The sequence below is a fragment of the Aythya marila genome (genome assembly GCF_965140915.1).
Source record: "Aythya marila genome assembly, chromosome: 12".
Classification (NCBI taxonomy): domain Eukaryota; kingdom Metazoa; phylum Chordata; class Aves; order Anseriformes; family Anatidae; genus Aythya; species Aythya marila.
In genome coordinates this window covers 1,262,604-1,334,692 of record NC_139053.1, presented here as the reverse complement: position 1 = coordinate 1,334,692, position 72,089 = coordinate 1,262,604, and positions in this window count along the sequence as shown.

Sequence of the window (72,089 nt, the reverse complement as noted above, 5' to 3'; positions counted from 1 at the left end):
AATTATTTCAGCATGGCACCAGGGGTTATATTAGACATCAAAGGCATAATCGTTTCATTTCAGTGTTAAAGTCTAGGAAACTATGGAAAGACTGAATGGGCCCCAGTCATAACCTGAAAGGAGAGAATAGTTGAAACTTATTTGGGAGTGGGAAGTGTACTATCTGCATCTGGTAGCCCTGAAGTTTCAAGAACAGACAAGGGGTTCAAGGGGTTTTCTAATGTATTTTCACTTCACTTTCAAGTGGGTGTGGGAAACCTAACAATTTGCTGATGAATTCAAGAAGTAAGCAGACACAGTTAAAGGAAAGCCTTTCATTTGGAATCAATTATAAAAATCGGCAGTTTTAAAACACATTTTAATTAATAGAAATATGCAAAACAAAACAAAACAAAACAAAACAAAAACAACAACAACAACAACAAAAAAAAACACTTGTCTTTTAATTGCAAACTAAGGTATCAAATATTCTGCCTGTGCCTGATAAACACCAGCCTTTCTTAGATAAAGTTTTGTCATATAAAAGAAATCCAGCAAAATATATGATATGATTCGAAATAACAAGGCATTTGTCATCTTACATTGTTTCTGTATCATGTTTTCCACTGGGTAGAAATATAATGTTTTTGGAAACTGCTCCTAATGTGACTGTGCTAATAGTAGTATGAAAGTAGTGGGGGCCATAAAGCTATTACTCACTCAGTGAACTAGAGCACTTATTTCTGTCACTGTAGTAGGGTTAGCTTACATATGAGCCAAGCCAGCTAGCAGCTGGATGTGTTAAAAATATAAAATGAGGCTTAAGAGAAGGAAGGAAACAATTCTAAAATACATTGTATTCAGCTGACAATTAGAGTTTCTTCCCTAAGACCTGAAGATTACTCTGAATAGGAGGGAAAGTTGAATTTTGGGGGCATTGTATTGATCTCTCCAACAACCCAAGTATCTTAATATAAAGCTACAGAAAGAAACCTTAGCTGGGCTCTGCAGAAAGCCTGTTGTGAAGGGGTGCAGAGCTTCAGCCCAGAGCTCAAGGGAATGTTGTAAAGTAGAGTCCTAACAGTAATTTCTATCAAACATAAATTTTAGTATGTTATTTCTAGAAATTAGAGACTTAGTGATGATACTCTATGATTGACACATAGTTACAACATTAACTGTCTTTTGAAAAATAGTATTAAGCTACCCCCAATTTTTAGGAAGTCTTTCAGACTGAGTTGCACACTGAATGACAAAACAAAACAAAAAAACAGTAATGACAGAGAAACAAAAATAAGTGAGATATAGGTGTTACTCATTGGAAAGTAGAAGATATGTGTTCCATGCTGCAAAGATACAAAATAAAAGGGCAACAGAGCTCCCCAAAATCATCAGTTCATGTCAACAAAGTGAATATTAATGAAAAACAAAACTGAGCTCTTCCTGTGATTGATTTTCATCATGGTGCCCGGGTATTAAAAATGGCCATAGAAATTGAGTCATCATTCATTAGCCATCAGTCATTAAAATAACTTCTGCTTCTGCTCTATAGTGGGCAAGTATCACTGCTGGTTGTGAAGGCTCAAGGCTGTTCTGTGAAGTCTATTCACACACGTTATATTCTGCAATGTAAAGGGAGGCAAATGCATCCAACCCAGTATCTCCCCATGTCCTAGCAAGGAATGTGTTCTAGAAACCTGTAAGCAAGGCCCTGAGCACAGATCAGTCAGCCCTACTACGCTGTCTGTCTCTGCATAGCATATCACTGCATGGTGGGGGGGTGCTCTAAAAGCATATAGGATCACTGCCTTTGTTCTGAGTCCAAAGACCGATACCCACACAAGGACTTAGGTGTTTGAAAGAGGATGTAGGCACATGTTAAATGTGGAGCTTTACAGAGCCTCCATTTTACTAGAAACATTTATGGATATCTTTTGCCTTGAGGAAAAGGACAGTCACTATGCTGGCCAAGAAATTAGGCAGTGGAAAAAAGGCATCCATAGCTGAAAGCATGAGCTTCTTCTGGAGCCACAGCCCTCTAGCCAAGAGCAGCAGTAATTCATATCCTCTGCAAACTGGCACAGAGGGAAATGTGTAACAAATTCCTGCCGTTGGTTTGAAGAACATCTCTCAGTCTTAGCATCAACTCTGCACACTCAGATCCCTCATTTTTATCCAGAAAAAAACATCAATATTACCATCGATATTACCAAAAAGGGAAGCAATGGAGTCAACTCAAAAAAGGCCAGCAACTCTCAAGGTAAAATAGAGACGCAGTTTGGGCAGATGCCTTGTTCATGCTGACAATAATCAAATTCCAGATCACCATATCTTCAAGTGCTAAAAGGAGAAAAGCTCAATTTGGGTTGCTTGCTCAGAATTAAAGGTAGTTATTTTGGCAGAGGCTGAAGTACTGTCTTCAATGCTGATGATGGGCTTCGGGACCCAGGGTACCCTGAGCTGGAGGACCATGATGGTGGGAAAGACAAACTCCCAACCAACCCTGAACATGTGCAGGATTTGCTCCTCCACCTGGATCCATACAAGTCCATGGGTCTGGATGGGATCCATCCCAGGGTGCTTAAAGAGCTGGCTGATGTCATCACAGAACTTCTCAATTATTTTTCAACAATCTTGGGAATATGGAAAGGTCCCAGTAGACAGGCCTATCACTCTCACATCAGTGCCTGGTAAAATTATGGAGAAGATGATTCTTGAAGTTATTGAAGCACACCTGGGGGAAAATGCAATCATTGGTCCCAGCCAACATGGATTCATGAGGGGTAGGTCCTGCCTAACAAATTTGATTTCCTTTTATGATAAATTAAAACAAAACAAAACACCTAGTTGACCAAGGGAAACCAGCTGATGTGATCTTTTTGGACTTCAGCAAAGATTTAGACACAGTTTCCCGTAGGATCCTACTGGACAAAATGTCCAGCATACAACTTAACAAAAACATCATATTATGGGTGAGCAATTGGCGACAGGCAGGGCTCAAAGGATTGTGGTAAATGGGGCCACATTTGCCTGGCAGATGGTCACTAGTGGGGTCCCTCAAGGCTCCATTTTAGGGCCAATCCTCTTCAATGTCTTTATAAATGATTTGGATTTAGGACTAGAAGGTGTTCTGAGCAAATTTGCCAATGACACCAAACTTGGAGGAGTTGTAGACTCTGATGAGGGTTGAAAGTCCTTGCAGAGAGACCTGGACAGATTGGAGAGCTGGGCAATCACCAACCACATGAAGTTTAACAAGAGCAAGTGCTGGGTCCTGCACCTGGGATGGGGCAACCCTGGCTATACATACAGACTGGGCAATGAGACGCTGAAGAGAAGCCCCACAGAGAGGGATCTGCGGGTTGTGGTTAACAGCAAGTAGAATATGAGCCAGCAGGGTGCCCTGGCAGCCAGGAGGGCCAACCGTATCCTGGGGTCCATCAAGCACAGCATCACTAGTCGGTCGAGGGAGGTGATTGTCCCACTCTACTCTGTGCTGGTGTGGCCTCACCTCGAGTACTGTGTGCAGTTCTGGGCACCACAGTATAAAAAGGACATGAAACTGTTGGAGAGTGTCCAGAGGAGGGCGACGAAGATGGTGAAGGGCCTAGAGGGTGTCGTGGTTTAACCCGACCGGCAGCTAAACACCACGCAGCCGTTCGCTCACCCTCCCCCCTCCCTCTCTGGGACGGGGGAGAGAAATGGAAAGTGAAGCCCGTGAGTTGAGATAAAGACAGTTTAATAAGACAGGAAAAAAAAATAACAAAATAATAATAACAATAATAATAATGATGATACAATGGTGATAATACGAAAGTAATAATAGTATGTACAAACAAGTGATGCACAATGCAATTGCTCACCACCCGCTGACCGATGCCCAGCCTAACCCCGAGCAGTCCGGCCCCCTCCCCCCGGCTAGCCACCCCTATATATTGTTTAGCATGACGTCAGATGGTATGGAATACCCCTTTGGCTAGTTTGGGTCACCTGTCCTGGGTCTGTCCCCTCCCAGCTCTTACTGCACCCCCCAGCCTGCCCGTTGGCAGGACAGAGCAAAGGCTGAGATGTCCTTGGCTTAGTATAAGCACTGCTCTGCAACAATTAAAGCATCGGGGTGTTATCAGCACTCTTCTCATTCTAAGCCAAAACACAGCATTCCACCAGCTACTAGGAAGAAAATTAATTCTGTGCTAACTGAAACCAGGACAAGGGGAAGACATACATGTATGAGGAGTGGCTGAGGGCACTGGGCCTGTTCAGCCTGGAGAAGAGGAGGCTAAGGGGTACCTCATCGCGGTCTACAACTTCCTCACGAGAGGGAGTGGAGTGGCAGGTGACCTATTCTCTGTAAACACCAGTGATAGGACCCACGGGAACAGTGTTAAGCTGAGGCAGGGGAAGTTTAGGCTGGACATCAGGAAGAGGTTCTTCACCGAGAGGGTGGTCGCACACTGGAACAGGCTCCCCAGGGATGTAGTCACTGCACCAAGCCTGTCTGAATTTAAGAAGCGATTGGACTGTGCACTTAGTCACATGGTCTAAACTTTTGGGCAGACCTGTGTGGTGCCAGGAGTTGGACTTGATGATCCTTGGGTCCCTTCCAACTCAGGATATTCTATGATTCTACTAATTGGGAACCTTTGTTCACCCAGGAAGGTCTGCCTGACTTCATGTTTAGCCCAAATTCTGTAAAACACTGAAATTCTTCAACATGAAGAACTTAAAGGGACATTTGGACTCTTAAAATAAAATTTCTCCCAGCTGCATTTGTAGTTGGCATCTGCAGTTGCTGTAACTGAGACACCTTTGAGCTAAAACCATTGTTTTCCTATTTTAGCTTATTTATGTGTAATGGCATTTTGCTTATAGGCACTGCTTTTCCCATAGTCGTGTCTTGATCCTATGACTGTTTAATTAAGTATGTGCTTAATTTTTTATAACTTACTTATTCATGAAAGTTTCTCATTTGATTAAAATTAAGCATATGAATGTTGCATATCTGGGGTTCTAATTAGTTTTCTCGGCTGCATTTTTTTTTTTTTTCTTTTTCTATAAGTCATGAAGGGAGTGAATAAAGACAAAGGAAAACTACATCTATAAAGGAAGTATGGAGCTTAGCAATGACATCTGACATGGTTCCTACTTCACTAAGAATAAAAAATGAAGTCAATGCTTCTTTTTAAACTGCTTAAGGATTTAAAAGCTTCAGGGCAGATCGGGGTAACTGCTTCAGACTTTGCTGTAAGGATTTACAGCCTGATTCAAATCCTCCTGAAGTCAATGAAAATCATTTAGCTGATTTCACTGGGCTTTGGATTGGGCCAGTACAGCAAACGAGAGCCTTAGCAGCATTAAGGAGTTAATGTCCTTAAAGCTGTTCCAGACTTGAAGTGGTTTAAGGTCTTACAACGCGTTTTCAGGTATCTCGATGTAATTCAGAGTGGCTAAGCTCTTGCATTAAATGTGCTCTTTTTCTAGTGGTTTTGCTTGTGGCACCAAAGCCTTTGCACATTCATCAGGGCAATTTTGACTCCGTCATTTCTCTGGAGTGAGGTCTCTGGACAGCCAGTTTCTCCCCCTAAGCCCCCAGGGAGCTGCAAATGCACACATTTGGGCAGCTGAGACAGCAACACATGGATTTTAAGACACTTTTATGGCCTCTGCTCGGGTAGGTAGTGTGGGAGGATGTGTCTTAGGGTTAACACCAAGTTAGGTGCGTGTGTCGATCTGCTTGAGGGTAGGAAAGCTCTGCAGGAGGATCTGGATAGGCTGCACCGATGGGCTGAGGTCAACTGCATGAAGTTTAACAAGGCCAAGTGCCGGGTCCTGCACCTGGGGCGCAATAACCCCAAGCAGAGCTACAGGCTGGGAGAGGAATGGTTGGAAAGCTGCCAGGCAGAGAAGGACCTGGGAGTGATGGTGTATAGTCGGCTGAATATGAGCCAGCAGTGTGCTCAGGTGGCCAAGAAGGCCAACGGCATCCTGGCTTGTATCAGGAACAACGTGACCAGCAGGGCTAGGGAGGTGATCGTCCCCCTGTACTCAGCTCTGGTGAGGCCGCACCTCGAGTACTGTGTTCAGTTTTGGGCCCCTCACTACAAGAAGGACATGGAGGTGCTTGAGCGGGTGCAGAGAAGGGCGACAAAGCTGGTGAGGGGCCTGGAGAACAAGTCCTACGAGGAGCGGCTGAGGGAGCTGGGCTTGTTCAGCCTGGAGAAGAGGAGGCTCAGGGGTGACCTTATCACTCTTTTTAGGTACCTCAAAGGAGGCTGTAGCGAGGTGGGGGTTGGCCTGTTCTCCCACGTGCCTGGTGACAGGACGAGGGGGAATGGGCTTAAGTTGAGCCAGGGGAGTTTTAGGTTAGATGTTAGGAAGAACTTCTTCACTGAAAGGGTTGTGAGGCATTGGAACAGGCTGCCCAGGGAAGTGGTGGAGTCACCATCCCTGGAAGTCTTCAAAAGACGTTTAGATGTAGAGCTTAGGGATATGGTTTAGTGGAGGGCTGTTAGCGTTAGGTTGGAGGTTGGACTCGATGATCTTGAGGTCTCTTCCAACCTAGAAAATTCTGTGATTCTGTGATTCTGTCTTGGCATGTGTGAAAATGCATGAAGATTCATGTACATAGGCTGTGGAGAAAAAAGCACCAAAAACCTTGTTAATAAAGGCCTGCTCAGTTGGTTGGTCACCTTGGCTGGCTGTGAAGAGGTTCTCCTCCAGCGGGGAAACAGGGTTGAGATTCTGTGGGCTGGAGGTTGTCCCTGTTCTCTGTTGTTGTGACCTTCCCCTTGGAATGTGCCTGGGTGTGAACCCTGTTTTTTGGCAGCAGGAAGACTCAAGCTTCCTTCCTTTCAGTACAGACCGATGCAGGGACAAGTACCCACTCTGTTTCATCACCTACTCTGCCATCCCACTGCTGAAATTTCACCATGTCCTTTTTCTTATTTAATCTGGCATCCCTGAAGCCTGCTTGTAGTCACAAATTTAAGAATTCTTGTGTTCTTAGTGGCCAGCACAAAATATAAGAGGACCCTTTTTCCCTGTCTGGGTAATTGTTGAGGAGTGAGTCAGAAAGAAGTTCTAATTAATTAGATATGGTATTTTAGGGTGTTTCAGCCTGGTAAAGTATGGACTAGAATCCAGATTTCCCATTTATCAGCCTTAAACAGCTCTGACCTTACCCTGAACTTCACACTTGCCATATGAGTGTTTGTTTATGCTGGAGTTTGGTACAGGAGACCTTATTAGGTGACGGTCAAGATTTTGTTTTTAAATGGATTGTTAATGTGTTACATACTCAAGGAGATGTTGATGCATCTTTGCATCCAATTCCTTTCCTTCCATTCCTCCAGCAGCCCTGCACAATGTGAACCTGCTTAGAGACCTTACAGATTTCCTCACATTCAGGAGGGAAAAAAAAAAAAAAAAAAAAAAAAAGGCACGGGAAAGAAAACAAGGATGTAGCAGCAGTAGAAGTGGAAACACATTCTTTAATCATGGTAATGGAGCAGATGCTTCAACAGCAACAGCAGCAGGTCCAGTAAGTGCTGCAACTTCTTCTTTCATCCCCTTCTAACCAGAGCTGCTAGCAACATGCCATCTTTCCTTCTCAGGATTTTGCTTCCAGTAGCATCTGCTGTGTCTCTTTCTCCTACATGCTGCAACATATGTAGCTGCATCACAAGAAGCAGCCAAGTCATACACTAAGATAATTTCCATTAATGATTTGTACTTGCTTAGTGGATAAAATCCCTCTCTGTAGCCTTGATTCATCACAGCTGCTTTGTGCTACTAGTGTGTGCAGAGAACAAACGGGTGATTACTGAGTAGCCCGGGATTAAAAACCTAGCAGGAGTGCTTGAATTAGGGAAAATAACTTCAATAATAATAAGAAGAAGATCGTGAGTTTGTATTTGTTTTAAAAGATGGTGGCTGTTGGTTTTCTACGTAAAATACTTCTTTTCTTACTGGCTTCATTGACAGAATTGATTATCAGAAATTTCCACTATGATTTCCACAAGGATGTGATTGCTTATTTTGCACAGAATAGGGGAAAAAAAAAAAAAAAAAAAAAAGGATGGGGGAAACCCACCTCTGTGGGAGTATATCCAAGCTAAACTGAATCTCATAACTTCACTCTTGTGTCCGTGACAAGTTTGCCTCTAGAGTAACCCAAATGTTGGCTGTGGTGGAGACTGCAATTTCTCATATTTTGAACTGTTATGGTTTGCTCTACCCAGCTTTTGCTCAAAGGATGACAAATGTAGGGATGAAACAGCAGCACTTGATACCTCCTTGGAACCCCACGTCATCATCACTGGGTTTCAGGGACAGCCAGAGCTCTGGGGAGCTTGCAGAATCAGGCCCACCAAGAATACGGCATTTGAGCTATTATGCAAATTCTAGGTAGTGCAAACACCAACACAGTCAATTACACACAGCAAAAACATACACAACAGCCAGGAAGCCATATGATAGATATTATGTTGTGACTATGTTGTGGGACTTTCATCTTTATTGGCAAACATTTCAGGCAGCAGTTCAGATTTACATAGAATCACATATGTGCTTAAGAAAGCATTTTATCTCCCCTTTGCTTTACCAAGCTGCAGTTACTAATACCCTGCTACCAGTAAGTAATTAAGATATTTCAGTGCTCTTCAGATAATCGTTCAGAATGTCAGTGGCTTTTCCAGACCACATCTAAATTCCTTGAAGTTGTAAAACTGGGATGGAAATTTCAGGCAAAGTGGTAATTCTGCTTATTTCTAAGCTGAAACTCTTTTCCAGTGTTTTGTTGATTCTTGCAGGAACCCAACAGAAAGTGTGCAAAAGGAGAGTTTATTGCATTGAAGGAAATCTTCAAACATTCCACTTGGAAAGGTTTCAAAAGCAGGAGATATTGTCAGTGTGTTGTATTAAGGTGTTGTATTTTTTTGTCTTTTTTTTTTTTTTTTTTGTTATGTATCAGTTTTGTAACTTAGATCACATTTCTCCTGTCATTTTAAATTGCTTACTAATAATTACTTCTGTAATTAAAGAACACTTCTAAATTAGAATTTTTCAAAGGAACCAAAGAGAGGTTTTTTTTTTATGGAAAATCAGGCTCTGAAATAATAATCCTAACCCCTGTATATATTATATAGTCTTATAATTATTTAAATTCACTAGAAAATAGAGTACTATATTTTAAAATATTGCTTACATTCTCTGTTCATTATATATCATAAATTCCTAGCATCAGCTTATTTTTCATCTTTTTCTCTATGGTTTAGTTTGATTCATTTAAATGAAAATGCTTCTGAACACTCTACCCATTAAGACAGTCAGCATCTAATGAACTAGGGGAAGGCCAGCAGTCCCACTGTAGTATGGAGATCGTATCAGAAAAGTTTTCCCAAATGCTACATATAACATTTAGAAAAGCCTCCCTAAGATTCCTTCCAAATGAACAGTATTTAAGTATTTTTACAAAGAGCAATCAAAGCATGTAGCACTTGAATTTATGTTACATTGAAACTCTGTGATTGTGCAATAATAAAAGATGAATGTGGATTTATATTGTATGCAAATTGATTAATCTTTTCGTAGCATTGCTCAATAAAAAAACGTGGGGTAGAATCACAATGGTTATCTACTTGCACTGAAAAGCAAACAACAGAACAGTTCGTATACAAACTATGTGCAGGCACAATGTATATGGCAATTTTTCATCTCAGATGTAATATGTGAAGTATCTGTAGCAGTAGCGAAAATACTCAAGAACTGCAGTTGCAAGCCACCAGTTAGGGCTTTCATTGCAGAGCTCCTGAAGTGCATGCTCTTAGGTGCCATTTTGCAGATCCATTGCAGCAGCAGCTGTTAGGGAATGCAAGGTATCAGCTTCTGTTTTGTGATGCTATGTGTTGAAGGATAAGACTATTCCCAGGATGACCTTTGGGGCAAATAGATAAGATGTCTTGTCCTGAAGGTTCAAGAAAATATGGTTTCTACAGCTGCAATGTCTGTAATCATGGAGAGAACATGCTGCAAATAAAGAACTCAGCCTGGTGGAAATGGAAGCCTCTTAGGCACAGAAAGAGTCACCATGCCAAAATGTGCATATTTTAATAGCAAGGATCATTAGCAGCAAATGATTTTAGCAAAATGTTTTTTTGCAAATAGAGGGCGCTGGGGCTGCTCAGGTGTCCTTAAATGTGTATTAGATTGTGTTTGCAAACTTCTTTTCTGCTTCATTGTACAGATGAGAGAGTGGTGGATCTGGAGAGGACGGTAGCATTTCTTTGTAAGAATATAATACGTTAGCTGGGAGAGTTAGATTAGGATTAAAAGAGAGGTATTCACATTTACTCAATTAAGTGATCTTGGTGAGCCATCTTCCAGTTCAGTAAATCACTTAACAGTGTATTTGAATGCTTGTCCAAATAGGATGCAAGTGTTTATACCTATCAGCCATTGTGTAAATTCAGCCTATGTCTCTCAAACCCAGTTTCAGTTAGGTTACAAATTCCTCAGATAGGAACTATCAGTTCCTAATGTGTTCCCACCTTGCACAGAAGTGGATTGTTCTGTGTCCAGACCTCGTGGGTGCTGCTGAAATGAAAAGATATACGTGTTTATAATAATCCTGTAGCAGTTATTGTAAAGCATGCAGAACATGTAGTGATAAATCAGGCAAAGGCAACTAGCTTAACAATCTGAGCCTGTGAGATGAACAGCATGGGCTGTCTGAAGATGGCATCCTGTTCAGGCATTTTCCTCCTACTCCTCTTTTTCAATGTTCTTTTTTTAAAGGTCTTCCCGCTGTCCACCTCCACATTAAGAAAAAAAAATAAAAATGAAAAAAATGAAAAAAAGTGCCAAAATTCAGTTTATTGGCTAAAAGGCAAAGTGCAAACAGCCCCAGTGTTCATCCAAGTCTCAGAAACATCCTCTGTTCCTCTATTTCTCTGGCAAGGAGTAAGAAACATTGAATTTCGGGTATCTCCAAAGCCTTAGTGGTGCTTTATTCTTCAGTGTTTTTATTCCTTTTGACATTTCCTACATGGAAAGGGATGTTGAAATTAACTTCTATTTATGCAAGAGTTTGGAGCTAATGGCTGTGTGCTTTGGACCACCGGGCACATCTGTGCTCTGGCACTGGCATTGGGCTGGCCCAATGGGAGCTATCTGCACCCACTGCCCACCTGAACACGTTAGAGAGGTTAGAGAGGCTGGGTGGTTTTATGCTGGCACTGTCTCATATGAATAGCATATACGTGGCTGTGCTTAGCCAGGTAAACACTGGCTGCAGAGTTAAAATGGTATCCTAGCAAACCACAGAAAATAATAGAATAAGCCTGATTTCCCCAGTTAATTACTAATTGTGATCATTTATGCAAAGTATTACAGGATTTTTTTTTATAATGATGTACTACTGTTTCCTTATTTGCTGTTTTAAGAGTAGTAAATTCATATTCATTCACACAGCACAATACTTTTTTTTTGTCATAAAATAAATAACTCAGCAAAATATCAGCATTACAAAGTGATATTATTTTTCCTTTGAAGGCTCACTTTACGCAGCATGTCATTACTGGAGACAGTGCTGCTTTCAGATATTACATTTTTTCTTTCTCCCACACTTTTCTTTCCATTTTTGGCTAAAGTTAATGGAGATGTATGTTAATACCTCTGTCACTGGCCTTTTTGTATTTCATCTGCCAATCTGCTTACTCTTCCAGTGAGTGACAACACAGGACATGATAGACATATTTACAAGAATGGGTGGTCTGGAGGAGGCTTCTCACATGCCACTTTTTACCCTTCACCAAAATACGGGGGAAGGGGTGGGGGAGGGAGGAGGAGGAGAAGAGGGAAAAAGAAAAGGAATGTGCTGTTTATTGTGCATTGTGCAAACTGCAAGACCCATTGGAGGTTGTTTGCTTCCCTTCCTTCCTGACCTGTTGCTTTATGGACTGATTCATGCTGAGCTCATACAGAAATACCCTTAACTCATGTGCATCAGCCTGAGTCAGGATTAAACATGCAGGTCAGGGACAAGACTCCTTTGCAAAGCCCATGGGCAGTGTTTGGCTGTTGGGTCTTGCTAGGAAATGTCTAAATAGGGCATTTGTCCTGCTGGATTACTAATATGGTGCAAAGCACAGCTTGGAAAGGCACTGCCATGGTTCACTGTGGTTCAAGCTGAGGAGTGCAGGAGCCCACAGGATTTCAGCCCCAGCCCATTTAAATTAATCACTTCACAGGAAAATACAGCTTATTGCTACAAGATAAGTCCACTCGCTGTAGACCCTTCATGTTTGACAGTAAAAGTGCACTTCTCTTTAGGACTCTAAACAATGAGTTGAAAAGCCTTTATAATTAACATTTTATTAAAAGATCCTAGATAAGAAGGAAAGCCATTGTCAGAGTGTATGCTGCATCCTCAGTAGGTGCTCAGGCTACATGTACATCATTTCCTCATACAAATCCTAAGGCAGAAAAAAGATCCGTTTAACTCATTGATTCGCTGTATGAGGTCCTATGTGCTCTAGTACCTTGTGCTGCTTTAACAGTGTTACAGGCAGATCATTTTGTAGTTTTAGTTCTTACCCTACAAATGATTCACCCATGGGAGAAGTGTGAGCCTGGGCTGTGTTCTGAGTGGAAAGTAATACTAGATGTTTTTGGGTAGAATTTGTTTTGGTAACAGCAATCATTTTAAAATAATTTTGGTTTTGTGAATGAAGTCTTAGGCACTATTTATACAAAATGTTTTGTTTTGTTTTAAATCAAGTGGTTTTTATTCTTTGCATAGTTTTAAAAACTTTTTCCAAGCCATTTTGTGGAAAAAAAAAAAAAATCATCAAATTTTCTGAACTTGGAAAAACAGTACCTGTAAAGAAGCAGACAGAAAAAAACTCTGACATGTGAGGTTCAGAAGTGCTTTGGATGATGTCCTCTGTCTAAGACATACAAAATATGAGTGGTCACATAGAGTTCTGCTTCTGGAAGATCCCCCCATGCTTGCATGCCTATGTGAGAGCAATTATAGTCAGTCATCTTAAAGAATCGGCTTCTGTAACAAATAAACATATTTACATACTGAGAGCTGAAGCCACCACATCAAAGATGCAGTTGAGGTCAGATGCCTGTTCATTTCAGAAAGGTATACTGGATGCTGTCACTGAGGCTGTGAACACTTTACATCTATAAAACATCACTTAAAAAAGCAGAGAGTATAAAGCTTTCAATTTAAAGGCTAGTAGCAGATTCCTCACTTTCTGGTAGCCTCCCTCCCCCACAGGCATGCTCACACTCATCCTTCTACAAGTCAGTCAGCACTTCACCAAACAAGCAGGACTTCTGCTGTCATCTCCAGCTTGGAAGACCAAAGCCCTCAGCTGACTAAAGCTGGATAGCTCAGGGTCAAGACTGTAGAGCATCCCTCACTGAATAAATTAACCAAACTGCCCCCATTTCAGTGCCTCCACCTGTCATGAATGCAGGAACCACCTGAAATGATGTTAAATCAGAAATACAGATATATTGTGAATTTCAGAAAGAGATCAGGAAGAAAATTGTGACTGATAGCTCTAAAGTGAGATTAAATTTAGAAATATCAAAAGGCTGATGACCTCACAGGAATGGGGTAAAGCATAGAAGATATGACATTCCTATGCATTATTGAATGCTATGCATGTATGCTCATCTCTTTAAAAGAGGAAGAGCCATGCAACACAGAACATCTGCCAGTACTTGTAAAATTCCTAGAAATGCAAAGAAAAAAGAGAAAAAGTTTCTCTCTAAATGAAACAAAACATAGGAAGTTGATTCTTTTTGCTAAGTCACTGCTTTCTGTGGCTTTTTGATCAATTTCTGAAAGGATTGGCAGCTCAGTTGGTAATTAAACAGTTTCTGGAAGAACACAGGCCTTTTGGAGTGTTTCAAACAGTCTCTCCGTTTTCACCTCTTCTCAGGATCTCTTTGAAGAACCAAAGTCAAAGATGTGTTTTCAAAACATATCTCAACTTTGTGAGTTTCAGACAGAAATATCTGAATGACTTTCATTGTGCAGTGGGTCCTTAATGCTATATTGTACTTAGACGACAAATATTCATAAATATCCTTAAGGTTTTGAATGATGTTGTTGACTCCTTCATTCAGGAATTCAAGTTATCTCGAATACCACTGAGACAATACTTTTTAGGTCAGCACTTTTTTTTCAATTGTTAATGAAAAAGAGGAAAAAGCTTACTGTATTCTAGCTGCTACTGTATATAAACATGTGAAATCTGTACTGTAACTTTAGGACATTGAATTGTAGATTGCAATGTATTTCAGAAAAAAAAAAAGTTTTAGTTTGCAAAATGATTTTCAATTTAGCAGGAGCACTGTATAACCTTGTTGGTTTTAAAAAAAAAAAATAAATTCATTTTTTACTTGAAAATACTAGTCATTTAGGAATGAATTCTCAAAAGGTCTAGGGTTACCCTGCTTCCACTCCCTATGAGCTATGGGATGAACTCATTGACTTCATTGGTGGCAGGGTTACAGTGCTGCAGCTTTTTGGCTTTTTGGCATCTTTCTATCATTCATGTCTTCACAGATTTGAAATAGGAGTGGACTAGTGGACATCTGAGGTCTATGGAGGGTAATCTCTTGACCAGATCTGAAATCCCTTCAGGTACTGCCCAGACTCTTATTCTCTTTGTGTTCTGCTGGGCCACATAAAACCTCCACAAAGTCTCCTTCATAAGTTCTTTGAGGAAGATCATGGGAAAGCAAAGGTGGGGAAGGTCTTGTACTAGTCCTGAGCTGAAGGGGAATTTCATCATTAACTAACTGAAGGTAGTTGTTCCCAAGTTTTTTGAATGCAGCCATAGCAGTTTACAGTCAGCTATTCAGAAAGTGGATGTAAATGACTAAAAAAGTGCATATTTTGCAATGAATTTTGAGTATTCTGAAGACCCATTAGGAGCATTCCCATTTATAAACCCTATCTATTGCAATATTATTTAATAATACTTGCAGATTTAATTGTACTTGCAAATAATTAAACAACTCTACAAAATGTTTGCATTACATTAATTTACTTCACTTGGTCCTGCAATACTAGAACCATAATTACTTACATATTTTCGTTTACTATTTTCTAACCTCTCTTTTTAAACTGTCAAAAAGCATTCTGGAGACAGTTGGATTGAAAAAATACATGAAGCATGTGTCTGATTAATATTTTAAGGCCATGAGGATCAAATCTAAAAATGTGGGATTTTTGTCCAGCAAGTTTACATTAACTGATAAAGCTGCATGATGTATGCTTAGAAGCCTTTTTGTAATCATTGACTGATATGAGAGTTTTTATGTGGCAAAATGCAGCCACCTATGCAGTAACTGCAGAATGGGAAGACAGGTTTTGACTTGTTATGGAGGGGTGGCTGTGGAGCAAGCAGAGGGTAAGCTCGGTGCCTCAGCTGTAAAACAAGTGGCCACCTTGGGCAGCTGTCCTTCATGTGCTGCCCCCCAGCCCGCAGGCATCAGCACCCACCTATCGCCCTGCTGCCTGCTTGCTGTTGACACAGCTGATCAATGGGGGTGGTGTGGTGTCAAGCTCATCCCTTCCTTCTGCTGCAGCAACAAAAATACACCCTTATTTCTGATTTAAATAATTTCCTCAGTTATTAGGAGGGAAGGAAGTACATAAAATTGTGTGCAGTTTCTTCTCTGGCTTCTGCACTCCTGGGTTTATGGCCAGTCTGCTGTAGCACTGGCAATTAATTCCCTGTGGGAAGAGACCCTTTTTCTCAGGAGGGCTAGACATGAATGGTGACAAGGGAAAATACCTTAACTCCTCCTTTGATTTTTGGTCAGGGTGTCAGGGTAGGTAACTGCACAGGTTATGGTTTGACTCTCTGCACAGGGACAAGGTGCATTCAGTGTTTGAAGTCATTGAGCTTATTTGTTTTATTTCCAAAATGAGATCTAAATCCAACTTTTCAGAGAGGTGCCTATGTTCATACCCCTGCTGGTGTTAGTCTGGGGTATTATCATTTGTTACCTCAGGAGTACCACCAAAACTTCCTCCAGTTTCCTCTGTTTGAGTTGTGCAGTGTCTTCTTACAGCCATAGCATTCCAAGTAGGCTTGAGAAGAACATACTCCTTCAGTGTCCAACTCTGGAGAAGAACAACTTCTTTGCTGTAGGACCAATATTTCACTTGAAATAACTGTTGGATTCCCAACGCCATCTTCCTCCATGTTATAAACTGCTAAGTAGCTGTCGTGTTCCATGCCAGAAGAGAGTGCATTTCAGTGATGGGTGAACTAATTCTTATTCTTTCTGCTTCATTGATATAGTGGGGTGTCATTAATCTTTGCAAAGTCTTTGGAGGTTGTCATATGGTAGATGGTGTCCAAGTAACAAATATTAAATTAATTAGGAATAACAGCATTCTGTTTAAGAAAAAAAAAAAAAAAAAAAAAAAAAGTAAAAAACACACCCTGAATTGCACCTGTAGTGGCTATTTATTGGTTTTGCGAGTGGCACTGAATGATCTGTACGGAGTAGGATCCTGTGAGAGAACACTGTGACTATCTGAAAGGTAAAACTGTCCTCTGCTGATAAACTTTTACTGCCATCAGTTGAGGAACAGTTCCTTCTCTGCACTAAATTCAAAGTCATAATCCCTTAGGGAAGAGGCTAGTGCATTAAGGACAGTGCATCCATCAAATATACCACCGAGTCCCCTCGAGCTTCTTCTTTTGGAATGGCAAGATTTACAGGATTTCTGCCACTTAGTACCTTACAAAAAATAATAATAAAAAAGGATTAAAAAAAAGACACAAAGCTGCTGAGTTTGGTTTCATCCCTACCAGCTCTCATGGCTTTCAATCCAGCCATGAACATCCAGATAGAGCACTCTTAACTTTCTCCTGGTTAGGCCAGTTATGGATTCCTTCCCCTGATAAAATCTTCTTGGAGTTCAGAGAGGATTTACCCGAGTTAGGACACCAACATCTGCTCAGGTACTTGTAGGTGTATTTCAGAGTATCCGAATAGCAACCCTAATGGAGGGACGGCTACCAGGGACAACTCTACCATCAGATCTCTGCTCATCATTTGGCTGGGTCAGAAGCAGGTCTCTGGCTAAGGGGTCAAGGTATTGATGGTGCCTGGTGACCTCCAGAAATGGTCCTGGGCATTTTCTGTGGAAATGCTACTGAATGACATGAACAACATTAGCTCAGGAGTGTCCAAAACAGCTTTAAGAGCCACCCACAGCAACCCTTTTCTTTGCAGTGTTACAGGGCTTAAAGGAAAGCTCCCATTATTGAAAGTACAGAGATGGATTTTTTTTTTTTCTCCACAAAAATATCTTTGGACATTTCTCTTGACATTTTTTTTGTGCAGCTCTGAAATTTCATTTCACATATCTTAAGGGAAATCTTTGGCTGTCCAATCAGAATAGAAAAATAAAAGCATGCCTTGCATTTAACTTTATTAGCAAGCATAGTATCAGGCAGTAACGCCTTCATTATAGCAATCCGAGTACTTCCTGAATAATTCAGAAGTGCCAAACAGAAGACTTGTTGCTTGGATGTGCTAATGAAAATATCAAGGGAATTAATTAACAGTCAATTATATCAATTTTAGTTTTGGACATTGATTATGATGCTAAAAGTAAAATCTACAGTCTTTACTATACATAATTTCTTACTTCTGAGTGTTACAGTTCAGTTTAATAATTCCAGTTAAAAGTGTAAAGGAAGTATCAGATTATTTTTCACTTTTTTTTCCCCTCCTTTTTGATGTGGTATGTACATTTTCTGTAACAAAGATTATAAGTTTTTGCTAGTGTACTTTGTAGCAATATGCTTTGGGAAAATGAGCTTGAAATCAGAAGATAACAAAAATAAGCATACAATGTGGACATATATATATATATTTTTTCAAGTTATTTTTAAAACTGGAGAAATTTATTTTGTATTTTAATACATTGGCTTTTCCAAAAGGGAATTTTTGATTTAGGAAAAGCCAAGTTTACCTGGAACTGTTTTGTTAAACTCCACGTGTGCTTTTAAAAAAGGTAACCTTTTCTGATCTTTGATATTAGAGGAAAGCATGTCATTGAAATCAGTTTTTGCATGATTTGGCATGAATTGTCTAGACTGGTGTACGAAAACTGACAGCTAGTAGGAAAGTAATTAAAAATGTATTTTGCTGAAAGAAGAAGTATTTTTGGAATCTATAACAACCATCTTTAATTTGCCAACCATTTCCACAATTATTTTATATTAACTGTAGGATTTTGTGTCCTAGAAAATATGTATATAGCTGAACATTGATAGCTTTCCAGCTTGATCATCTCACAAACTCTGCTCTTGTAACAAAATCACAAGAGCTGAAAAGGTGATAAAATAATACATTCAAATCTCTGTGTCACCCTTTATGAATTATTACGATTGACAGTAGATGGTGTTAGGACTCTCTTCCATGGATGAAATGTTCCTGTATTTTGACTGGAGCTGAAGTGTTGCTTTACTTGGACCTAATACAGCTTTTCAGGTTTGAATGTAGTAAAACAGTTTCCCCAGCTGAAAAACAAAAACAAAAAGCATAAATCTGATAAATGAGAAACTCATAATCTGGATTTAGAGCCATGTATTGTGATATAGGCTCTTTTCTCATAATGAAGGAGCTGAACTCTTATTGCTAGTGCTGGATAGCCCTTGGTATTTCTCAGGAAATTATTGTCAATATCAGAATAATTTGTTACCCCTCTGCACTTCATTGAATCGCTCTTCTTGTGCATCCTACAGCAGCCAAAGTCTTACTGTAACTTACTTCAGATAATTCTGATGTAATTATGCAAGTGCAGGGTACGCCCCTGCCCTGGGAGCATTTCTGAATTTCTGATTCAGTGCTTTAGATGAGAAATCAAATCTGAAGAACAGCAGTGAATGCATTATCATTTACTTTAAAGCTGGAGATTAAGTATTAATAACAACAACTGAAAACATACTTGATAGTCCATTGATCCATACCTGCCATGCATTGTTCCCTGGCTTTCTTGGTGAGTGTTTTATTCTGTCATCCTTGCATCAAGTATCCATTCCACACTGGATCTTTGTTTTTTGTGTTTATAAATCTGGAGCCAGTTCTCTTGTAAAGAAATTCAACTATTTCACCATGATGGGTACACCAAAAAGACATAGGACAAGTAACTCTGCATGCTGTATTTCCTAAGATGTATTCCTGTTTTGAACGATAATGAATGCCCCATTTTTTTGGATTTTATTTTCTGCCTTATTTCAGAGCAAAATGTTCTCCTTAATTGGATGTTCAAACTCCGAACTATTTAATCCATGCTTATCTGTTTCATATGTGTTTGTATCCCAAAGATTTATTGAACACCAATGGTCAATTTTATGAAGACTAGCAGACAACTCCCAAACTTGCAGGCTCTTTTTTTTTTTTTTTTTTTTTTCCTTGGCAAGAGCTCGGGGCTCAGATAAACAAGTAAATGCAGCTCACAACATGTCAGTGATGGGAGCCCAAAATCTGCTGGCCTTATGTTTGCACCGGCTTGAAGGGAAGCTCCAAGATCAGTGAAATGATTACAGGCTTGCATGCTGACAGATTTTGTCCCCAGTATTCATGGTCTTTCCCATGGCATTAACTAAATGTGTATAATAATTTATGTTGTCATTTAAATTTAAAAGAGACTTTCCAGGTCACACTATTTTTCCTGTTAAATCTTGCGAAGCACACCTTGAACTACATTTTAATATGAATAGCTAACTAATGCAGATCACAGAAAAACAGTGTATAATGTGAGGAGAACCAACCAGAAAACCGTCCTGGGTTTTACACTAGCTGAAGTTTGTGAATGATTTTCCAGTGCAAAGCATATTGTGCTAATCCAGTTTTGTGTGAAATGTTCTTAGGATAATCTCCTATCAACTGACCCACTACTTGTGTGTGATATATACAGAGAGGATATTAGTTATGGATTACAGACATTTCTCCACCAAGCACTTTGTTAACTCCTGCTAATTGCAAGACAAGGGCTATTATTCCATATTGCCCTCTTTGACTAAACCTGGATTAGTAAATGCCCCTCTTTGATATTTGGTTGCAAAGCCGAGCTCTGAAGTGCAGTTTGTTGGGCAGACATCCTCAGCCGCGTGAGGACAGTAACTCTTGCAAAAGGGAGCAGAATTCCCTGTGTGAGCCCAGCCTTCTGGCTTAGTGCAGGGACTGAAGGAGTCAGTCCCAGCTGAGATTTCTAACTAATGCTGGTGGCAATTGGAGGCCAGTTGCTCAGAGGCAGTCTGTGTTTTGCAAACTGTCCCAGCTTGAAAACCCACTGGTGAGCCCTGCGATGAAATTTTGCATTCCTCCAAACCCCACTCCTCCCTGAAATCCTCCTTATCTTGTTTTGGCTGAGCCTGACATTGGATGGTAGATTGAAGCTTTGTCTAAACATAACTAGCCTGGCTGGGGAGCGAGGCCAGTGACCATGGGGCAGCCAGTGTAGGGGGGAAGGTGCATCAGAGCATGGCACCTTCCCCTCTGCCCCCCAGCAGCCAGGAAGGAGGCTTCATGCTGGTGGTGCTGAGGCTTCACCTGGAGCAGCAGGTGCTCCTGGCCACTGCCTCAATGCCTTCTCACCAAATCCTGGGCAAGAAACAGATGTTGACAAGTGGAGCTCCTCCTCCATCCCCAACCCTTGCGTGTGCATTGTTTATTTTTCTGTTTCACCTCCTCCCCATTTCCCTCTCTTGCCTTCCTGGAGTCACTAATGAGGGTGTAAGCCATCCCCTTACCAGACAGCCGTACATTTTGGGCTCGATGACCCTGATCTTCCTCATGCTCAGCCTATCTCCTTTCAATTGTTTCATCAGCTGCGTGACTGCCAGCCCACACCTGACAAGTGACAAGTCTCAGGCTCCTGCTGACTAGATAATCAAAGTCTTGTCAGAGCTGTCAATACCCTGCAGATAGGAGAGGACAAAGAGAGGAAAGGTTTCTACAGAAACCACTGCCTTCAAAAAATACTGTCGATTCTTCTTATAGAAATCACCTGTTTGTTTCAAAACATTATTTATTACTGAACGCACAGTCTCTGCAGAACAAGCATGTATGTCAAATAATGACAGTGGCTTTTAATGACGTAGCCCTCCAAATCTGCTGTCCCCAACATTTTGTTGGGAATTGTTTTGAAGCCCTGACTAAAGGGAAAATATTAATATTCAGCAGTCATTTAACCTTCCCGAATAATTTAAGGGGGATCATTTCAAGCACAACCATAATTATTATTTGATAAAAAACAAATTTTTTTAAGCAAAGAATGCACAAGTATGTTCTAGTCTAATATTGCAGATCAAGTTTATTTATGATCTTTTCCAATTTTGGAACCTTATCAAATACAGAATTGATTTAAAATGTTAATTAAAGCAGAGGGCCAATTTTTTCCCTTATTTACAGACCTCTAAACCTGCAGTCTACTGAAGTTGATGAATCTCATCTGGATTTCACCAGCACAAGAAAGTATTGTATTTGACACACTGTTATTTGGATATTCTAATGTATTTACAAAGTACATGTTAATGTTTTGAGACTTTGGGTTGGACAGATACTCCAAATGCGATGGATTAAAGAGAATTTTTAATACTTTGCATTGAAAATAAATAAATCAATAAATAACACCTTTAATTTGTAAGATAACTATGTCTGGAGAATAAAATGGCATTGTTTTTCACAGCTGAAAGTCCTTTGAAATAATAACAGAGGTGAAGTTTCTGAAGACCTGGTGACTATTTAATGTATACCATTTTGCTGTAACACCAAAAATAAAGTAGTGGGCCTAGTCTGCTGCTGAAAGAAAGACATATGACATTTCTTGCCTCCGAAAAGTTGTCTTTAAGCCAAGTTTTCATTGGTGCTTCTCACGTGCTTGCCTTCAGTGCCACTTCAAGATAACTCATGTTTTGAAAGAACTCCCCAGGCCCTTCATGCCCCATGGTCCTTTTTTTCCACATTTATATCTGTTTCTTTTCATTAGGAGTGGCTTTCTTAGACATAAACAGTTGTCTGCCTGAGCAGCATTACAGCTGCCAAGTGATAGCTGCCTTCTCTTTCTTGCATCGGCAGCCGGCATTGGCCAGCAGAAGGTGGCAGGAGGACCTGGAAGTATGAGCCTGTGAGATCCCTGGTGGGCTTGCTGCAGGGGTCCGGTGTGTGCTGCACAGCCTGGGGTAGGCAGGTGGCCAGGGCACCTCCCTGGGGACTCCTAGGCCACCACCACTGAATTGGTGCACAGCAGGTTCCTGGTACCCCATGAACCCACAGAGGACCAGCCCCAAAACCTCACTGGGAGCCCTGGGACGTTGTCCCAGCAGGTGGCTCTTGGCAGTGGCTGCCAACAAAGCTCAAGGGAAGTTTTCAGATAGAAAGTTTTTTTTGTTTGTTTGTTTTGTTTTTCATCAGAAAATGCCAATTCGTCAAAAGCAAAACATTTCATGAAAACATCTGGCTTTCAATGAATCTTCCCAGAGAACCTAGCCTGCTAAGCAGATTTTCATTGTAAATCTGTCTGGTTTCCTGCCAGGTCACCTGTGTGGCTCCTTGGCTGCCTGCCAGTGCTCGCAGCTCCAAGGTAGCCACACCAGAAAGCCTGCCCTGCATCGGAGACCTTGGCTTTCAGGATTTACATCTGTGTAGGAAGATCCCAGCCCTGAACAAAGGGAGACTTCCCTGCAGACCCCCAGCTTTCCAGTGTGCATGGCTGTGGAGAAGCCCAGGTGTATGTTCATTGTGTGAAAAGTTTAGAGGAAGGAAGGAAGGAAGGAAGGAAGGAAGGAAGGAAGGAAGGAAGGAAGGAAGGAAGGAAGGAAGGAAGGAAGGAAGGAAGGAAGGAAGGAAGGAAGGAAGGAAGGAAGGAAGGAAGGAAGGAAGGAAGGAAGGAAGGAAGGAAGGAAGGAAGGAAGGAAGGAAGGAAAAGAAAGAAAAGGAAAGAGGAGGGGTAGTTGTTCTGGATCTGAATGGAAACTGTCTCTGAAATGCTGACATTTCCTGCAGACCACAAATTCTGTGTTTGGGCAGTTCTAATGTGCCAGTAGATGGAAGCAAACTAGTGAAGGTTGTAGGTGAGCTGCAGGAGATGGAAAGATGGAAAGCCAGCTTTGATGCTGCCGGGTTAAAGGCATTGAAGCATAGCACACACAAATAATCCTGTTTGTGTGACATGTTCAGAGCTATTCACAAAGCAAGTATAAGCGGCATTACTGGACCTAAGTACTTATTTCATTAATATTATTTCAAGTAAATTAAAGTTATCATATGCCAGCTTGTAGAAAATGCTTAGTTTCTATATAATTTTTAAACCTGAATAAGTACCTTTTAAGTAACTTAAATTTTGTGTTAGTTAGCATACAATGGATGTCCTGTTAAATCCTGAATAAATACATAATTAGGTATATTTTAAGTATTTATTTTAAAGTATTAGTGCTTATTTAGACAATAGTTTTTTTATTAAGAGTTAGTTTATTTGTTAATCAAATGCCACTTAAAATGTAGAGTGGGTGGAAAAGAGTAATTGTATGATTTACTTGAAAGAAAACTGTAGACAAAGTAGATGGCAGAAAGTAAACAAGAAACAGTTTGAGTGAAGACCACTATTATGTGCGTGTTCCTAATTTTATCTGTCTGCCTCAGGCAGATGGATGGAAGGGGAGGGAGAGGACCAAAGGCTGGAGCTGATGCTAGGCTCAGCCACACTGCTGGTGCCTGTTGGCCAGCTCCCTGATCTGCAGGGTCTGTGCTCAGCTCTAAAGGAGGATGTAGAGCTTCTCCCTTGGTCGCTTGTTTCCTCTGTGCTCGGAGTGTTGTGTGTAGCAGTGATGTACATTTCCTTGCTCCAGGACCTCTCTCTTTAATACCATTTTGCCCAGCTTGCACTTAGTTACTGGAAATCAGGATACGGGCTTTTGTAGAGCTGCAAGATTATGTTTTTTGTTGATGGTAGAAACTAAGCATAATGAAATATCATCCATACATAACTTCTCTGTGTGTCATATGAACATCTTCATTCTGCTTCCTGAGTCTGAAATTAGTTTTGTTAATGTACACGTTAAGCATGCAGCCATCCGGAGGCTGCATCACTAAAGTGCAAAGCTTGTTAACAAAGTTCCTGCTCAAGCTAAGGCTGACAAGCAGCAACACAGTGGTCAGGCCATTAGTAAAATATTTAGCTTTTTGGTGGAAAGGCTGCAGATATAATTTTGCAATTACTTGTATAGCACCAAAGATCATTTGGCTGCTAGTGTAGTATGTTGTTTTTTTTTAGGAAGAAAAGCACGATTTTGGTCTGTAGACCTATCATCTACATAGAAAGTAGGATTTACACTGTCTGGTCCCATTAGAAAAGTCTGTCTTTATTCTGCTATTTGCTGCTTAATAAAAGTTGGGTTTCCTTTCCCTTGTGAAGATTTGATATCCAAAGTGTAGCATATCATGCCTTTAATTTTTAATTACCCTTGTTTTGCTAAAACAAAGTTTTCACTTTGAAACTGGTGAACAGGGGTCCAGAGAGCTGGCTTTTAGTGTCACATGAGTTTGAGCTCCATGGTTCTGTGACAGTTTAGTCACACTGTCTGCTTGTGGACAGACAGTGCTGGGGATGCTTACTACATAGAAAAGTTTGTGGTTTGTTTGTTTGTTTAAATAGAAAAAAAAAAAAGGCCTTTTCTAGAACGTTTCAGGTTTTGAAGCTAATCTTTTTTTCAAATTTTGAAAATACTTCAGTGGTTTTATGATTCTTTTTGGTTTTGACCATAAGGCAACAGCAGCTGCATTAAAAATCCTATCAGAACGGTTACTGAAATTTTGATTGTTTCCCACTTTCCTCAATAAGGGAAAACTGTCCTGTAACACGGCCCATGTTTGAAGCCTTTGTTTATCGCGGTGCTACAAGCATCCTTTCCCTCCCTGTGGCATGACCGCTCTCCTTCCTTTCTGCATTTCAGATGGTGGTGGAAGCTTCAGAGCTGATCTGACAGCAGCAAGCACTGACGGGTCTCGGCTCCTCTGAGAGGTGGGAGCTGCTCGGCATGTCTTCTGCTTCCCAGTGGGATGCTGAAGGGAAGAGATAGGTAGGTCACACGTTGTTTGTTAATTAGTCCATTCTCTGCATCACCCAAGAGCTTAACAGCCCCATCTCCAAATCCAGAGTTTTCAGATTGCATTGGCAGCATGCTGAGACATCTCTGGCAGCACACGAGGTCTGGACTTCCAGGTTTCATAGGGCTTCCAAAGCTTTCCCCTACTGTTAATCTCTCCTGCTTGGAAAAGGCAGGGGGTAATGATGGATGATACAGCAATGATGATAAAGTAATGAAATAGAGAATTATTCAGGAAAATAATATGGTGTTTTCTTGTTTGTTTGTTTTGGTTTGTTTTGTTTTTTAGGTACTCTCTCTATGGACTGCTTGGTGATGGTGGAGCTCACACAAAATCAGAAGTATTTGGTCAAGTTTTTTCTCTTTCTGGAAAGTATATAATGCTATCAGTCGATCAGTTGATCTATAGATCCACTTGCTGCTTGCAAATCTGATAGTTAACATGTCAAAGTCCTTTTTATCAGTTGTGGCAAGGTTATGCTTAAAAATTGAGTGTATCTCCGACAACATTCTGGGGAAGTTTGTATTGAGTTCTCTTTCTGGGAAGCATTTGGGCTATCTGCACATTGCATGAAGAAGGTCAGGCACTGCACAGTGCCAAAACAAAATAATGGACACATGCAAGGAGACCACTGGGGCCAAGACTTACTGTTTCTTCCTTTGTGAAAAATGAGGATACTTAAAACTCTATCTTTTCACATGTAGAAGATACATATTTTTATGGATATGTCATGACAGTTGCATACATCAGATGTGCCACGCATGATGTGCCCTGTCATGACCACACTGTTTTCTCCTCTGGGATGAGAAAGGTCCATACCATCTAAATGATACTGCATATCTTGTCTTCTGTGACTGCTTTAGTTCATGTGCATTGGCACAGCCCCTACATGAATAATTCACTGAGCATCCAGTCAATTTAACCTCCTTTTTCTGTTAAGTGTGTTGGAAGCTGGCTTTATTGAAGAGGTAAACACCTAGTTAGTAAGCATTTATTTCCACTTCCTTTGCCAAAAATGCTGCCCCACTGCAGAATTAACATTGGTATTTTTTGGCTGGTATTTTTCTGAAGCTACTTAAAAGTTTCTTCATTGTTCAGGCTCCATGCTCCTCTGGGACTGCCTGAGCTAATATTCTTTTAGCAGAGACAAGTTTTCTTTTACTCTCTTTCATTCCATAGGTCAGTAGGGCTATGTACATGAAAAGCGAAGATGAGGCATGTTGTAGTATCAGGCCTTGTGTGGATTTTTTGTATTCAAAGAAAAAAAAAAAAAAAAAAAAAAAAAGGAAAAGAAAAAGCATGGGCAAAGACGGGAAACTCCAAAAGAAGCATTTCTGGCATGAAGGAGAACTAGCTTCAGGTTCTCACCCTGCTGAATGTAGGACCTCCCTCCCATTTCTTGTGATTACTGGCACACTGGGCTGCCATTCCTCCTTCTCCAACCCATCTCTGATACACCATTCCTGAGCACACTGACACATTTGCATGAAACAGACATTGTATTACATTGCACTTTGAAGTGGAAAATATTCATTGAAGAACTCACAATCAGCTCTTGATTAACAGTTCTTTTTCCACCATTCCTTTCCCTATCCCAAAATATTATTTAGACAGGAGTTTGGGTCATGATTCCTTGCAGAATTTATATTTAATATTTTCTTAATATAGAATCTAAATTATTTTTTGTAATCTATGTAAAGATTATGTATAATACAATTAATTGATATAAGTGGTTTCAATTCTCCTTAATATGACAAATCTCTAGTGTGAAATATTCTTAGTTAATGATCAACATAAAATAGATAGAGTTCATTTTTAATGCAAGTACAAGATTTGAATTAATTTGTAGTTAGAGCAGAGTTATTAAACTGTATAATATATATACACATACATTCCCTTCTTTTGTTTTTAAAGCTTTTAAAATTCAGCAGATATGATGCTATGGTGGGGATATTTCTATCTAAATCCTCTTTCCATACTGAACCACTGAAGGACATTTATTTAGGATTTCTCTACAATGTATCGATACTTCTCTGTGCCAATACACCCATAAGAGATTAGCATTTTGGTTTGCAGTGACTCGTGGTTTCTGTTCACCTGAATTGTTGGGTTCATAGGAGTGGACCATTGTCCCAGTTTCCACCTGCCACAGACGAACCTTTTGTCTCTGAGAACCAGACCTGCTCATGTAGGTAGGGTCTCTAGCAGAGTACAGCAGGCAGGGTAGGTTTGCATAGGCTAATCTACCTTGAGCAGACTTTTAATGCAAGCAATAGAGAGCGCACAAGGTAAAAGTATTATAAAGGGATTAGCATAAAACTGTGTACTGTTATTCTGGTCTCACTTTCTTAGATTTAATGTGAGACATTCCTTAATATTACTATTACATTTATAGCAGTGAGATAAGCATCAGATTTTCCTACAATTGCATTAAAGATGAAGGAAAAAATATCGGGAGAAGTGCCAAATGGAATTAAATGTTGCTTAAAAGATGTGTGGGATGGAAGAAGCAACTTGCAGGGAACATCTGTTTCTGCTGGACCTTGTCATTTTTCTGTCAGTTGGAATTCCAAGTTAATCAGATTCCTTTAACTTTAAAATTTATGTTTAACATATAGCACAGTTCAAAAATAACCATCCGGTATGCTGGCGTCTGTGTGTGTTATGGAATCACTTTATAAATGAGGATGGTGCTTGGTGTAACTGCTTGTATTTTCTTCCAATGTGGAGTGTGAGCGAGAGCTGGAGGGATTTAAAGTGGTTTAATCCTCACTGTTCTTCATATTCCCACTGTTTCACAGGTCAGTGAGCTGCAGCATTTGTATTGTGTTTGAACATACATATTTTCAATCTGTTGGCTAGATACCAAAACTTGTCAGAAAAAAATACAATTGAAAGGCTTCCTTAGTCTTAGCTGCTTTGTGTTTACATAGCCCGAAAAAACGTATGTCAAAATAAGAGCATAATGCCAGTCTGCACTCCTGTGGGAGCTCTTTGATGAGCTCTGTGAGACCTAGAGCCAAACCAGCCCAAGGAGCTGGGCCAGTTTCCTGCCCTGGGTGTGTGCTCTGCTTGCTTTCTGATGGGACAAGTTACTGTAGAAGGTACTGCAGAAGGAAGAAGAGCTGCTGTCATCTCCTGAAAGGACCAACAGATAGGCTTTACTGTGTTTTTCCCAACAGTTTTCCCAAAAATTGTATCTTCCCCTGTCATGGCACATTTTGATTATTTAATTTCCTGATATTTTTTAAAAGCAAGCAAATATTTCTTTGAAACATTTTTAATGGAACAGATGTGAATTTATCTAAAAACATTTTGATGGCAAATGTTAGACCTGTTTTACCATGAAATGTTTTTAATGTGAAGGAGATCACAGCAGGTTGTTTTTTTTTTTGGGGGGGGGCATAAATTTAACTGTAATGTAGTAAAGAATTAAATAGTACCCTACATGATTCTTAATATTTTCTCTACAAATGATCTGTGTTTATTATTGTCATTTTAAAAACTACAATAAAAATATATGGCATTGTTGATTAAAAGCTTTATATAAAATAATCACAGTCTGTTAAAAAAAAATAATTAGAAGGTAGGGTCTTCATGCTGTAGTTGCAGTTATGCCATTTAATACTGTGATGTTGTTAGATCTCACAAGCTGTGAGGCATCATTGCTTGAGAAAGGGACCTCTAAAGAGACCCATTGCACTTCATGTGGTGGTGCTGGTAAATAAGTAACCATTATTCTCCTCTTTGACTCAACACAGACCGAAAATCCTGGTATGGTGCTGGGCAAAGACAGTATTGCTGGGAATGCCATGCTAAGATGGCTGTAAGTCATAAATTTGAGGTCATGATTATTTGTGGTTCACACACTTCATTGCATTATTCTTGCAAGACAGGGGTGTGAATCCTGGTGTGCTGGCTAAACTCCAGTTTGAACAATTACATTTTATGCCCGAAGTTCCCCTGTAGTTTCAGCTCGATATGTTTCACATCTTAGTTTGTACTGTTGTTGTGTAGTATTAAGCAGCTGACATTTTTTACTCTCTGAATTGCTGTGCCTTCGATGTGAGTCTTGTATGTGCAAGCAAAAGTTGCTGTGGAAGTTATGAGAGTAAACATTGGAGACTGCTCTCTGCAGGCTCCAGAAGTTTTGTGTAAGTGTGCAACACCTAAGGAACATAACTCCTCATCTTGTCATTGTGGATAAGATCATCCCTGCTGTGGAGCAATGGTGGCATACATGGTGCTGTAAATATAATTGTCTAAGACCAATCTGCTTTCTTTCTTTTTATTTCAAAAGAAGAGGCCGAGATCAAAAGCCTTAGTCCAATCAGTCACACTTCAATCAAATGCAGCACTTGAGCACATGCCTTACGTTAAGAACATAAGGGTTATTGCTGATTTCAAGGAAATAACCACATGCTAAAACAGGGACTGATATCTGGTTCACGGAAACCTTGTATCTCTAGGTCTGCTTCACCCTTTCATCTGATTTAGGGTGAGATGAACACGCTGTCTAATAAAAAAATAAGTAAATGAGGATATTAAAACAAGCAAGACTTGTCTAGTTTAGTTTTAGGCTAAAACTAGTCTTTAGATTAGTTGCTTAGATTAGATTTAAAAAAAAAAATAAAAAAAAAATGGTAGAATTCAAGTCAATAGAAAGGCTCCGTGAGACGCCAATGAGCTTTGCAATAGGCATCATATCAAGATATCTACATAGGAACTTCTCTGGTGAATCAGAAGGATTCGGTTTTCCACCGCAACATTGCACATATGAGGAGTGTACCTACACCCACAGAAGTAGTTAGTTTAAAAATTAAAATTTTGTGTGCTCCTTCATGTAGCTGGCATTTAAGACATATTAGAATATACAGAGTATGCATAAATTTATATAGTATTTTGTGATCCAAATTGTTTCTGCTTCTAATTTTATGCATTATCTTCATGATTGTTTCTCCTTTAATGGTGCAACCAGCCACTTTGACTCCTGGATCCTAAAAGCAGAAATAGCAGATATGGGAGAAGTCACGGGGTTAACTTCCTAACGTAGAGGTTTGGTCTACCTTTAATTGAAGTGGGTGTCCTCAGCAAGCAGCTTCTCCCATTAGAAATGATTTTTTGCCAGAAATCTATATTCTGTCATACCCAATTATGCACCCTACTAATCAATAGAGAACTTGCTAGCACCCCGACATGGAGAAGTCTGCATCTGTTCTAAATCCTGCCCTTCTAAGCAGGATTATTGCCAAGCACTGTGAAGATTGCTTAGCTGGGTACAAAAGATGCTGTACCCAAGCCAAAAGAGGGAAGTAATTCTGATTTTGTTTGAATGAGCTTATTCTATTGGATGGAAGGAAGTAATTGAATTATGTACAATAAAGTAAGGTCCTGTATTTTTTGAGTAAAACATCGTCAAATAGTATCTTGTAAAATCTCTTGAAACAACAGAAGAGTACAAGGATCTTCAGCAGATCAAATATCTCTTAGATGCTTCCCTGCTCCTCTGAAAGTAAGTACTACTATGTGCATTTTAGACAAGGGTAGTAATCTTCTATCAGCTCATTTGTCAATTGTCATGCCTTAAAATGTTTAAGCATATGCTTACTGGTAAGCACATGAGCTTTACAACTGTTTTCAATGAGACTACTTAAAGTGTTTTGAGGAAAGAGGGGCTCATTCTTAGCTGTTATCTGGTCCCCATGCCAGCAGCACAGCCACATACATTGCAATTGTTTTTTGTTTTGCTGGTGGTGTCCTAAATATTTCCATGTTTATAGGCTCCTGAAGTCCCTGGGAGGGACTAGCTCTGTCATTGAACTAGAGAAAGTGCTGAGGAAGCCCACAAGACAGAGAATAGCTCCCTGAGTGATGAGAGATTAAATAGACCAGCATTTTTTGACTCAGAATAGAGATGGCTATGAGATGATATGACACAGGAGATGTGCAACGTAGCGAGGAGAGGTGGGAAGGAAAAAGGAGGAAAACATCAGCATGGACCTGCTCTTTTTACTACTCTTTTCCTATTGTCTGAGACTGGGGCAGAGGATGGGACTAGGTGGCCTCCTGGTCTCCCTCTGTAGAGCTCTTTGAAAAGCAGCATCTTAGGGTTGAAGATACTTCCCACTCAGAAGACAGCTACTGTGTCATAGGTGCTTTTTTTCTCCCTTATGATAAAGTGTATAATTTAACTTCAATAAGCAAATATAGTTCCATGCAGAAATCTTTGTCCCAGTGAAGTATATCTGGCTGGCTGGGTGTAGGTGCCACGTGCTGTGGTGCGGGGACACTTCTGGAGGAGGGCTGCCCCCCAGACTCAAGGACCCCACTGGTCTGCAGGTGTTGCTCACATGTTGCCTCCTGCACCTGTGTCCTTCTCCTGCTTTGCAAATTATATTCTGCCATTTTGGAATAACTGCATTGTAGCTTGTTGTTTCTATTTGTTGTTAAGATGTTTATTATTTCAAATTATAGGATTTTTATTTATTTTTTTTAATTTGTGTGAGTTGTTACTATGGCTGGCCAGCCCATCACACTTTTGATGAAAGTGCTGAATGCCTTTCTGCTTTGTAGTGGTGTTTACAGGTGTGCTTTGCTGACAGTAGGATGGGAAACTCCTGGTTATTTCTGAAATTAGTTGTGCATTCCCAAACAGACATTATATAAATGTTGCATCTACCTAATACACTGTTCCTGCTCCCTCTGTTCATGCACATTGTGTGTAGAAGTTGAGTAATGTGTCTTGTTATGGTTTTGGTTAACTATTCAGACTACTTACTGAGCTTGTGATTCCATTGTGGTTATTCCATTGTGGTTTTACACTGTTATTGGAATGTAAGTTGCTCTCTTCTCTGGGCTGGCCATGCAGCTGTAAAGGGCTCCTCAGGCATGGGAGGAGGCAGCTTCAGCAGAATTCAGTGGGGCAATGCTACATTTGAGGTTGAGCAGCAAACCTTACACAGGCTAAGGATATTCTGAGGCACCGCTCTCTTTACCATCTTGGATAGGATTAAATGCAGTGGAGAGATTTCAAGTTTGAGATGCATTTTGTGATTGGAAAAATTAATAAAAACAAAACAACAACAAAACCCTCTTTTAAAAAAAAAAAAAATAAATAAAGAATGGATGGATGGATCAATGAAAGGAAGTTAAAAAAAAAGAAAATGAAAATAAAAGTAAAAGTAAAAATAAAAATAAAAATAAAAATAAAGGAAGGACAAAAGGATCCAAATTAGAAAAAGTATGCATCTGCTGGCAACAAAGTCCTTTCAATCTGCACTTAAATAAAGGTATTGGTTACGTAAAACATAAGGCTGCTCAAGTCAGAACATAAATAATGTCTGCCAGGTATAGAGGTATAGTGTTTGACATGGGCTTCCACATAAAGTATTGAAGGCATGCATTGTCAAATCCTGATCCTGCTATTTCCTGTACAGTGTCACTCCAGTCTAGTTAGAGTATATTTAGAAAGTAGCTAAGCACACTTTTGTGGAAAACATTAAATAACACAGTAATTCATACATTTGTAACAGACAGCTGCACGTCATTAACTGAAAATAAAGCCTCAGCATTTATCTTATATGTTATTTTAGCTTTTTTAAAACAACAACAAAAACATGCCCAGTATGACTGAGGGTACCCTAAAGTTTAAGACTGGTTTGTAAACAGAGTCCCTAGTGTCTACTATTGATCTTTTGCTATTTTAATGCATTTTTTACTGACCAACATGTCCTGTGGTAAAGAATATTGCCTAAATTAGTTATCTGATTGGTTCTTTTGATTAATGATGGGACTGTGCTTCATTACACATGACAACATGATCAGAATAATCACTGCAGCCATAGAAGCTAGGGCTGGCATTTTTTATTCCTTCATTTTTAAAGTTCATTTATAAAATTATTTAATGTATACGTCCTAAGTTGTAATTTATTTACATGACACTTTTTTCGATGGGAACTGTTGTACTGTGTCACAAATGGCTAAGAAAACAAGGTAAACTAGATGTACAAATCAATGTCTTTTGGCTCAAGGGAAAAAGAAACATAATCAAGATTCAAGAGCTGACCTTGTCCAAAGTCCAACTTGTCACACAACAAAGAGTGAGGTGCCCAACAAATCACTGGGATCAGCAGGATGGATTCAAAGGAATTTTAAAATTATATTATTCCTTCCTGAAGTTCTTAACAGAACTTCGAGAATCCTGTGTGTTGGGGATGGCATCAGGACAACACCCAAGCACTGTTGGGTTTCTGTGGTCAAACATGGGGCAGACCCTTCAGAGGGGCCAGCTGGGACTTTTGCCTTGTGCAAACAGTGTCTCCACCAGCTTCTTCACAGTGTTTCTGGTGGCTCTTCTCAGAGATGGGGCCATTCCAGAGCTCATAAATGGCAAAGTCGTATGATTTTGTAAACAGACCTCCAGAACTAAGAGTTTTCTTGATGAAACCCCCTAGCTGACACAAGAAAATACAGTCTCCTTGTAACCGCTGACGCTGAACTTCAGCAAAACTACACCACCTTTGACTGTCTTTGCATGGAGGATCAAAACCAGATGTGTTGCTTAGCATTATCCTATCCCTGTGCTATCTGCCATAGTTTATAGCACCTTTACCTGCTTTGAGGTTCTTGATTGCTTTTTAGTAGATCATTCTGGGATTGATCTGTTTGAATTTATAAGGACATGCATGCCACCTTATGTCATGTTGATGAATGATTCAAAATTTTAAATGACAATTCAACATTTAAGGTTTTGAAAAATATTGAAATGGTGTTATGCACAGAATAAATGGCAGCTTTCATTTTCTTTCTTCAAAAGGCTGGCAATTCCCTACCAGCCTGTTTACATGATGTTGACAGACATTTTAACGTTTGCCAGAGAAATAATGTGAAGGGTTGGATACCTGCCATAAAATGGTTTCCTCTCTATGGCAAGTGTGGAAACAAATGTGTACATGCACAGTATATACACACATATATATTTTAAACATATTTCCAAACAAAAAATTGTTTGTTTGCTGTTACAAATACAGAAATGTAGGACTAACTCCAAAAGAGGTAGAAACAGTGCTCAGAGGAGCCAGAGCCTCACTAACTCCTGAGTGAGTCCAGCTCACGATGTACAATGTCACACATTCACTGCACAACTCAGGAATCATCTAACTGATCAGCTGCTATACAATCTTATTTTCAGCCCCAAACTGTATTACGTTCTGATGCAACAACTAAAGAGTGCATTTGCACACTGAATACTTTGTGTGAAAATATACTTCCCTTCTTATTGTACCATTTTTATTATGCTCTGTCTCACATTAATACTTCATTGTACTGGCTCCATATAACACATCTGCATATAAGAATAAATGTCTATACAGATTTAGGGCCCAATCCTTTACGTACATATGCACTTTAAATGGACCTCAGCATTGGTGCGATAGATTTTCCTCCTGGGATTGGCAGAGAAGGCTGATATTTGTTGTGTGTAGTAAATGTGAAAGTTTAATATGCCAATAATTCCATTTCCATGGAATAACTATGGATTTAGGATGTTGCACTGAGGTAATTTTAGCTTGTGTTTAGACATTCATTTTGTGACTAACAACATTTGTCTAATTATGGTGACATACCAAGCTTTTTTTTCCTGGGAAGAGATTGCTATTGTATGAAACATGTTTAATCATGGTTAAACAATCTTTGACTTCTCTGGCTTGTTGTAGATACAAAAAAGGCTGTTTGGTGTTACCTGTGTGTGTAGGTGACTGAAACCTTCATAATTCCTTTATGAAAGCAATTCTAAATGAAGGAATGATAAACTGAGTTTATGATTCTTATGTTCTAGGATTATTTTACTAGCACATTAGAAACTGTGACTAGTCAATGAAATGTCAGCAGTTAAGGCCTTCATGAATCAGGACCTATCCTAAAAGCAGTTGTAAACTACTGTATGGGTCACTGCGTTTTACTATTTGAGGTATATGAAATATTTAAGGTTCCATGCTATACTTAAAAAGTAAATTTTTAATTAGCAGGTGTGTGAATAGAAGAGAAAATCTTTTTTTTTTTTTTTTTTTTTTTTTCCTTTTTTCTTTTTTTTTTTCTTTTCTGGAATTGCTGCATAAGTTATATGTAGAATATGTATCTATACTTCCAGATGAGGAATTAATGTATTTTTCTATTCAAAAGTTGTTTTCTATTGATACAAGCAGATAATTGGTTGTGCTAGTTGAATTTGTGTGTGTATGCATGTGCTACTTAAAAGCTTACCAATATATACTGTATTTTGTGGAGGTTGTTGTATTGCACTTCAGCCTTTTATATGTTACAGGATTAGAGCGTGTAAAACTGGCATTGAATTTGCAAGTTATATGTTAATCTGATTAAATGAAAAGAGAATTACCCAATGTAATCAATTGAAATATTCAACCACTTTGTGTTAAACTTAAAGGAAATTATTGCCTTAAGGCTGCCAAACCCATGATACAACTTTGCATTTGCAATATTTGCATATTTAGTATTCAAAAATGTATATGTATGGTTTGTTGTTGTTGTTGTTGTTTGTTTTTCTTTTTAATGAAGTAGGATTAGTCCATCAAGCAGAGGCTTGCTAGAGCTGGAAATGCAGCAATCTCCTCTACACAAGAGTGTTAAACTTTGGCTGAAGGATTTTAGAGTTTTTTTACTCATCATGCATATTTTTTTAAAAAAGAAGTGCAAAGACATCTATGTTATTTTATCATTTTATTATTTGTTTATTTTGCCTAAAAATAAAATGACTTAATTTAAGTGTGCAATGTTATTTACTTGTATTTTAAAACTGTGCATAATACTATACAGTAGATTGAAATGCATACTTATGTCTTTTTCTTTCATTGGACAGCTATGCTAAAGCAAATAAAATCAAACGCACACATTCTCTTTCAGTGGCTTACAAACCACAAATGATGGGAGGAAAAAGCCCCAGACATTCCACTGAATTCTATTATTGACAACAGCAGAAGTAAAAAAATTAGAAAACAAATCCCTCTTTAAATAAAATGAAGTAAAAGGCCTACATTGCTTGGAGGAAATGCTAATTGGAAATACCTTGCTAATGCTAGCTAGTCACAGGAAGGAAACATTAAGTTATTATTTTTAATAATGTTTACAAGTATATCCAGCCATTTCCAGCCAGTGAAAAATGTTAGCCTTGGTAAAATGTGGCAGTGCTACTTTTCACTGGTGATGCTGCTCATCTTCTCTCTGATAGCAATCATTAATTTTATTTTTTAACCCAGTCTTCAAATGAAGACAGATGAGCAGGAGAGTTTTAAATGCAAGCTGCTTATGTTCAGAAAAATGGCTGCTAGATTACAGATCACCGTGCCTGAGCTGAGTCCGGTGGCTGTTCAGAAGGGGGAGAAAAAAACAAACAAGCATTAGGTGAGCAACACACAGGCAAGCCCTCAAGGATCTGCCGACAGCAGCGCCCGTGCATAAGCCCTGGTAGGGTGCACAGCCCTGCATGCATTTTGGGATGTGCAGGGCAGGGAAGGAGTGGGAAGGAAAAAAAGTCCTGCACAATGGTACAGTAATCTGTTTCATTTCCTAATTGCTATGGAGACCCACAGATACTATCATTGTTAATTGCTCTTGATCATTTTTCCGTTACATTTTAACTTTTATTTCTCACAAGCACTAAGAGGATTGTTAGATACTGAAATGTGTAATATGTATCACATCACTGGTAGCATCATGCTGCATCTTTTTTTGTTCTTGTAATGTCATCAGTGTTGTCTTTTTAGTCTTGTCAATGAGCACAATGTAATTTCTGTTTCTTCCAAGGTGCAACTTTCAGTGTCTCACAGCTTTGCCTTGTTTTTTTCTTGCAGATATTCCAGGTTTATCCTCATAGCCCAAACACTTGCAACACTGAAGTGTTCATACTTGGTCCTGACCGCGGTGAGCCTGTGACTGATTATTTGGATCCTGACCTTCGTGGGAGCCATTTCTGTATTATTGAGAGGAGAGGCAGGTTGTGCAGTGTGTCAGGAGCAACAGGAGGTAGTAAAAAGGCTCCTGGCTGAGTGGAATAGAGAAATGGGCTCCAGGTAACCTGTGGAGCTGGTCCCACACTGCCAATGCATTGCTTTGGACAGACCTCCCAGATGTCCCCCTTCCTTCCCACATCCACCAAAGTGATTGCTGATGTGTTTTAGGGAGGTCAAAGACAAAGTGTTTTCCTTTCACTAACTGCTGGGAGATAAATGAGTGCTGAAAGAGAGCTTTTTAGGGTGATCACAACAAATGGGAAAGACCGCTTAGCTTTTGTACAAATCTACATCAGCAGGAGGCTGCTGGTGGGAGAGGAGGTGGCCAAACCCCATCAGGTAGGAGATGGGGAACTCCAGCATTGCTGATGACAAAAGGCAGCAACTGGCACATGGCAGAGGTCTTCCATCCTTCTCAAAGGAGGTTTTAAAAATAAAAGTAGGAATTGATGAGATCCTGAACCTGAGCTTCACTGTGGGAGGGCAGAAGGACAGACCTTGGATGTTTAACTCCATTCAGGTTCAGGAGTCTGGCACTTGCCATCAGTGAGGGCAGTCCCTGCAGCTTCTCAGATGTGAAATTTCTGATCAGTTCTTGCATGGAAGTTTGCTGGCTCAGAGTTTGAGCACAAACAGCATCAAGCATGTCTCCTCTATACTTCAGGGGTTTCTGCCAGCCCAACTGCTCCTGGGGAGTGACCTTGTCTCTAGGAATTAGGCCTTTCGTTGCAGTCCCTTGTAAGAAGTTGAGAGAGGATTAATTGGTTTGCTTACTGCAGGTTCTGGAAGAACCTCACATTTTTCAGTGGAAGATGACTCTGAAAGTACTTTCCCATGGTGAAACAAAACCTTGCCAAAATAAAATGATGAATCCTGAATATCACTGGCAGCATTAATTGCCAATTTTTGAACAGTTCATTTCTATCTGCTCCTCCTTTGCATGTGTGCAGTGAGTTCAATGCCTCTCTGTGAGTGCTTTCTTCCCAAGCTGACCCTTGGTGTGGGAAGCAGGGGTGCCAGTGCCCTGTGTTCCCCCAGGTCTTGCATGGGCGAAGTGCATGGGACACAGCAGAAACCCACCACACCATCAAGATGAGCGCATAGCTGGCATTTGCAATCCTGAGACTAAGGATAGGTCCTATTAAAAAATTCATATAGGAAACATTCAGCAAAGGTGAAATGCTACTTGAGCTTTTTCCCTCTGCAATCACAGCACCTCTAACTGGAGTATCACTAAAAAAAATAATTGAATGAAATGAGTTTTTAAGGTTCACCAGGATAGCCTCAATCTTGTTGTGGGATTACATTCCCATCCCTCTACCTGGTAGAGGGTGAGCAAGCAGCCTGCTGACCCAGGTTAGGTTTTGTACCCAAGGCAGAGGATACTCTGCCCTTGGCAGCAAGGAGGGCAGTGCTCAGCCAGCCGGGGAGGCTGCTGACCTTCCTTGGATCAACAGCAGCCTCAGGAAGTTTCTTTGCCTTGTCTTGAAAGGCTACAACACCTAAAAGATATGCATAACAGCTAAGAGCATTTTTGTGCTTTAGCTGCACAACTGAATTAAATAACCAATGGATATTTAAGTCCTGCTCTAACTCTTCCCACGCTTAGCTGAAAGAGGGTTGCTTGGTGCAAAACCAGCTCTTGAAAGCTGAAACCATCTTCCAGATGATGGCAGGTCCTTGCAGTGGCAGCTCACTTGATTTCCTCATATGGTAAGTGCAGAGGTAGAAAGTTGGAGAGCAGTGGGAGGGGTGCTGGGAGCTAATGAAGGCCTTCAAACTAAGAGTGATTTTAGAGGGTGTCAGGAGGCAGAAGGTGCCAGCTGCCTGACAAAAGAAATATAATTACTCACTATTAAAGAACACTCCAGATGCTTGATATAGTCATGGATGTTCTCATTTTTTTTTTATTATTATTTTTTTTTTTCAGAAAAGCATCCTGCCTGCCTACAATGTCAGGGCCAAAACCCAGGAGCCTTTGTTCAAGCAAATAGACCATCAATCTCATGAGTAAGATCCAATCTTAGCAGTTAATGCTGCAGGGGGGTGGTTGCTTCTTCAAAATACTAAAATCTTCTTCACATTCCCTTATTCCTCTGGGACATCATTACAAGCAGGGTGTGATTGTGCAGATATTCTCTCGGCAATCTGGGGTGGAATGCGCACTCTCCAGTGATTCTGCAACATAGATCTCTTTGCATCTTTACTCTCTTCTGTTTCTTTATAATGAGCTAATGGGTGACTGTTACTCGTATCTGGACAAGCATTTCTATCAAAATAAATAAATAAATAAATAGAGGAACAATATTCTATTTATATTTATATAAATATAAAAGTTTATCTGTTGACCTTCACTGGCAAAAATGTTCCATCAAATTGCACTCAGACCATAGGACGCTCCATAGATTTTACAAGTACAGGGGTGATTGAAACCGTATAGCCAAAAACTGTTGTGAAAAGAGGACTGCTGAAATTAAACAGGTTGAAAGCTGTCTGGCAGCTCCAAATACAGCAGAGAAGTATAGCCCAAGAGCTCAGCAAATTTAATCTTTGAAGAGGTTTATTGTTTTATCGGGTTTTTGTTTAAGAAGGGTTTCATTATATATAACAATGAGATAAATTTTTACTTAGCAGATTTATTCAACAGGTTTATTCTTTTAACAACCCTCATTGTATTTCAGCAGCTGGTATGTGGGGCCTTATGCATCAAGGAAGTTTATTACTTTATCAGGTATGAATTTTAAGTTTTCCTAATAATATAAGATGTGTGGAGGTTTATAGGTAGTACATTTTTCTATTTGTCATTTGAGCCTTTTTACATAATGTAAGCTACATTGTAACTACATGACAATGCTGCTAGCAATGGTCATAAGTGTGTTGTAACTCATACTTTCTTGCCACATCTGTAATAGATCTCACTTTCCTGTCCCAGTGTTTTTAAAATCCTTAAAAGTCCAACTACAACTACCCTGACTAAATTGTCTCTGTAAATTAGAAGAACAAAGTGAATTAAAAAGTAGTATTGACATTAGTAAGTAAATGGACTGTGTTAAGTTGTTTTGATAAAAATTCACTCCTTCTGGACTTGAAAGAATCACAAAATCACCTAGATGGGATGGAGAACTTGGTTTGGCATCAGAACTAGCGATGCTTGGTGCCACTGCACATTTTTCATCCAAGATTATCTATTACTGATTATTTAAACCAGAAATCAGTTTGGAAGTCACATGTTCCAGAGGGAATGGCTTGAAAATTCAGGCAGCTGTCTCTGGCTTGTGGCTTTTTCTAAGGAAAGTAATTAAAGAATGCTTTGGTTTTATTGTATTTTTGGATTGTTTTAATCTTTCTTCTTCTGCTTGAAAGAAGAAAGGTGATACAAACAAACAAAACAACAAACAAACCAAAAAAAACAACTTTGAGATGTAAAGTCAGTCCTTAGAAATATTATTATTTGTAGTTTTACAGCATGCATTTTAAATCAAGTTGAATTTCAGTGATTTGTTTTAATGACAAAAGAAAGATCTATCACAAATTTCTTTATGTTGTGAAGCAGCAATTAAATTGTAGAGCTGGTTTGGTGTTTGCTGATGAAATGCTTTTCATCAGAAAATGCTGATGAATCAGAACAAGCCTGTTTACAGATACAAGTTCATTTCAATTTATTTCTCTCTTAAATATCAGGGGAAAACTTCTGAAATTTGTTTGAATAACAATCTGCAAGCCTGTAGTTCAGGTTAAAAGGCTTTTCTTTAGAAACCTAAATGAATTGAAGCAGAATTAAAATGTTTTATAATTAATAGTTCATTTGTTTTGTACTGGGTTATTTTTCCCACTTTGGTTCATGAATGCATTTGAGTTCATCATGGCTTTGGACAAGACATTCCTTGTTTCTCAAATTTTTAGAGATTAGAAGAATTTTCCTCCTTGCACTAGTAAGGATTTGGTTTTTGTATTTAAAAAAAAATAATAATAATTCCACAGCAAAATGCATCACAGTAATTTTGTATTATGACACATATAATCTGTAACTTTAATCTTTACCTATAACAGTTTCCCTTTTCCTGACACCTTTACTCACATGAGTTGTCCTTTAAATCACAGTTAAGGGATACATGCAGTAAGTGTAAAGTTTAAGACTTTGTTAGCCTAGTCACTGTAAAATATATTGCCTTGTTGCTCTCTCCTATAAAAACTTCTCCAAGCAGTGGGATGTTGCCATCTTGAATGTGCAAATTATTGTATTTGTCTATAATAACAATAATAATAATAAAGGGGGACATCAGACAGGTCCTTGCCTACAGCTCATATTTAGAATTCTGAAATCATAATTTAGAATATGATTTAATAAAACATGAGAGATGTAATAAAATAGGTATATGTTTGTGTTCTAATTACATATGTCTTTTCAGTGGTTCTACTATAGAAGTTCTTTTTAAAGACATTTGATTGGCATTTAGTTGATATTTTGTGATGACTGAAATATAACCTATCTGGTTGATAGATATGTAGAGTTTACTTTACAGATATGTACTTTTAAAAAATATATATGTTTTCTAAAGGTTATTGAATGGTTTAGATAAAATTTGCAGTTCCTTCAAGCATAGTTGTTGTATCTAGTAGCTCTCAAATGATGAAATATTCTAGCTTAAGACAAATTAAAAAAAAAAAAAAAAAGATTGGCACTTTTTATGAAACACTGGGCCTGATGAATGCAGATAGAGTTTTGCCATTGCCTTTAGTGTGGCCAGGAGCTATGGCAAAACTCCCGCTTTGAAGCGACTTCAGTAGACAAGGACTGACACTTCACTTTGCTCCTGCTTCCTGAGTGTTTCCAGGTTGTGCTCTGTGCTTTTCTCTGTCCCCTCCCATCTGGGTGTCTTTAAACCAAATGATTTTCATTTGATAGTTTGGGTCACATTGGGCCAAAACCACCTTTTATTTATATTGACTTAATTTCATTAACTTCAATGCAGTTATTTCAGGTTTCAAACAGATGAGTTGACATAATAATTAGGTCAAATTCTTGTAGAAATTTTAGTCTGGAGGCAGGGCAGATTTAGGTACTTCTCAGTGCTTTTAAAAGGTAAGGCTCTCAGAGAGATGTACTCACCAATAGTTTGCTATTTGTTATGAATATTTGTTCCACACTTCAAGAAGACTTTGGTAAGTTCATGCTAAATGATGGTTTTGACTGCAGACTTTTTTTCCTGAATCTCATGCTTTTAATTTAACAGACAGGTTTGAGAATGACAGGCTCTGTCCTTAAGTTAATAAAGCTACTGCCAACCCAATACTGTTGAGTTCCAGTATGGCGGTGGTGGTGTCTTACTGCTGGCACTGTTCTTTTATATTAATTCTGTGCTCTCCCTCGTCCTGAATCATAGTAACTATTGGTGTCTTCTTGAAAGTATTGATACATCTAACATACACATGGATCTAGCACGATGACTCTGGTACATAAGGTGTAATTGTGGCAGCATGCAGTGTTACAGCACACTACTACCAGCCTTCTCCGTCTCTTCTCCAGTGCTGTATAACTTTCCTTCTCCCACACTTCTAAATTGCTCTATGGAGATGGTCCATTAAAAATCACAAGAAAGCTTGAACGTTTGAATAACCTTTGAAATTATTGACAAATCAGCCCCAATAGGCTGCCTAAGAGCCTAATGTAGAACAAGAGATCGATGACGATGCTGCAGAGACAGGATCCAGCTGTAAAAGTGAGGGGATTTTTCTGTGCTGCCACTGAAACACAAATATAGCTGAAATGATACGCTGTTTGAATGGATCCTGGTTTTCTTCTCATGCTCCTCCCTGCAGAATAACTTCACATGGTACCATCTCCCAGTGAGGCCTGCACTTGTCCTGAAGTCAGGAAGAAGTGACAACCTGGAGTCACCAAAGATTGTAACCAGTGAAGAGTATGCACTGCATGAACCTGAAAACTCCAAGCAAACCTTGACATCTCAGCAAATTCACCTGTTGGATAAGGAATTTACTCCATGTCCTTGTGCCATTCCTGTTGCCACTACATAGGAGCATCCATAGTCACTAACATCCATTCAGTCACAAACCAGCCTCAAATTATTTCCATTTGACACCTGGGGGAGAAAAGTAATTTGTTCACAAAAGAAATCTGTGAAAAATTCCAAGTCTCCATCAGTTGAATCAAGATCATATGTTATTTTTTTCCCTTCCATTCTTGTGAGAAATGAGGTCCCTTCACTTAAATTTACCCATTTCCAGAGGAGCAGGAACCTCTGGCCATCAGCAGGCATAGGTACATGGGCTACATTTTCTTGTTTTGCTCCCCTCATTTCTGTGGACCACACGTGAGGTCTGAAGCCAATGTGCACAGTTAAGGGCTGAGTAATAAAGCTAATTTATTTATGTCCATTACTCCCCATTCTCCAGGAGAAGGGCAATTTTCCCAAGCTTATTCATAAAATCTAGAAGTCTGGTAGAGCAATACTCCTTCCTAGAAGCATTCCTGTTTTCTTTCACCAGATAAATGTATCCCACCTAGGTCTGTTTGGCACAACAGAGACCTCTAAAGATTGGTTAGATTAACAGTATCTCCAGAGACATATCTGGCATTATTTCTTATTTGAAGGTAGAAGTGTGGCTCTGCATCATGTATTGCCCCCTTCATGCTGAGCACATCTTTAGAAAGGTCAGCTCTTGGAATGATCTGAAAGTCTGCTCCTTTTCCCTTGTGCTGTTTAGAGGCACCTGACCTTTCAGTGATCCTAATTTCTCTTTCTTTTTTCCTCCTTCCCCTCGGCCTATTATTTATTGAAGTGGAATGGACCTTTATTTCCCCTACTTTTTCAAAATAGTTTCTAAAACAAGTGACCAAGGACAGCAAAGATGCAAGTTAAAATTCAGGTTATCTTGATATTTCACCAAGAACCTTTTGTTTTCAGAGCTATCCCATTGCATAAAATTTTGAGCTGCGCATCTTGTTACTCTTTGACTTGCACTGGGAGAAGTTAGCTAATGCAATTATATAATATGCTAATGGGTAATTGGAGGTCAAAATATAGAAGAGGAAGTGGAGTGTATGAGCAAAGGGGCAAAGTGAGAAAGGGAACAGTGGAGACCTGGAGGAAAAAGCAAAGTTTTGAGTGATTTCAGGATTTTAAAGAGAGTTCCAATGAGCAGGAGGCAAAAGTAAAAACAAATCCTGTAACCCCACCTATACACCTTAATTATCACTGTGGATTTCCAGCTGTGCATTTTACACCTCCTTTTCAGTTGAATTGATGTCCCTTTCCCCAAACCACTTTAGCTCTGTTTCTAAAGGGGAAGTTTTCCAGTTTATCTGATGTATTTCTTTTAATTGAAAAGTGACATGGTTTTGGCAAACTTATTTTCTGTCAGCAAGAGGCTGGTTAGCTCTTTGGTTGGTTCCACTTATCTGGGAATTAGCACTAATTGATTTCTTGTTCAAAATCACTGCACACCAGAGTCTTGTCTTTCTTGCTAAAATAAGACTAAATCCAACTGTAGTTGGAGGTGGTATCTATCCCTGCTTGGGCTGTTCAGTTTCTATGTTTTCATCCTAAATGTCTTTGCTCTTTTTCTTTATGGTCTTCACAACACTCTTTGTTTGACAGTCTCTTCCCAAAGGGTCATTCTCTCCCGCTCATTTTAGCAGGGGATTTGCTACATGCTTCTATGGAGCTGAGTTCAGCTGGGATTAATAAAAAGATCTTTATTATTATTATTTATTATTATTGTTATTTATTTCTGTTTGGCCAAATCAGCCATAGCAAAATTGTGAGGAGTACATTATAGATAAAATTATATTTCCAGGATTTTGGTTTGGACCTCACAAGAGCACCGTTTTGCCTAGGTCTGGGAGAACGACATGACTCAGAACAATGAGATTCTGCGGGAGATTTATCATGTGCTTGGTGAGAAGAAGCTTGAGAATTATCTCAAATATTACTTAAAAAAGAGCATATGATACATGCAAAGCTGTTCAGAAACAATATTTGCCAGACTCATTATTAAAAACCTTCTAGAAATCAGAGTGTGACTGCAGACAAAATCCTAGCTTGAGAGGATGGGAAGGAAATGAAACACCCTTTGCTCTAAAGTACCTACACAAAAACTTTGCTCCAGTTTGCAGAAATAAAAGCAATGGCTGGGAGATGAAGACAATACTGTTCAGATCGCTTAGTGGAGTCCAAGTGGCCTTTTGTGGGGTTGGTAGGGCGAATGGACTGGGGAGAGGATCTACCTGTGTTTCCTAGGCACTGTAAGGGCACTGTAGCATGATTAGCACTCCTTGCATCCAGGGGCACTTTGGATGTATCTCGCTCTGTTTGTGTTTCTGGTTCTTATAATGAAAATGAGATCCCTCGTGTAGCCCTCTGCCATTTTGCACGTCAAAGTGAAAGTATATGTGCTCATTGTGGGTATTAGTGTCTCAGCTTAATGACAGAAGCCTCGGACAAATAAATCCATGTGCCATGGAGGATTTTCCTAATGAAACTGAAGTACAATACTGTTTACATAATGTCCTTTAGACTCTATTCAAAACAGCAAATGTTGGACATTGCTGTTATCCACCGACACCAGCTAATACAGGCGGGAATGAGGATGTAATGCAAAGTGGCAGCTTCCTTTAACTTTTCTCCAGGATTCTGTGTGATGGCTCCGAGCATCCCCTCTGAACTTTTCCCCTCATGCGTGGTTTTTTCCTTTTTCTTTTTTTTTCCTTTTAATTTTATTTTTAATATATTGACATTCCAGCCCTAGGAACAAGGTCTTCACTCCTTTTCTCATTTCAAGATCTTGTTTTGGGAGAGCTCTAACACCTGTCCACTGATCGCCTGCCAGTCTGCATCTGTGCCCAGCTGACAGGGCTGTCTGCTTTGACTAATGATGTGATTGATGGACAAAATAAGGAAGAACACACAAAAAAACATTTCTGTCTGGTCTGGTGTGTCAGCAAGCCTTCATCAAGTGGCTGCTGAAGGTATATTTTGCTGCATGCCTCATTACACAGTAATGGCATTCCCAGGCAAAGCTGTTTCTTTTCATGACACAAGACAGCAGGCAGCTTTATGGACTCTGGGCCTATCGAGCCTGGAGGAGAGAAGCACTAAAGAGTGGTCATTTCCAAAAGTGCCGCAAGTTGCTTTTTTGTTGTCATGAATTTAATATGAATCAACGCAATATGAAATGAGCATGAGGAATTTTAGTGACTAGTCATTTTTTAAGACTGCTGTCTAAACAACCATCAAGAAAACAAAAACAAAAACATTTTCTTCCACCAAACCTGTTGCAAAAAGAAGTCATCTGTCAATTTTATTACATATAAAAAAATAAAAAAAAAAAAGTACACCAAGGCATATAGTCCAAACAAATGTCTGTTTCAGTGCTAAACATGTGGAAAATGCCACATATCTGAAGCAAAAAAAGGCAAGTAACTGGCAGGCTGAATGCAGTATTTAACAACTAAGATTTAATGGCTCTTTACGTAGATCTGCATGAAGAGCACTCTTGTGCAGTTTACATATTCTGCTAGGGGACTGCCTGCTTAAGGAAACACAAGACTCACACGGTGGCCATTAGGTAACGTGACATGAGGGCAGCTATAAGACTGCTGTGTGCCTTCCACTGGTGGTAAGGGATCATCAGGAATCATGTTGGGAGAGAGGGATAAGGCAGCAACTCCCTGCCATTGGCTTCCCAAGTCTGCTGTTCTTGCCTGCTTGAAGCTGTGGCGCTCATATCCACCTTTCCCACCACTCCTTTTAGCTTGGTTTCTCCCCTCCTCTCAAGGCTTGTTGCTTACCATAGAGTCTTTGCTTTTTCGGAATACTTAATTTCACAGCAAAAAGCAAGTTATGCTTCTTAGCCAAAAATCTTTGTTTTCCCATCCATAATACAAGAGGTCTTTTTCTGTGCATTATTATGAATAATCTGTGATTTTAATGAGTTGTGGTTAGTTAAGAAATTGTTCTTCATGCAATAGATACTACACAATAAATTAGAAAATGTATACGAATTCTTTATACCCACTTAAAGAGAGAAAAGCATCAATGCAAATTCTTGTTATGACAAATGTAAAATATAATTTTTTAAAGTGCATTTCATTTACTGTAATAGTAAGAACCACTTTATCAATGCCTAAGAGTACAGAAAAAAATTAATACAGGATAATTCAAAGCAAATAAATAGCATGATTAAATTCAATGTGGCACGCACTTACAGACACAATCATGCTATCCTTACATATGAGTTAAAAGAATAATAATAGAAATACTTTTTTTGAATCAAGAATAAAAGACTTCTGTGTTAATGCAAATAACTAAAGGCTGTTAACCTGCTTTCTTTAGACTTGATACTAAATAAGGCAATTCCAGGCTCAAGGGAAGAAGAAATTCTGTTGATTGAAAAGTTTAAACAAAGTAATTATTCTATCAACTGCAGTAGGGAAGCTAAGTACCACAAAATATCAAACACCTGCAGGTTTCCAAGAAGTTCTCTGCTGAAAACCAGAAGCAGCTGGGTAGAGGAGAGGCCATTTTATCAGTAACCAATAGGTTTCTGTGCTCCGGTGACCTTGAAGTCAATACTAGTGCCAAGAGCTTACTGTCTGCTGTTTCTTCTTGCATTATTGGTTTGAGAACCGTAAAAATGTCAGAGATATACTATAAATCGCAGTTCAGTTGGGTTTTGTTGTCTTGGTGCATTATGTATGTATGTATGTTTTTTTTGTTTGTTTTTTTTTACTTTAGCTTAGCCTGGCCATATTCATTTGTGAATTGTGGGCAAGTAGTTAGCAGAATGTGTCTCATTACCCTTTGTATGGAGCTTTGCAATCTTTTTAATAGTGATCTTTGAATTTCTGTGCTAATTTTGGTAATGCTGGGAGACAGGCTTTGGGGTGGGTGGCTGCTAGGAGCATGCTGTGCTAGGATATGGTGGGAGCATGGAGGGGGAGTTATGGCTCTTTTCTTACCTCCCTCCTTTTATTTTATTATTTTTTTTAATTGCTCAGGTTTGGGTTTTGCTTTGGTAAGGGAGATGTGCCATTCATTTAATTTAATTTTTATTTTTTGGCCTATTTTCCCTGAAGTTGTTGTGTGTGTCAAATTTGTCATGGTTTAATGTCTTACTGTATTTCCCTGCACAGGAACCACTAAACGCGTTTTCATTTAAGTTAGGATCCTTAAAGTATGATCATCTTATCCATCTGTTCAAAAAGCACAAAGACACAAGTCTGGGTCAGAAAAGAGACTTGGAAAAATCCCCTGTACTCAATCAGTTTCTGGCAAGTGAATTTGTCTCATGACTTCAAGAGCTGGTGGAAAAAGAGAGAATTTAACTGCAAAAATATTATCTTATCAGCTCTTTGCTTGGAGCCACAGCAAAAAGGTTTCCAGTCTTGTAGATAGTAGCAGAGAAACTCAAAGGAGATCTAACCTTAGGTTATTTCCTTTAATCTTAGGAGAACCAGTCACCCGTTAACATGCCTATATATACGTGTATATACAAAAACATCTATATAGCCATATATAGGAGCATACAAACTTTTTTCCTAATCAGGTTTATTTATCTTTCTTCATGGATTTTTCTATTTCCTAAGTCTTTAAAAATCCTTTTTCACTTCTTCTGCATCATGTTCAGGCTTTTCTTTCTGTTGCCTGTACACGTTCCAGTAGTTAAAGCCTAGGACTCTAGAAGAAATCTTCTGATTTCTTCATTGCTTTGTACAGAGACACAGACACACACACACACACACAAAAAGGCATCTGAAGATCAGATGTCTTAATTATATGTCTTTTGGATGTGTGGGAAATGCATTTGAGGTATTGCAAATATTTTACAATCATGTATTTTTACAAGGATCACGTGTATAGAAAGAAAACACGTCTTTTCCTTGCCTGTCTTTTTGAATCCAGGCCCTCGGACTGGAATCTGTAGTCCACTGAGGTCAATAGACTTTCGGGAACCTTTCAACTACAAAGTCAAGTTTTTCTAGAAAAAAAAAAATCTTTTAATTCTACTTTTATAATTTTTTTTATTGACTGAATTGGGGATTTGACACATGCAAGGCCGTGGAATCGTGTGGTGCTGAGCTGTGTCCCTGAAGATGAGCTGTGCTCCTTTTTCCTACAGAAATCACCAGGAACCAACAAATGAGCCCCAAAACTGCTGCCCCAGTGACTTTGGCAAAGAGGGAGGCTTTTGTCTCTGCGAAGAAGTCAGCATTTATATTTGCAATGGAAGTGTCTGACAAAAGCAGCATGAGGTGTTCTTAATTGTTATTTATTGATATTAATAACAATTATCATTTGTTATTAATATTAATTAGTTGACAGGAGTGGGATTGAAAGGGCAAAAACAAATGCCCAGTGGGGAAGGGAATGAGATGCTCCAGTGACATTTCCATTTCCTTTGAAAAGCTGACAAAGTCCCAAGGAAGTGTCTGGTGCAAGTCAGGCTTCTGCTACACCTTTCTCCCTGCTAACTTTGTGATCACATAATTAACCTCTCAGAAATGCAGACCAAAGTCTTCTGTTGCAAAAACAAGCCCTGCGTTTGCCTGACAAATGAACACCAAGTGTCAGCAAGCCGGGATAGGCAGTGGTGGAGGAAACCCTGTCCTAAGAAACAGCTATGAAAAATTTTCAATAAGCTGAGTCTTATCATTAGGATACTGTAGACATATTGAACCTTGTCAGGTTTAATGGAAAGCATTATGTACTTGTTGAGTATCAGGATGAGAACTTCTTTCTGCTTAAAAAGAAGAAAAACTAATTATTAATTCTTAGCAATCTGTGACCACTGATCTTTACAGAGTACTATGATGACTAGAGCTGAGTGAATAAGTGATGTTTCCATTCCAAGGCGATACTAAATGTAGATAAATAGCTCAGGGAATTTTTTTTCTTGATTACTTGACTGTTAATTTATATTTCTGTTCTTTTTTTTTTTTTTTTTAGCTTTCGAAATAAGAAGAAATGAAATGGAAAGGAAAATTAGTGTTTGAATTTTTTTAAAAAAAGTTTAGGTTCTTACATTTTAATATTGCTGTGCTTTTTCGATTGCAAATGGTGCAGTAAAGTAGAAGTGAATTTCCTAGTTGTTTTCCTGTTTGCTTATTTATGTTGTTGTGTTTGTTTTGTGCTCTTTTTGTCTTTTTTTTTGCTTTTTTTTTTTTTTTTTTTTTTTTTTTTAAACTGGAGAGAAGGCTTTTGGTGGAATAATTTTGCTTAGATCTAGTCACAGTACCTTGCGTATGGGAATCATTAGGGATGTGAGATTAAGAGCATATCGGCCGAAGGTAATGAAATCAATTTTAAACTTCTGGTGCCCACAAGAGGGGAAAAATCCTGTTTTTTGATAATGTGTCCTGCAGGTTGTAACAGTAGAATGCTTAAGGCTGATGGGGAGTTTAAGGCTCACCTCTCAAACCAAGCTACTGAAGGATGTTGTAACCATCTCTGGGCAGGGAGAGATCCTCAGACACCAGGAAATGAGTGTCTCTACTCTGTTTATCTGGAATTGTTTGTCCCTGCAGTGTTTTAGGTATAGGTCTGTATTAGCCTCAAGAGCAGGGAACTCTAGCACATTTATGAGCACACCTTTTCTCCTTAAATAGATCCAGCAGTGAGCTCAGTGGAGGATCTATCTTCTACATGTATATTAGTTCACAATCTTTTAGTGTAAAATGCATGGTGTATATACACGCTATTGTACTAAATTCTACATGCATATGCAATGCATTAGGAGAATGCTGTGTATAATGTAGCCACCATATGTCATATAAAATAAAAATGAAGAGGGTATATGAGAAAATACCATACAGCATATGGCAATATGAATATTAACCTCAATCTATAAATAGCTTCTGAAATATCTGTTTTAAAATAAGGAAAGAAGCATAACATGATAGCAGTTGAGTAGAAATTCTGCATCTTTTAAAGTTCTTGATGTCAAGGAGGCAAAACACCATTCCAATACTTAGATTTAATATGTACATCACACAAAAATCAATCATGTAATATTTTCATGGCAGGCGTAGAATTTTATGATATTTATGATGATCATGGAATTGAGATTCATATTTTATGGATAGAACTAATGAAGAAAATGCACCAGAAAAAAAGGTGTAAGGAATGGTAGTGAAGTTGAAAGAAGGAAAGGAAAACTTAATGTAGTCAAGCATTTTTGGTACATTTTGTATTCAGAATACCTGTTAGTATGTTCACAAAGCAAACACATTTTAAACATGTAAAATAGAGAACAATGAAGTGTCCTCTTTCCAATTTCAATCGGGGATATTGCAGTAGGAAGAGAAGGAAATCTTTTTATTTACTTATTTGTGAGTATGGGTGTGTATAGGAAAAGACATGAGATTTGTGGACCTTGGACAAGGAAGGTCCAAGCAATGGGACTTTTCAGCTTCTGTCTTGAAGCAGACAAGTTGAAGTACCTGCCAGGAAAATGAAAAATAATACTCTCTTTTACTGGAAATTAGACCAGTCCAGTTCTTCATCACTAAGGGGGCACAGGATAATGCTGCTATCGGCTTCCTTACTTCACCTCCAGTTCATTCAGCAGCTGCATCTTTGAAAAGTGTCCCTAGCAAATGATGGTAAGCAATTTTTATTTAATTTCTGAAACAAAGCCAAAATATTTTAAGATGAGTAATAGAGTACAAGACAGTCTGACCTGGGTCCTATTTTATTAATATTTCTTGTAGTAGACACCTCAAAGAAAAGACCCTTCATACTGGTCTGCAGAGACCCTACAGATTTTCTACAACCCATGATGTACAGAGGGCTGTCTGTTACCCAGTCCTGGGGCACAGCATCAAGAAACACAGCAGTACTATCAATGTGAAATTTCACCTAGTAGGATTCTTAAGGATTTCTCCTAGAAGACTTCATGGGCACGTCTGGGCTCTGCAGCAAGGCATGAAGCCTTGCGGACAGCAACATCTTCCTCTTGTCTTGATGGCAGGCCATCAAAGGCCTGTACCAGGAACACAAGCAAAGGGAACGCCTTTTCACTGTAGGTGTTTCAATTCTGAGATTATCTAAGATGCCTGGACAGGTGCCTATTGCTGTGCTGAGGCTAGCATCTCTCCTGTGCTAAACTGAGCCACCCACTTCCAGGGAGAAGCCTTTATAAGAGAATCCTTTCTTCCATGGTCTTTGGCACGGTGATGCTGCAGCCAGCTGCTCACCTTGCAGGAGTTACACCTACATACTTTGTGATACTCCAACATTAATTCCATATTTAGCATATGTTATTAGAACTTGATCATCCTGAGAGGTCATTACAATCAATATTGCTTGTATGTGTAGGTATGTTCATTCCTGAGGTGCCTGTTTTCCCAACAGACTGGTAGCACACTCTCACAGGGTGTCTGTCACACTTCTGCTCAGCTATTTAATTCACCAGGGCTTTGTGGTGGATGATATCACTTTGTTCTGTAGTACCTGCCCATCAGTGGAAGGAAAGAAGAGCTGCAGAGATTATCTGAATTTTAGCTTTGCCTTCTAAGTTGTCATACTTTTTTTTTTGGTTCTAAATGGGATGCTTTGGTACAGGTATGTTTTGCTTTCCACCAGAGTAATAATGGTTAGTAGAAAAATACTACATTGTGTGCTTCCCATAACAGTTTTCATTATTAGCAAGATTAGTAAAGAAAAATAATTAACTAGTGAAAGGTTTGATAAGTCAGAGTTTTATGTTTCTCAAAAATTACTCATTCCCATATGTACCCTACGAATGGTATTCTGAATGCTGAACTCACTATAACCTGCTCTTAGAGAGACTCTTGCCTCACATTGCCATTTTGGCATTAGAAACAGTAAAAGTAAAAGCAGCTTCAAATAATATGTAAATGTGTAATGGCTTTCCAAAGCAGATTGATAATTACTTATTGCACTAAATAATCCTAGAAGTATATTAGAGGAGAAATGTGAGAAGAACAAATGAACTTACATAAGTAGAGAAATCTATGCATCTCTTCTGCTGTCTGATTCATTTAAACAGTCTTACTATTGTATCTGTGTGGAGGAGAGGTAATGAAGGTTGTTTTATGCTGCTATATCTTTTTTTTTCCAGTTTGTTTCATTTTAAGAAATGCAATGGTAGCTATGGGTCGAGTTAGCAGCCACCAGTGCCACTAAAATGTTGCATTTACCTCTCTTCACATAGCGTGGGGAATAAGAAAAATGTGACCCTAAACTTAAGTTCTTGTGCAGTAAATATTTCTGCTGCTCAAAATTAGAGTTTTGTTGTTTTGAAAAACATTTCCTTTTCTAATTTTTTTAATTAAGCTTTCAGCTGGCACCAACTAAATGTGTTTGACCTTTTGAAAGCTAATTTCCAAGAATAACCTCCTCTTATACACTAAATTATCTTGTAAATAAAAAGGTGTAACACAGGAGCATAGGAAGCAATTGGGCTTTATTCATCAATGCCTGTCTCTGGAAATCAGTTGGCAAACTGGAGCTTGATACTCTGTGAGAGGACAGGTAGTAGCATATTACTAATGATTTTTATTTTTTTTTAATTTTTGGAGGGTGATTTTTCAGGTAGCTTTATTTTAGTGGGTAAGATACCATACTCATGCTTTATCCTTTCACAGTAAACATGGAACTCATTTTTGTTGCTGTGGTATGAAGGACGCATTTTGGTACCTGCTGCAGGGGCACTGGGAAGGTGGAATTTTTACAGGTGCAGGCTCACATGTGCAAAAAGGCAGCTCAGTTTGCAGCCCAGTCGAAACAGGATGCAGCTGCAAACCTCCATTTAAACTTTTAACTGAGTTGTGTGTAATTTAAAACTAATTGTTACTTGATATATACACAGAGTTGAAACAAAAACGTGTGTGTCATCACTTCCCTTTCTGCCAGCTAGATTTGAGCTGTATTTCTGTGAGCCTTTCCAGGAGCAGTGGAAGGTGCAGTGCCACTGGGCACCTCTGGCCGCAGCCAGCTGTGGAAGCTGAAAGGCTGGAACCGGCTATTTTTGAAGCAGCACAGTGGTAGGGAACATGGCTTGGGTATTTCAGAGCGGGCAAGTGCATGTCTCTTTTCAATGTAATTTATTTGTATTTCTCTCTGTGATCACAATTTTTGCCCTCAGTGAGGTCTCAGGGAACCTTATCCCCTGCATAGGTGAAAGATGATGCAATGCTGACTCCGTTTCTGCTGCCTCCCATTTCTGCAGGGCTCCTTCAACTCTGACTGAAGGGTTACTGCAGCAGGCGCAAGCACGGCATGGTCACTCCATTTAACCAGTAAAGGGAGCAGCGATTTTTTTTTAGCTTATCTTTAGAAATTTTATGTGTCCAGTGTTTCTGATGGAGAAATGTTAAAATGAATCCTTGACAAGAATTTCTGGTATTTAATTTATTTTAACTATCAAAATTAACTGGAAACATTTTACATGAATTGTCCAGTGCCTTTGTTTTTTTTTTGAATGCAGGCCCCACCCTTCTGGAAACCAATGTTGGCTTGCTTGTTTTCCCCTGTTTAAAAAAAAAAAAAAAAAAAAAAAAAAGGGTCAAATAATTACATAGATCTTATTTTAGGGCTAAAACCCTTGGAAGAAATCAGCTAGAATTACACTTTCTCTGTGAAATAGCAGCAATTAGGACAAGCGCCCTCCTCTAACTCTGAGTCAGGCAGCTTGGGTGACAAATATGTCAAATTAATACATCACCAGGTATGAAAGCACAGTTAGAATTTGACTGAGGTACTTCCAGCCTGAGAAAGAGAACGATTTATCAATGCAAACTTAATAACATCTATTTGAATCTAACTAAAAATCAATATTTCATTACCAAATTGTTAGTGAGAATGAAGAAAAATTGCGGAAGTCGGGCAGTTTGGTGGAAAAGAAGCATCAGGAGTTCAATGTGAAGACGGGATGATTCATGAGGCTAAGCCAGTGGAAGGGTGAAGGAGGACGAATGCAGAAAAGTTGGAGGGCCCTCTCTCTTGTGACCTTGGCAGTGAACAGAAAAAAAAAAAAGTAGAAAATGAAAGGGACTGTCAGCTCCCAACTGGGATGGATCACACTATAAATCAAGCACAGCCCTGAGAGGGAAGAGGGACTTGGGCTGGGGGACGAGCATGGCTAGGGAAGCCATTGGGTAATTTAACTCTTTGGACCTTGGATGCCTTTTATTCATACTTCAGCCGAGTTTTTAAAACATGTGAATCCCTTCCCTTTGCAACAGTTAACGTAAAAACGTGTTGGGGCAGATAAATGGTGCAATGTTGCTTTCCATTGGCTGGGATTTAAAGTACAGTACCAATAAGCATTTCTTTCAGACCAGAAAAAGAGAAAAACGAGAGACTGAGGTTCCTGTGACACACAACTAAATCAATTGTTTGGGAGGCCTAATCCGGGAGAGGCTTTCTGGTGATTTGCAGAAAAAATATAGACTTAAGGACATTAGTATTTCTATTACTGAAATAATGTATTGATCTGAGCAGCAAGGGAGGGAAAACAAACAAACAAACAAACAAAAAAACCACTCCTTTTAAAACCTAAAATACAAATGACAATGAAAGGTTGTTGGATTTTTTTTTTTTTTTTTAATATTTTCTGTTTAATTCTTAAAATCTGTTCTCTGACAGCATGAAGGAGCTGGTAACCACAGAGGGATTCCTTACTATTCTCTGATAGGGGCTGAAGGGAACTCACAGGAAGGGTGAAAATTACCTCTGAATTAAAATGTGCTTTGAGCACTCTATTTGCTGAAGAGACACACAAAGCACCCCTGTTTTTTGTTTATTTCTTCATTTTTATTTTTGATTTTTTTTCCCAAAGATGTTTTTTTAACCTTTGCCCTGACAGTATTTTATTTCCTTCTTCTTATCCTTCACAAGAGACCTGGATTTCCCTCCATGGGCCAAACTGACATGCATCCATACCATCCATGAAAGGCGAGGTCTTCTCATTTTCAGTAGGAAAAAGCTTAAGTAGGGTATCTATAATTCTGAACCAGCATTGTAATGGCTGCCATGGATGCCAGTCCCATGCCTGTCAGTGGCTTTGCAGAAGGGTGCAATGAAACATGTTCTGATCTGTATTGCAAGAAAAGGCAATAATGGTTGTTGTGTTTGACTTCCACCTTTCCCTCTGAGTATCCAGGGCTCCTGATGCAAGACAGCTACATGGAACCTTTGGAAGCTGTTGCAAGTGGGCATTGTATTTTTGCACCCTTTTAAATGGCCTTCACCATGTGTGGCTTTCCATCCCTTGGAAAGAAGGCTGAGGAGGGCGGTCTCTCCCATGCTCTCAAGGACCACCTAAATGGTTTTGGCTTGAAGGTGATGGGAAGTTGCTATGAGGTGTGAAGTAATGGCTAAGAATTGGAGAGGGACCAGCAGGTTGTGTTTTAAAGCTCCTATCTCTTAAGAGGAGGAAAGCCCGGAAACGGTGGTGCTGTCCTATTAAGACAGTGGAGGTTAGGGTTGCTTATAGTGCATCCTTTGTGCTACTGTTATGTGGCTTCAGGTGAGCCTTGATTATTAAAGTGTTCACTCTTTCTTGCCTTGGTTTTCAGCCAAACCAACCTGCTGGTCTGAGCCAAGAGGTATTTGCCTGAGTGGTGCTGTCCACAAGAGAGAATAACATTGACTGTGCCTGGCATCATGCCATGACGGAGGACCATGGAATCGGGAAAATGGTGGGCTGTCACCTCCAGCAGTGCTGCCACGGGGAGCCTGTACAGGTTCTGATTTTGGGGAATAGCTTTATTGATGTCGAAGTAGGTAAGATACAACTTGCTGTGATCCCCCACCACAGCCGCTGTACTGACCAGGTACTGCTGTAAACAGGGATGTTGCCAGGGGCACAAGCAGTTCATGGACAGCAGAGACCTCCTGAAGTGGTTCAGAGGGCCCAGGGTTGGCGTTTTGCAGGTTGTCTCTGAAAGGTAATGTGGTGAATCAGCTTCCAGCAAGAGGGCAAATAAGCGGCAATACAATAGTGGGATTCAGAAAATGTGGCAAAATATGTATGGATCCCTACATGCTCTGCACTTCGGTTGTGGTACTGCTTTTTTTTTTTTTTCTTTTTTTTTTTTTTTTAATCTAAATATAGGACTAATCTCAAAGCCTCACATGAGAAGTTGCAGATCTAATCAAGGTCAGAAGAACATTAAAAAAAATTGGAACAGGAAAAGGCTATCAGGACCAATGTTTCTGTTCCTTTTTTCCTCCTGTCTTAGCTCTGGATCTTGGCTCTAATTGCCATTTATTTTTTATTGCTCTCACTATACTTCTCATATAATGTTTATATTAAGGGGGGGGGGGGGGAAGTGAAGAAACACCAGGAAATGGAGTGCAATTGGAGTATGTGAGATGTGGCTTTTGTCTTCTTTATCACTGTTTTCTTGTAGTACTTCCAGCTCAGATATTAATTTATCATTGAGAGTGCCGCATAAGTGTGGTCCCTTGTATTTTATTGAAGGCTTGATCTAAATTCCAGATGGTCACCATGTGATCAAGCCAGCCACAGGCAAATAGGATATTCCTTTGTGTTTATATTTGATTTCTTTGCCAAATTCATACCTATCTAATCTTCTGCCCATAAGCCTGCATTCATTTATTCTTTAAAAAAGTGCGCAATAACTCCACCTTCTCATGGACTAGAGACAATGAGGGTGATTACAAACATTCACTATCTAAATGCTGTTAAAATAAAATGCTGTTGCATACAGATGATAGCTCTCCATGTCACAAAAAAAAAAAAAAAAAAAAAAAAAAAGAGGAGGGGGGGACAGGGAGTTTACAGCAGCAAAATAATTGTTCTCCATAAGGACTGAAGAGTTCTCAGAGAATACATGATGGGGGACAGGAGTGGACTGACACACTGATTCAGGTAAATGTGTAGATTTTGGAGTGCAAATAACTATGAAATATTACTCATGAAAATCCATGGAGCCATTCTCCTTGTGGAGTCCCTCCTTTAATGCAGGATCTTAAAGGATGTTAATGGGGTACCATGTATGCCAAGGATGCTCATCTTTCCTGGGGGGGGGGTGGGGAGGGGGGGAAAGAAGAAAAAGGCAAATATCAGATTATAACAAAATTCTACATACTTCAGAACGTAGAAGTAACAATATAAAAACCTTCTTAATCATGATAAGATTAAAGAATTTTTAAAAGCTGCTTTGTAGTCACATTTCCATTTCCTGACAAATTCCATACTTTCTTTCAAATCACTTCTCATCATAATAATACAAACTGTAAAAAAAAAAAAATCCTTCCATTTTTGCACTGTGCTATGAAAAAAATGGGGGTGGAAAGGAGAGAATTAAGAGACTCTAAATTTTATCATTCTGTTCATAAAGCAGTACAGAAACCATAACTGCAGCAGAGAAAAGAAACAGATACTGTACCGTCTGAGGTACCATAAACTCCCATAATAGAAACAGATGGCAAAATCGCCTTGGAAGTAAAGGAAGAACTGTACATGCAGCTCTACCATAACATATGACGAGATTCAGGCCTGACACATAAAGGGATGCATCTGGAGCTCTGCCAGAGCTACTGTGTGGTGTGGCAGTTGGTGCTGTGGAGAGGAGCAAACCCGCGATTTCGGGTCAGGGACTCTGCGGAGCAGCTCAGCACTGGGACCTCCTCAAGTGCTTCGAGGTTGTTATTCTGGCTGGGATCAGCAAAGATGGATGGGAGCCCTGGTGGTGGGAGCTTCTCCTGAGCCTGTCTCTGCCTCTTGTCCCAGCCCCGCTAAGCAGCGAGCCGAGCAGCTAGCACAGCTAAGCAATTGTGCCACAAGTATCGCACACACAGTAGAAATGGCAAACCTGTTTTATTCTTCTCTGGTATCTAGCTAAGGAAATGTCACTTATTTCATCTGGCGCTGTTTCACTGGTCCTGCTCTGAGTGAAGGGAAATATAACGTGTGCATTGCACTAGAGGGGGAGCTGAAGGTCAGGAGTGAAATATAGCTTTCTGCTGCACTTGGTCTCAGTCTGAATGTTACCTACATTATCATCAGAGCTCACTGTCATAATGGGGAGACCTTGTCACGGGAGGGAGGTCACCTAGAAACAGGAAGAAAAATTGGGGGAAAAATACTAAATAAGATAAACTAAAAAGACGACCAGTAGGGTATCCAAACTTCCTTTGTATGTGTGTTTGAGAGCAGTAAATTATCTGCAAAAGACATGCTTGTCTTCCAGCATCTGAAACCCCACTGTTGTCTTGGGCTCGAGGTGCTGCTCTTCTGAATTCCCATAGCATTGTCAGCATCTTTCCACCAGCATCTCTGCCTCTGTGCTTTTGTGATGGTTTGGTTTTATGAATTCCACTTACATTTTGTGGCAGTTGCCTTTCAGCTATTCATGGGAGAAGGGGATACATCAGCTTGTTTTCATTAGAAAACAGACTGTGGCAAAGAAGCTTCACTCCCTGTCCTGAGACTCTGCATGGGGCCTTGGCCAGCACTGGTGCTGGTAGTGCAGCCACCCTCTGTCTTCGGTGCTGGGAGGCTGGACCTGTCTTCCTACCATGTGGCTCAAACTTCTCCTTAGTTACAAGGCAGAGAAGATTTTAAGCATTAGTGTGAAGAGATGTAGGTATTACGCTGGGTCTGCACTGTTTGCATACCCTCCAGCCACCCAATTAACAGCCTAATATTTGTGCAGAGCATCTTTCATCTGAAGATGTCAAAGAGCTTTGCAAACATTAGTTCATATTAATATGTTGCCAAAAACAAACAAACAAATGTTTCTTTGGTGCTTCCAGGGCTCTCCTCCTCCTGCCACAGATCCAAACCAGAGATGTCTGAGGTGGATCTGGGCACCTGTTCTGGTGAGGGGGCCAACCCCTTGGTGTACTGCTGATGAAAGCCTGAAGCCTTCCAAGGCCATCAGCCAACATCCTGGCTCCAGCTGAGCAAGATGCAGAGGTAAAGACTTGTGTGGTTTGATCTTGACAGAATAATCTAGATTAGCAGCTGCTGTTGCAATCCAGACTGTTTAGGTGGTGCAAAGGTAGAAGGGATTGTGCCTGTGGGACAGCAGCAGCTGCCAAGGGCATGAGAGGTGCCAAGCCCCCAGGTAGTATCATTTGAGGCTCAGGGGATGCTGGGCTCTGGGTATAGCTGTTTTGAGACCCCTTGCAATGGGCAGGGGGAATTAAGGAAGGGATTGCTATCTGTCTGCCTGCAAACACTGTTAGTTAGGGATGTAAGATATCATGGTAAATGTCCATGAATTCAAATGACTGGTCATATGACTGCAGCTTCTCTCCCATTTGGATTAAGTCCTTTAGAGATTCACCCACATTCAGGTTTTAGCAGTTAATGCTTGGACATAAAGATTTTACTTTTCAGTCTGATAGAAGAACACATCCAGCTCAAAGAAGCCTTCTCAGAAGAAACAAGAAATAAACCTAATTTTATGCTTGTCTTAAAAAAAGTTTCAGGATTTATAGTGAAATTTAGAAAATTTATAGTGAAAGTTTGTGTAACTAAACCATTCTGACGTTTTTTATTCTTGTGTCAGCTTAGGGAAATGGTTTAGTGGGGACTGTTAGCGTTAGGTCAGAGGTTGGACTCGATGATCTTGAGGTCTCTTCCAACCTAGAAAATTCTGTGATTCTGTGATTCTGTGATTGTGGGGTCACTAGCAGGTATTCGGAGATGGGAGAGTAGCCAGCTCAGCACAGTAACCAGGAGATAGCTGAAGGGGGGGGGTCCTAATAGTGTGAAGACAAGTAGGGAAAATTAGATTAACTTTTCACAATGCTGTCTTGGAAATTCATTTCTTTTATGTATGCATCTAGTTTTACTTGCAAACAGTTGTGTTTTTTTTATTTCTCCCTTTCTGGTTTCTTTAAAAAATATATATATATATATATTAATTTACTACTGCACTTTGTTGGAGAAAGAAGAGGGATGGGGATTTCCCTGATACTGGGATTTTCTAGGGGACTGTTGAAGAGGCTTTTTGGCCCCTTTGTAAGGCTTCCAAGAAACAGCAGCCACGATCTGCCTGCCGATGTGTGTGGCAGGTCAGGGAACCCACACGGACCTAGCAAGAGCCAGTACAAACCGCACCTCTCCCCAGGTCCAGCACCAGTTCCTAGACAGGCAGGTTGGTTCAGGCACGCACGAACCTGCTTTGCTTTGCAGGATGAGGTGAGAACAGTGAAACACATAATTGGGTACCACCCTAAGTCTTAGCTCACATAAAGCATGCTCTTTCATCTCAGTTTAGTTGTTACTCTGACAGTTTAAACTTCCCAAATACCATATCTCTTTTTAATGAAGAAATTGCACACTCACAAAAATCGTGTATTTACTGCATAGGAACACCTATTGATATATTTTGGTCATTTTAACTGAATTTGGAAGTCTTCATAAAGTGAGAAATACAACATTTCATTACACAATTACAGCTAATTATTTTAGAAATACAGTTTAAATGCAACTTATCTTAAATTTATTGCTTATGTGACTGGAAAGATCTAAGCAAAACCTGAAAATCAAAAACCCTTCCAGAACATTATATTTTATGCAGTTCAAAATGTGACACATGGGGTCTTTAATAATTCACTGCTTGTTAACATTAAACAACTGTTAACATGCTCAAATAATTAGTTATGCTTGCTTGACATGTTTGCGTCTTTAATAATTGATGCATTTATCTTAATTACTAACAGTATTATGGTCATAATATGCATCTTTTTTCTATCTTAAAATCTTAACAAAACCTGACTTTTTGCCAAAAATGATTATCCTCTAAGTTTTAATTACTCATTGTAATTAAATTGCAAGCTGCAGTATTTTATTAAAAATATCTTTCACAAAAATATTTAATGAAAAAGAGGTGATTTGTTGTTTATGCATCACATTTGGTAAATATTTCATAAGTTTCATATTACCCTTTCAGAACGGATATAAAAAACATAACATTCTTAATATAAGAGTCAATTTAGAAGCTGCTATAATAGTCTTCATTTCTCCTCCCAAAGGTTTGCAGAAGTCAGCAAAAAAAATGACAAAAAAAAAAGTTGTGGTGATTGTAAATCGGATGCTCACAGTGATAGGAGCCCTAGGCTGGAGATGTGCTGGTGAGTACATAACACATTCCTGAGGGGCATCGGTCTACCTGGAAATAGCAATGAGCAGCAGAAGTTTTTCATTCTTCAGTATTCCTCTGATTCAACTTTGGCTTGCAGGCTGCTAATAACAATACTGGCAGTACTTTGGCTGTGATCATTTATTTATTGCAATGCTGATAGAAGGTGAGCTTTATGTCAGAAAATTAAAAAAGATGGGGTTTTCAAGGCTTTTCCTTTGGTAAGAAGGGCTCTTTTCAATGTAGATGGCTGTTTCTGGGCCTGAAATGCTGTAGAGACAATTACTACTTTTGTGGCATGGCGAAACTTGTTAATGGTACCAAAGGATCCAGCTGCATCCATGTTCTGGTACGTGGTTGTGCTCCTTCCCAAATGACCCACAAAGATGCTTGTAAAGGCATCAGCACATTGTTGGCAGGAAAAAAGTGCATCTGAGAGAAAAAAAAAAAAAAAAAACATCCAAAGTTTTCAAAATACAATACAGAAGCTATGAGACAGTATCTCACAGTGCTATGGGCTGAATGTCAAAGCTCTTTTAAGCTTTAAGTAATGAGAGCCCAGCTTGTCTCTGAGGTAAGCAGCTTCCAAGGAGCTGATGCTTGGACCCCTAGCAATAGTCAGCCAATACATTGCATTTTTAATGACAAAATATACAGAATCACACAGAATCACAGAATTTCTAGGTTGGAAGAGACCTCAAGATCATCGAGTCCAACCTCTGACCTAACGCTAGCAGTCCCCACTAAACCATATCACTAAGCTCTACATCTAAACGTCTTTTAAAGACTTCCAGGGATGGTGACTCCACCACTTCCCTGGGCAGCCTGTTCCAATGCCTAACAACACTTTCAGTAAAGAAGTTCTTCCTAACATCTAACCTAAAACTCCCCTGGCACAACTTTAGCCCATTCCCCCTCAGTCCTGTCACCAGGCACGTGGGAGAACAGACCAACCCCCACCTCGCTACAGCCTCCCTTGAGGTACCTATAGAGAGCGATAAGGTCGCCCCTGAGCCTCCTCTTCTCCAGGCTGAACAAGCCCAGCTCCCTCAGCCGCTCCTCGTAGGACTTGTTCTCCAGGCCCCTCACCAGCTTCGTCGCCCTTCTCTGCACCCGCTCAAGCACCTCGATGTCCTTCTTGTAGCGAGGGGCCCCAAACTGAACACAGTACTCGAGGTGCGGCCTCACCAGAGCTGAGTACAGGGGGACAATCACTTCCCTAGCCCTGCTGGTCACACTGTTTCTTATGCAAGCCAGGATGCTGTTGGCCTTCTGGGCCACCTGAGCACACTGCTGGCTCATATTCAGCTGACTATCCACCATCACTCCCAGGTCCTTCTCTGCCTGGCAGCTCTCCAACCATTCCTCTCCCAGCCTGTAGCTCTGCTTGGGGTTATTGCGCCCCAGGTGCAGGACCCGGCACTTGGCCTTGTTGAACTTCATGCAGTTGACCTCAGCCCATCGGTGCAGCCTATCCAGATCCTCCTGCAGAGCCTTCCTACCCTCAAGCAGATCGACACACGCACATAGCTTGGTGTCATCTGCAAACTTACTGAGGGTGCACTCGATGCCCTCGTCCAGATCATCGATGAAGATATTAAAGAGGACCGGCCCCAGCACCGAGCCCTGGGGGACGCCACTAGTGACTGGCCTCCAACTGGACTTGACTCCATTCACCACGACTCTTTGGGCCCGGCTATCCAGCCAGTTTCTAACCCAACGAAGCGTGCGCCAGTCCAAGCCAAGAGCAGCCAGTTTCTTGAGGAGAATGCTGTGGGAGACGGTGTCAAAAGCCTTGCTGAAGTCAAGGTAGACCACATCCACAGCCTTTCCCTCATCCACCCAGCGCGTCACTTTGTCATAGAAGGAGATCAGGTTCGTCAAGCAGGACCTGCCTTTCATAAACCCATGCTGACTGGGCCTGATCGCCTGATTGCCCTGCAAGTGCTGCGTGATGACTCTCAGGAGGATCTGCTCCATGAGCTTCCCTGGCACTGAGGTCAAACTGACAGGCCTGTAGTTTCCCGGGTCTGCCCTCCGGCCCTTCTTGTAGATGGGCGTCACATTTGCTAGCCGCCAGTCAACTGGGACCTCCCCCGATAGCCAGGACTGCTGATAAATGATGGACAGTGGCTTGGCCAGCTCCTCTGCCAGTTCTCTCAGTACCCTTGGGTGGATCCCATGCGGCCCCATCAACTTGTGCACATCTAAGTGCCGTAGCAGGTCACCAACCAGTTCTTCATGGATAGTGAGGGCCACATCCTGCTCCCCATCCCCTTCCACCAGCTCAGGGTACTGAGTATCCAGAGAACAACCGGTATTGCCGCTAAAGACTGAGGCAAAGAAGGCATTGAGCACCTCCGCCTTTTCCTCATCTCTTGTAACTAAGTTTCCCCCCGCATCCAGTAAAGGATGGAGATTCTCCTTAGTCCTCCTTTTTGTGTTGATGTATTTATAGAAACGTTTTTTGTTATCTTTAACGGCAGTAGCCAGATTGAGCTCCCGATGAGCTTTGGCCTTCCTAATTTTGTCCCTGCACAGCCTCGCTACATCCTTAAAGTCCTCCCTAGTGGCCTGCCCACTTTTCCAAAGCTTATAAACCCTCTTTTTTCTCCTAAGATCAAGCCACAATTCTCTGTTGAGCCAGGCTGGTCTTCTTCCCCGCCAGCTCGTCTTTGGGCATGTGGGGACAGACCGTTCCTGCGCCATTAAGATTTCCCTCTTGAAGAGCGCCCAGCCTTCCTGGACCCCTCTGCCCTTCAGAACCGCCTCCCAAGGGACTCCACCAACTAGTGTCCTGAGCAGCTCAAACTGTGGATTAGATGGAGTATAACACTTTTCTAAGGTGAGTCAATAGACCTAAAGTGCAGAAGTGTCCCAGGTGCCACTCAGAGTCAGCAGGGAGATTGTGACCGGCTCCAGGAGTGACTCCTCCATCACCTCAATTTATCAGTCTACTTTTAGAAGGATTTACCACAGACATGAGCCTGTGCCAGAAAACCAGCTTGGGATCAGGTAGCAAAGGATGCTGAACTCTGATAGACAGCTTTGTGCAGAGTATGTTGCCTGCTTACTCAAATATTTGTGAGGTTTCCTACCCATGTTAAATGTAACTTGCATATTTAGTCCTGTGGCGTCAGCACAGCCTTTGGGGCTCCTGCAGATGCTGCGTTTCACCCTGCAGTGACACCATCAGTCTCAGCAGAGAGGCAGGACATCGCTGTGGCTGGCGGGGAGAGCTGAGCATCTTCAGGGGCTTCAGGTGCTGCCCTCACATCTGGCTGGGAAGTCTCGGGGCTGTGTTGTGCCACATAAACATTGCAAAGGCCAAACATCTAGTGAGAAAGGCTGAATCTGTCACCTTCTTGCCAGCTTTCTGCACCATGGGTATGCCACCCATGCATCAGTGGTGTACTTGTAGATGAAGAGTTGAACCTACGGAGAGAAGTAAATGAAGAGCAAAAGTTACATTACATATAATGGCAGGGAACCGCTTAAACCAAGACATGGTGGAGGCGTGCAGGTGGGGGACGTGTGCCTCAGTGCCCAGAGCTGGGTGGCACGCCACCTGAAAGTCACAGGGAGGAGTGACATAAATGTGCTAACTGCCACCAGTCCAGCTGGTGCCTTCACACTCACTGTACGCTTTTAATCTAACCTGCCTCTTCTGACAGATTTAGAAGGCTCTCACTGTTGCAAGTGCTGCTGTTAAAGATAACAGAAAATGTTTTTTAAATACATTAAGACGAAAAGGAGGACTAAAGAAAATCTCCATCCTTTACTGGATGTGGAGGGGAAACTTAATGATGAGAGCTGAGGAAAAGGCTGAGGTGCTTAATGCCTTCTTTGCCTCAGTCTTTAGCAGCAAGACCAGTTTTCTCTGGAAACCTGGTATGCTCAGCTGGTGGAAGGGGATGGGGAGCAGAATGTGGCCCTCACTATCCATGAAGAACTGGTTGGTGACCTGCTACGGCACTTAGATGTACACAAGTTGATGGGGCCGCATGGGATCCACCCAAGGGTACTGAGAGAACTGGCAGAGGAGCTGGCCAAGCCACTGTCCATCATTTATCAGCAGTCCTGGCTATCGGGGGAGGTCCCAGTTGACTGGCGGCTAGCAAATGTGACGCCCATCTACAAGAAGGGCCGGAGGGCAGACCCGGGAAACTACAGGCCTGTCAGTTTGACCTCAGTGCCAGGGAAGCTCATGGAGCAGATCCTCCTGAGAGTCATCACGCAGCACTTGCAGGGCAATCAGGCGATCAGGCCCAGTCAGCATGGGTTTATGAAAGGCAGGTCCTGCTTGACGAACCTGATCTCCTTCTGTGACAAAGTGACGCGCTGGGTGGATGAGGGAAAGGCTGTGGATGTGGTCTACCTTGACTTCAGCAAGGCTTTTGACACCGTCTCCCACAGCATTCTTCTCAAGAAACTGGCTGCTCTTGGCTTGGACTGGCGCACGCTTCGTTGGGTTAGAAACTGGCTGGATAGCCGGGCCCAAAGAGTCGTGGTGAATGGAGTCAAGTCCAGTTGGAGGCCAGTCACTAGTGGCGTCCCCCAGGGCTCGGTGCTGGGGCCGGTCCTCTTTAATATCTTCATCGATGATCTGGACGAGGGCATCGAGTGCACCCTCAGCAAGTTTGCAGATGACACCAAGCTATGTGCGTGTGTCGATCTGCTTGAGGGTAGGAAGGCTCTGCAGGAGGATCTGGATAGGCTGCACCGATGGGCTGAGGTCAACTGCATGAAGTTCAACAAGGCCAAGTGCCGGGTCCTGCACCTGGGGCGCAATAACCCCAAGCAGAGCTACAGGCTGGGAGAGGAATGGTTGGAGAGCTGCCAGGCAGAGAAGGACCTGGGAGTGATGGTGGATAGTCAGCTGAATATGAGCCAGCAGTGTGCTCAGGTGGCCCAGAAGGCCAACAGCATCCTGGCTTGCATAAGAAACAGTGTGACCAGCAGGGCTAGGGAAGTGATTGTCCCCCTGTACTCAGCTCTGGTGAGGCCGCACCTCGAGTACTGTGTTCAGTTTGGGGCCCCTCACTACAAGGACATGGAGGTGCTCGAGAGAGTCCAGAGAAGGGCGATGAAGCTGGTGAGGGGTCTGGAGAACAGGTCTTACAAGGAGCAGTTGAGGGAGCTGGGCTTGTTCAGCCTGGAGAAGAGGATGCTCAGAGGCAGCCTTATTGCACTCTATAGCTATGTTAGAGGAGGTTGTAGCAAGGTGGGGGTTGGTCTGTTCTCCCACATACCTGGTGACAGGACTGAGGGGGAATGGGCTAAAGTTGCACCAGGGGAGTTTTAGGTTAGATATTAAGAAGAACTTCTTTACTGAAAGTGTTGTTAGGCATTGGAATAGGCTGCCCAGGGAAGTGGTTGAGTCACCATCCCTGGAGGTCTTTAGAAGATGTTTACATGTACATGTAGAGCTTAGTGATATGGTTTAGTGGAGGACGTGTTAATGTTAGGTCAGAGGTTGGACTTGGTAATCGTGGAGGTCTCTTCCAACCTAGATGATTCTGTGATTCTATGTCCTTGACACTGCATTCTCCAAAAAAGACATTTTTAGTGTGATTTTTAGAGTTAAATAAAATTTTACACATCACAGATCTATTAACCATTTCTTCCCTTCTGTGGGTGTATCTTCAGATTTCAGTGATTGATTTATGTGGCCAGATGGGTGCATTTGTTTCCTACTGTCTTTCAGTCCAGCAGATCCATGCATGCTGTACCATACCATGGGCTTGAACTTTCACTTTAAATGCACTGCTGTACACAAATGCTGAATATTATTCCTTCTTTGGAATGGATGAAATTCAGAAGTGGATCCTTTCAATGTGGCACAAGTTGAGTTCATACCTCTCATTTAGTAAAGAAGCCATTCTTTTCTGTCTTATTAGGAAAACTTTGGTATGGCAGAACAAGGCCCTCTTCATGTCCTCCATGTTTTCACTTCAAATGCCTTTGCATTTCTTGTCACCACATGATGTGAAGAAGCTCATTAGGTGATGCCAGAAATAAAGGGGTGCCATAGCAGTTTGCTATGGGGAAAGAAATCTGTAGTCTGCAACTGTGTGTACGTTGACATATGCTAAGATTATTAAAAATATTTGTGCATTGCACTGTAGAGTCAGTATTCCTGGATCCTGGCACTGTGGGAGCACAGACCTGAGAGAACCTGTGGGAAGGGCTAGGACTGGAGCAGAGTGGATGTGGTTCTCAGGTGTATTGGATGCAAAGGCAGAAGTCAGAGATCAGCATGTGCTGTTGTAGGCTAGCCCTGCACGGGGATTCCTCACCCTGTAGAGTGCACGGGATTTGCACTTTGCTCCTGATGGGAAAAAAAAAAATAAAACAAAATGTTTTGACCAAAATTCCTGCCAATGCCTGTTTTCACTGTTGCCAGTGAGGAAGGGAGTGAGCTGCTTGTGAGATTCATGTTGAAAATCCACAAGCATGAGTGTGGAGAAGAGATGGAGGGTGCCCAGTGGTGATGGCAAGTAATGTGCAGAAGAGGCACATTACTTAGTTTCCAAAAAACATTACCTGCAGAAACCTGCATTCTTCCCTGTGAACTCCAGGATTTGTAAAATCTACATATGAGTTTTACAGTATTTTCAATACAAACATGTTCATGTTTATGACCCCAAATATTTCAGTTGTGAACTAAATTCTTTCTAGCTCACTCAGGGTTTTGACATTTGTAAGTCTTTGCTTGCTCTAGGAGTGTCTTTAATGGCTTATATCAATTCAAGGTGTCCCTTTATGCACTTAAAATAATAAATCAATAAACCCTTCCTTTTAATCACATTTCCATTTATTCAGAATTATTATTTAAAATCCTAAATTAGCATTCTGCTCTTTGGTTCTGACAGAGCCATTACATTTTATACTAAAAGAGTTTAGTTAATTTTAAATTATTATACCCCATTGGCTGTTTGACATGAGCATCTTTAAGCAAGTTTCTGCAGTTCAGATGCATTCCAAATGACTGTCATTGCAAACTCAACTCAAATAGCTTTGCATTTGCTGCTTTTATCCATATATGTGGCAATTGTTATTCGGGGTTTCACCTGCTGGCCTGAGAAGTTAAATAGCAGCTGAACATACTAACAGCAGCATGGAGAGCAACCTGTCCTGGGCAATGTGGCTCTTCGGCTCTTCCAGCAGAAGACATTGAGACTCACTGAGAATTGTAAGTGCTTTTTATTTTCTTATTTTATTTTTTTCTCTGAAGGAAAAATTTAAAAGTCCATGATATAAACTTGCTTGTATAAGAAACTGCTTTCTTCCATCATCAATACCTGTTTGCATTTCTTAAAGTTTTATTTTTTTTTTCTGCAATATAAATGTTTTTGTTTTTATTTACTTATTTATTTTGATGTTCAAAGATGTTTGCTTTCCTGTCAGTGGTTCAGTGGCATGACTTAGGTAGGAGTCTAAGTTTTAACTTCAGTGAGACAGTGATTGCTAATTTTTCAGGCATTTGATTGGAGAAACAGTTGCAAAGCTACTTATTCCAGAGAGCAGCATCTAGTAGGTAAGAGGTCTCAGCCTAGGTGAGATACAGCAATTAAGGAAACAAATTTGAAAATACTTAACTCTTGTCTTAAAACAGGGAAATTATACTTTGAGGGCAGTATGGACATCTAGTGATAGGCAGCATCTTAAAGCACTTCAGTTGCTGTGAATTCAGGTGAAACTTGCTGCAAGCTAGAGATCTGCTTTAATTATTTTTTGAATCTGTGAACAGCTCTGATCATTTACCTGTGTTGCTAATTCACTTATCTCCTGAAACTTGAGCTGCATATTTTGAGTTTTACAGATTTATCAAGTGGAACAATTGGGCTAATATCACATTAATTTAATTAACTTTAATTTTAAATGGCTTGCTAAAGCACCTAACAAATGCAACATCTCCAAGACATTTTAACAGATAGCTGCAGCTTTGTTGTACACTCTTGTCTTCACAGTGAGAAAACATCTTGTTAGCACAAACAGCCCCTTACAACTTTAAAAGAGAGTATCTTGTTTATACACTAACATTTGCATTGATTGCTTGACTGTTATTGTGGAGGTGAAAGAAAACAACAGAAGTGCTGATTGGGGTGCTGATATAATTTTAGCATGTATACAGTTCTGCAAAGATCTTATCCCAACACATGTGACATTGATAGCTGATGGTGTGCTAAGGACACCCCTGGTATCCTTAATCCCAGCCCCCTGTGGAGATGCTACCAGCCCATGACCAGCAGCACTGCACACAGCAAGGACCCACAGGGTGGGTGGAACAAGCACCGGGCTGGAGATTCTGGCAGCAGGCTGTGTGTGGCCTGTGTGCACAACGTGGCACCCATCCTTCCATCACAATTAACAGTAATATTAAAGTTCTCTATGAAAAATTAAAAATTCTTGTTATGCAGGATTTGCCATCAGGTGTTCAGTTGTGCCTGATATTAAAATTGATATTAAAATATCATTGATATTAAAATATCAGTGGCTGATATTTTAATGGTAACCACTAAATACACAAAAATATATCTAGATGAACCTGAGTGATCCGAAGTAGCAGCGTCCCCTGTCTGACAAGAAGGTGCACTAAATATTTTAAGAGAGTATAACATGACCCAGACATCCTTCTGCAAGCAGAGGCATGCTGGAAAAAATAACAGAAGTGAAGGCATGGTGCACATGTGGGCACAGCCAGGAAAATGAAGATTTTGAAATGAAAACAAAATGAAGGCTGTATAAGAAGGGTCGTTTATTCACATTCTATTTGTATCATACATACATACTAAATATTAATAGCATTATATGAATATTCATATAACTTTAATATTCATTTGTACACTGAAGTTTACAGATGCACCCCTTAACTTTTGGTGCCAAACCCAGTGTTCAAAGGGTTATGCTGCCATTGTTGCTGCAAAACATTTACATTTGTCTGCTGTAAAATAGGCTGAGTGGCACCAAAGTGTCGTGTTTAGTTTTAAAATGCCACAAATAACAGATTTATAGATTTTTCTAAATACATTATTTTAGCTTGACAGCATTAATCATTCATGCTTCCTTCTTTCATTTTTCTACCTGCAATGGATTATTGAAATGGAAAATAACAACGGGAAAGGCTACAAGCAGTATCAAAATGTCAAGTTTGTACTTACAGTTGTATGTGCGTAGACAGGGTCAAGAGCCTCAATTATTTGTATATGTACACAGTGGTACTACACGAAAGGTTATGTCACCTGCAGCTATTTTCTTGCAGATTTAAATAGGACTGATATTCAACTCCACAGTCAGCCACTGACATGGAACATAGAATTGTAAAATACTATGAACTCTTATGTCAGGACCTAAAATATGAACTAGGTGAGTGCAAGGTGTAGCTGTGGGCAATCCTATGTATTGCAGTGTAAGTCCTTTAAATTACTTTGTCTTATCCCTGACCCATTCCTTTCATTTAAGTATAAGCCAAGAACAACATGGAAGTATTTTCCAGGGAAAAGAAAACCTTTTACTATTACACAGTTTGGCAGTAATGTTTTTCGCTTCCCCTTTTTTCTTTTTTCTTTTGAATGCTTCATATTTCTATGCATCTACCCAGGTATCATAATTAAAAATAAAAAATAAAAAGTCCAAGGCAAGAGCATGCTTTGCATGTCAATGAAGTGGAAGTCTTAATATCAAAGCTGACAGCAGCATTATTTGGAGTAGGACGCGTGGTGAAGCTAATCAGTATATTTTCATGGTAGAGAGAGGAAGAGAAAAGCTAATCAGTAGATTTTTACTGGTGGTTTACTTAAGTTATA